The sequence below is a fragment of the Gossypium hirsutum genome, chromosome A01 (assembly GCF_007990345.1).
Source record: "Gossypium hirsutum isolate 1008001.06 chromosome A01, Gossypium_hirsutum_v2.1, whole genome shotgun sequence".
NCBI classification, from domain to species: Eukaryota; Viridiplantae; Streptophyta; class Magnoliopsida; order Malvales; family Malvaceae; genus Gossypium; species Gossypium hirsutum.
This window is the reverse complement of record NC_053424.1, coordinates 113,186,111-113,258,199: the sequence shown is the minus strand read 5'-3', so window position 1 is coordinate 113,258,199 and position 72,089 is coordinate 113,186,111. Positions and strand designations below refer to the sequence as shown.

General features: G+C 31.8%; 2 protein-coding genes, 2 long non-coding RNA genes and 1 other non-coding gene across 7 annotated transcripts; 3 read left to right on the top strand and 2 right to left on the bottom strand.

Moving 5' to 3' along the window:
• Positions 1–22,437: 22,437 nt before the first annotated feature.
• Positions 22,438–22,544, bottom strand: LOC121208037 (small nucleolar RNA R71). Its single transcript, XR_005903068.1, has one exon. It is a non-coding gene; the product is annotated as a small nucleolar RNA R71 (small nucleolar RNA).
• An 8,734-nt stretch (positions 22,545–31,278) lies between these two features.
• LOC107930464 (uncharacterized) lies at positions 31,279–32,751 on the bottom strand. Of its 3 annotated transcripts, none has more exons than XR_005927213.1 (2): positions 32,131–32,751; positions 31,279–32,028 (listed from the first exon to the last, which is right to left on the bottom strand). It is a non-coding gene; the product is annotated as an uncharacterized lncRNA (long non-coding RNA). The 3 variants fall into 3 exon arrangements; XR_005927212.1 differs by having other exon boundaries at positions 31,279–32,003; XR_001693021.2 differs by having other exon boundaries at positions 31,279–31,586.
• An 11,923-nt stretch (positions 32,752–44,674) lies between these two features.
• LOC107930450 (amino acid permease 3) lies at positions 44,675–47,181 on the top strand. Its single transcript, XM_016862123.2, has 6 exons — positions 44,675–45,138; positions 45,221–45,454; positions 45,541–45,634; positions 45,724–45,938; positions 46,003–46,142; positions 46,203–47,181. Exons 1-6 carry the CDS (start codon positions 45,042–45,044, stop codon positions 46,854–46,856), a joined length of 1,434 nt encoding a protein of 477 aa, XP_016717612.1. The 5' UTR covers positions 44,675–45,041; the 3' UTR covers positions 46,857–47,181.
• A 3,868-nt stretch (positions 47,182–51,049) lies between these two features.
• LOC121229459 (uncharacterized) lies at positions 51,050–51,931 on the top strand. The gene is made up of 2 exons (XR_005927208.1): positions 51,050–51,368; positions 51,650–51,931. It is a non-coding gene; the product is annotated as an uncharacterized lncRNA (long non-coding RNA).
• Positions 51,932–61,995: 10,064 nt separating this feature from the next.
• LOC107930469 (floral homeotic protein PMADS 2-like) lies at positions 61,996–67,863 on the top strand. Its single transcript, NM_001327316.2, has 7 exons — positions 61,996–62,183; positions 62,297–62,363; positions 62,784–62,845; positions 62,935–63,034; positions 63,199–63,228; positions 63,421–63,465; positions 67,455–67,863. Exons 1-7 carry the CDS (start codon positions 61,996–61,998, stop codon positions 67,590–67,592), a joined length of 630 nt encoding a protein of 209 aa, NP_001314245.2. The 3' UTR covers positions 67,593–67,863.
• The last annotated feature ends 4,226 nt before the right edge of the window (positions 67,864–72,089 follow it).

Sequence of the window (72,089 nt, the reverse complement as noted above, 5' to 3'; positions counted from 1 at the left end):
TATCATTCATCATACTTCATCCGGATGACTTAGCCTTCTGCAGTGTGGGCAAGGTGGATATCTTCCTGCACCATCTGTTCTAGGCTTGTCTTTCCAGGTTTTTTTTCCCCTTGTAGACAGAGGAGTATGGTTTTTTTCTCCTTGTAGACAGATGAGTATAAAAGTGGACTTCATTTTGAACTTGGCAGTCTTTAGATGCTTTGTTTAAAGCTGAACCTGCACAAGCACTTCATACTTCATCCGGCAAAAATAACTTGCCTTTGAATACATCTTACCTTGTTCCTTTATTCATTACAGTCCTGCTTTCTTCTTGCTTCCACATTTTTCTGAGCTCGTACCTTTGACAGATTCACATATTTGCATACTGTCTTCAACAGGTGTCTTCAACAGGCTCGCAGCTTCGATATTTTGCTCAGCTTGCAGCTTTGACATTTTACTAAGCTTGCAGCTTGCACATTTTTGCTGAGCTTGCAGCTTGCACATTGGAAAGCTCACATTCTTTCCTTGAAAACTCATCCTTCAGCTTATTCAAGCTTGTTTGGGAGTCTCTTAAGGTTGAACTGATGTTGTTTTCTCTTCAAACAGTCCTTGATAACATGCTTTGACAACTTCTTTATTTTAACAAGCAGCGGAGGCAAAAATCAATGGCCCTTAAGACTAAGGCTCATGATACCAATTATTGGTGTTTTTTTAAAGCAGAGGAAGAAATACAGGACAGAACAAGGCAATATTTTTACTTGCTCACAAATGTGCAGCAAGGGAGCTATGGTTTCAGCTCAGTTTGCTCATTTTTTCAATAAGAAAAACAAAAACAAAACATTTATAGCCAATTGCATCATTAAATACTACCTACTACCACTAAGTAGCTTAGTAACTTGTAAAACATTGCTTGCACACATAAACAAGCCACCTAAACTAGTCATTCAACACCTAAACATATCAAGCTGTCATCAGCTTGTTCATTTTCAACTAGTTTGATTACAATGAAACTAAAGAGAAAATCTTGCTGTTACAGCAAGCATATGTGTTGCAGCATGTTTACAAGCTGCACGTACTTCATCCGAAGATATTAAAGTAGCTTCATGTGCTGCATGCACTTTAACAAAAAAATATCACAGCAGCATGGTAGGCCAATTTCCAACACTCCTCCTTGGACTCCATGCTGCGAATATCATTCATCATACTTCATCCGGATGACTTAGCCTTCTGCAGTGTGGGCAAGGTGGATATCTTCCTACACCATCTGTTCTAGGCTTGTCTTTCCAGGTTTTTTTCCCCTTGTAGACAAAGGAGTATGGTTTTCTTCCCTTTGTAGACAGAGGAGTATAAAAGTGGACTTCATTTTGAACTTGGCAGTCTTTAGATGCTTTGTTTAAAGCTGAACCTGCACAAGCACTTCATACTTTATCCGGAAAAAATAACTTGCCTTTGAACACATCTTACCTTGTTCCTTTATTCATTACAGTCCTGTTTTCTTCTTGCTTCCACATTTTGCTGAGCTCGTACCTTTGACAGATTCGCATATTTCCATACTGTCTTCAGCAGGTGTCTTCAACAGGCTCGCAGCTTTGATATTTTGCTAAGCTTGCAGCTTTGACATTTTACTAAGCTTGCAGCTTGCACATTGGAAAGCTCACATTCTTTCCTTGAAAACTCATCCTTCAGCTTATTCAAGCTTATTTGGGAGTCTCTTAAGGTTGAGCTGATGTTGTTTTCTCTTCAAACAGTCCTTGATAACATGCTTTAACAACTTCTTTATTTTAACAAGCAGCGGAAGCAAAAATCAATGGCCCTTAAGACTAAGGCTCATGATACCAATTATTGGTGTTTTTTTTGAAACAGAGGAAGAAATACAAGACAGAACAAGGCAATATTTTTACTTGCTCACAAATGTGCAGCAAGGGAGCTATGGCTTCAGCTCATTTTGCTCATTTTTTCAATAAGAAAAACAAAAACAATACATTTATAGCCAATTGCATCATTAAATACTACCTACTACCACTAAGTAGCTTAGTAACTTGTAAAACATTACTTGTACACATAAACAAGCCACCTAAACTAGTCATTCAACACCTAAACATATCAAGCTGTCATCAGCTTGTTCATTTTCAACTAGTTTGATTACAATGAAACTAAAGAGAAAATCTTGTTGTTACAGCAAGCATATGTGTTGCAGCATGTTTACAAGCTGCACGTACTTCATCCGAAGATATTAAAGCAGCTTCATGTGCTGCATGCACTTTAACAAAAAAATATCACAGCAGCATGGTAGGCCAATTTCCAACACGGTCATATGCCTTGTCAAAGTCGATTTTAATACCAAACCATTCTACCTTCCCCTTTTTAGTTCGCATAGAATGTATAATCTCTTAAGCAATCACAATATTATCAATTATGTTACGACCCGGAACAAAATTTGGTTTGAGTCTATTGAACCCACTGTGGAAGGAAAGGTTTAAGATGATTAACCACTTTTTTGGTAATGATCTTAAATAGGACAGTACACAGTCTAATAGGCCGAAATTGTTGGATAGAATCCGAACTTTCATTTTTGGAATGAGAACAAGTAAAGCCCGATTAACCTAAGAATCAAATTAGCAATTAATAAAACAATTATGAACAAAATTACAAGTATTAATCCCAATCAAATTCCAGTTCTTTTGGGAAAAAAATAGCTGGATAGTCGTACCTCTTGGTGCTTTAAGTGATTGCATATCAGACACCACTTTTTTAATCTCTTTATCCATAATAATTTCGATGCAGAAAATCATAGTCATTATTGTCAAGGGGAGCAAAACATACCTCTAACATTATAATGTTCAAAAGTATTTGTGTCCTTGGAAAAGAGATTTTTATAGTAACCTACCACCATGTGCTTCAAAGTTTGTTGATCTTCACACCATTCCCTATTAGATAACTTAAAAGACATGATTGTATTCCTTTTCTTCCTATTAGTGGCATTCAAATGGAAGAAACGAGTATTCTTATCACCATCATTAATCCATTTGGAATGTGATTTTTAGAGCCATAAATTTTCCTCATAAACGAGTAACAAATCAGGCTCCATCTTCAAATCTTTTTCTAAATTCACCAAAAATGACGAAAACCTTCATTCCCGTGCTCGTTCAATACCACCAAGCCTAGGAAGTATTTCTTTCTTCTTCCTTCCTACGTGCCCCAAAACATTAAAATTCTGATCCCAAAGTCGTTCTCGAGAAGTTTCAAGATTAGTTGTAATAATTGCACTTTGTTGCCAATTACATTTAATAAACTCGATAAAATCAACATGCTTCAACCAAGCCGAGATAAATCAAAAAGGAAGGAGACTACCTAGATTATTCAAGGCTACAAAATTTAGTAAAAAGGGGTGGTGATCAAATCCAACCTGTTCAAGGTGCATAATAGAAATGTTTGGATTCTTAAGAATCCATTGATCATTACCAAGGCAGGGATCAAGTATTTGGAATAAACTCTCCCGACGCCAGGTAAATATTGGTCCTTTATACCCGAGATCAGCAATATCTGTATCAAATATGAAATCCCGAAAAGGACTATAATGCCCGTTCTTCTTAACTACACAACTTTTTCGCTCATTAGAGGAACAAATGACATTAAAATCCCTACCAAGGATCCACGATAAAGTTATATTCGAACTAATGGAATAAAAAGAGTACTAAAGATCAATCTATTAGAAGTATTAGGACTAGCATAAATAACCGTGAGTATCCATTTCTTCTTATCAACCACGTTAGAATAGGACATGTGAATGTACTTAAAGTCCACCTCTAGGATATCTATATAAACATCATCTCCCCACATAACCCATATACCTCTTGTGAATCCACAAGCTTCAACATGAAAAGAGTATTTGAATATGGTCCTTTTGAATATGGTCCATGAGGATCACAACATTCAACTTATGATTCAGTATGATATTTTTCAAGATACGACTAAAACTTGGGCTAGTTGTACCTTGACAATTCCGTAATAAAACTTTAACCATAAAGAAAGATAGAAAGGAAAAAAAGAAGGAGACTTACAACTTTGTTGCTCCCTCAAGATCAAGGTCATCACCAGCCATATTAGACCCTTCCATCGAATTGTCATTTGGTTCCATTGTATCAATTTCATTATTCATGACATTAATCCATTCTCTAACTTGAGGGCCTTCATTTACCACATCATCAGGTAGTTTACGAGACTTGTAATCCTTCTCATTAACCCCTTGCTTCATAGAGTTAAGAAAAGTTTCATTATGATTAAGAAAAGTTTCATTATGATTAGAAGGATTTTGCATGATAGATGACATAGTGTAACACCCCTAACCTGTATCTGTCGCCAGAACAGGGTTACAGAGTATTACCGAAGTTTACAAAATATTTACAGATAATTCATGTCAATTACTATTTATTTTTCAAGATTATTCTTAACATCCCTTAAATGGACCCTTGAGGCCTAATATGAGTATTAGATTCGAGACGGGACTAAATCGGGAACTCAGAGAATTTTTTGCGAAATTTCTAAAATTTTCTAGGATGCAGGGCACACATGCTCGTGTGGTCCAAGGGACAAGCCCGTGTGACCCTAAGACACGCCCGTGCTGCAGGCCGTGTTCGACCCCGTGCAACTCTCTGACTTGTGCCACACGGCCTGCCACACGCCCGTATGGAAAATTAAATTTTTAGAAATTAGGTGCAGGTTTCACACGGCCAAGACACACGCTCGTGTCTCTACATGTTTGCAAATTTAAGATGAAAGGGATACACGGCCAAACTACACGCCCATGTGCCAGGCCGTGTGTCGTACACGGTCAAGACACACGCACGTGTGTCTACCATTGTGGACAAAATAAAGCCATTTTCGAGCTTTATTTCTCACCCAGACTTTGCCAATGACCTACACCAAAACTTTCCTTCATATACCAACCAATTCAAGCATCATAACCAAGTTAATTCTAACATCTAACATGGTACATCATTACATACATTCATGCTTTTAATCTTACCTTCTTTAGGCATACTTGTTTAACCTATCTCGATCAATCAATAATAAATATTTTTATTATCACTATGAAATAATCTTAATAAATATATACTAAAACATAATCATCACTAGCCATTCCAATGGCTAGATTACAATACCATTTGCATTTACATGCCAATATGGCCAATTATCCTATACATGCCATTATAACTATAATTGATTTACCATATATACTGAAATGAGCTGATGGATAGTGTGAGTGATCTCTGCCAAGCTTCCAAGCCAATGAGCTTCCGGTTTACTATAAAACAGGGAAACAAAACTAAGTAAGCATATAATGCTTAGTAAGTTCATATAACATGGTACTTAACTTACCATTTATTCTATTTCAAGATAAACATGTAAGGCACATTCAATCAATTTGATCTCAAGCCCTACACATATCCTCATTACCCTTGTTAGTCATATATTCCAAAATATCATCAAGAAACATGTATAGACTCAACAACAATCAGATTTCCATATATATATATATACTTTTCATATCACGTATTCATATAACATGTATAAATCATAAATTTTTATTTCAAGTACATATTCATAATAATTTATCTTGAGTTCAGATTATTTCATGTCGGGACTTTACCCATTAAATCATTCAAAATATCAATGTTAGACAAGTAGTATACTCAAGGTCTACAAATCTATAATCAAGGATGAACATATTCGTCAAATAAATTCCATGTACAAATATCATCATCTCACATGTCTATATATCAATTATCATGTATCATCATTTTCATGTATTTCTGGCAGATACGTGTAATAACTTGTTTCTTATTCATATCTTCTCATGTCAGGATTTTTACCCGTTGAATTTATCTGAAATATTGATAGATACACAGGTAGTACACTAGAGGTGTACAAATCAAGATCCGTCAATTCGTATTCAGAGGTACCCATTAGGGCACATAACCAGGGAGCACACTTTCAAGCCACATATCATATAACAAGATTACTTGTCCAAGCTAAATCATGTTTCCAACATATGCTCGCAAAAGCTTAATTAGGATTACCCATTCGGGCTTAATCCTATCTGTACATATGCTCAAGAGGGCTTATACTTACCATTCTAGGCTAAATCTTTTCTGTAATGAGGTTAATAGGATTACTCTTTGAGCTAAATCCCGTCAGTAACAAATGTAGGACCTCATTCAATAAAGGAAATCACATTTATCCATCGATTTTCATTTATTCAAACTGGATTTAACATTTTTCAAGCATTATCAGGCATGTGATTATTTCATACATCTATAACATTCATATAATTCAAATAAACACATTCTACAATCATTTCAAGCGTAAAAATACATTTTTATGATTTATTATTTATCGGGCATTATCAATGATCGGGCTTTTTCGGTTAAGTTTTCAATGTTATATATATATGATATTTATATAAATTACATACAGAAAATCTAATTCAAGCATATAAATATACGATTTAGTTACACGAACTTACCTCAACAAATGTTCATGTACGTAAAATCTACTAATTCGACATTTTCTTTTTTTCCTCGTTCTAACTCCGAATTTGGTTTATCCGGATCTATACAAGTAAATTTAACATCAATTTAATACAATTTAAACTCAATTCAGTCCAATTTACATCATAGGCAAAATTATCATTTTGCTCTTAAACTTTTAATTAATGATGATTTCGTCCCTAGGCTCGGAAAATGAAATTCATACAATTTAATCCTTATTCCAAACCTAAAAAACAATTTCAATATAAAATTTAAAGCACATGTATTCTATAAAATTCATAATTTTCTTCAATTTTCACAGCTTTACAATTTAGTCCCTAAATCATGTTTTCATCAAAATTCACTTTGTAAAAGTTGTTTATCTATCAACAACCTTTCGTATTCTACCATAAAATTCAAATTTTCAGCATATTCATCCATGGAATAACTTCCATACGTTGATAAATTTTCAAATTAATCCGCCAAATAGATAGATTAAACTATCATGATTTCAAAAATATAAAAATTACTAAAAACGAGACTTGAATACTTACCTAATTTGGCCAAGAAAGCTTGCTTTCTCTTTCCTAGGGTTTCCATGGAATATTTGGGGAAGAAGATGATATAAAATGATTTTTATTTCTATTTAATTATTTATCATCTTTTAATTTTATCACTTTCCAATTTAGTCCTAAGCCTTTTTCTAATTTTCCATGGATGAATCATCCAAAAATATCTACTAACTTTTTATTAATGGTCTAATTACTATATAAGGACCTCCAATTTAAATTTCTATAGCTATTTAATCCCTTTAGCTATTAGAACTCATCTTTTGCACTTTGTGCAATTTGGTCATTTATCAAATTAAACATGTAATCAATAAAATTTGTTTACGAAATTTTCACACAATATTATTATTATACTGTAGATCATAAAATAGTATTAAAATAATTTTTTTATTTCTTGACTCGGATTTATGGTCCCAAAACCAGTATTCCAATTTTATAAAAAATAGGCTGTTACACACAGGCCTTGAAGGAGTTTGCATGGGAATAGGCAAAGAGGGCCTATTTTTATCAATCTATACAACTTGATGGTAAGTTGGATTTAAACTTGTTACTTTTCGAAACACCATTTTTGACTGTTGGGATCCATTAGACCCACTACCATTATTATTCTTTTGTACTGAGCCCTTTGTTGCAGCAGTTAAAATCTTTCTCGCATAAGGAAACATAGCTTTCTTCCATTTTTCTGTTGACTTTAAAATCTTTCTCGCATAAGGAAACATAGTTTTCTTCCATTTTTCTGTTGACTTTGACTTTTTTTATCCTGTATTAAAAAAGTGATTAGACCTTTGCTTAACACCCCTAACTCGTATCCGTCGCCGGATTAGGGTTATGAGGCTTTATCGATTAAAAGCCCAAATATGAACATTAAATAATTTCCACCCAAGTTAAACTTATTTATAAATAAAATATAGTTAACTAACATTTCAGAACATATTCCGTTTTGCTCATTTTAAACACAGATCATGTCAAATTTCAACTTTAAACTCACTACGTATAATGCATATATATATACAACATTAATCATTGAATGCATAATTTAAAATATTATTAAGTCACAAATGAATTTATGCTCAAGCCATTAAATATCACATACATGTTCCTATAATTTAATAAGCCATAATACACATAAATAAAAATTATTTACATATGCAACTAGGGATTAAGGTCAATTTTGAATTTGCATGCTTTATACTCAATATAAAGGCTAAACATCCGTTCAGCAATAACCAAGTATTATCATATACTTGTTTTAAAATATTAATCATAAAAGATTATACGTATTTACTCTAGGTCATTAAAACATGCTCAATTAACCTTGGTAAATTTAATCATTCTATGAGTACACATACCATCCAAAATTACACTAAATATTTATTCTAATCAATATGTTTGAGATTACATACTCAAAAGCCAAATAATTATTAACATTCGATCAACTTAAGCTTTGGTTTACTCATTGACTATTAAGACTCAACTTTAATAACTTAATCATGATAACCAGGTCTACATGCAACCATAATTTAATGTGTTTGAATGAAAATACTTATCAACTAAGAATATTTAGTTCAATCATTGTAAAACGCAATCCAAATATATATATAAACAATACCTAAAACTTAAAGCATACATATCATATACAAACAAATCAAATTACCTTATCATACACTTAATATTTTAATGCATTATCATATTATTTTCAAACCAACTTATATTACAATCTATACCTTTTAAGAATAAGACATGAACTACAAATAGACGTATAATCAAATCACAAGTTTTACCTGCCATGTAATGACCATATTAATTTAAATTAAGCTATGTTCGGACTTTGTCAAGTCTATGAGGTCGAATCACATTTAATACAATGGCCAATTATACTCACCGCAATCACATATATTTTACTCTTTGTATACTTAGCCGAATCAATGTTATGTCCAACCAAAATCTTTAATCAATACTAAAACATTAAACAACATTAAACATATAACATAAACATCATTTCCTTCATAGCATTGAACAATATAACTAAAACAAACTCAAGCCACGATCAAGCATAACCAAATTTAAATATGGGAACTAAGCCATTTTCACATGGCCTTTATACATCCATTTTCCAAAATAAGCCAACTCTGAGCTAGCCTATACATGCCATAGTTTTTTATAGTATATTTATAAAGGTACCCAAAATAGCTGATAGTGTGATGAACTTTGCTAACAGTTCCCGAGCTCGTAGCTTAACTCCAAAATCTATAAAGCAGAAACACACATATTCACAGGGTAAGCTTTTATAGCTTAGTAAGTTATAAGCGATTTAAACAATTCAAATATATAAACAATTCATTTTAAACCAACCAAATTATATTAACAATATAAGCTTATTTTCAACTTACAATTTCAGAAATAGTATACCTGTACACGAAACCATTATCTTGGCCGAATATTCACAAGGTTAAGTCATCAAATCATTGTTCAATTTTCAAAAGCCCAAATTGTCATTATAAAACCTACTACACATGTACTTGTATACGTAAGTTCTTAAATTAAGATAAAATTTTTATATACATACATTACTAAATGGCTGATTATGCAAGATCACGTATATATGCATAAATAAAATGATTTCAACAAGAATCATACTTCTTGTTCACAAGGCCGTATACACATGTCATTTTCACAAATACTTTTCATTCATGTTACACATGCTTATAACTAATGTCATAATACTCACTTACCTTACTTCAAATAAGTACCAAGCTAATACATACCTGATCACTTAGCTAATTTTACATATTTGTTCACCACTTATCGATGCCCGATGAACCATTTGGAATTGGATAGGACACTCAGATAATCACACACATCGTACAATGCCAACGTTCCAGACGTGGTCTTACATGTAATCACGTATTGATGCCACTGTCCCAGACAGGGTCTTATTCGCACACATATGTTGGAATCATATATCGATGCCATGGTATTACTCGCACACATGAATCGGAATCCTATGTCATGAAATATGTGTCCTAACTATTCCTAAGGTTCATACAGGGCTTTCAAACATCGTATTTTGGTCGAAACGAATTCAAAAATGTATTAGTCAAGTCTTTTCATATTTTGCCATAACCATTATAAATTCTTATATTTCATAACAACATGTATATATAGCATTTAACTACAATTACACACGTCTATTTGCTTATAACTTACCTCGGACGTTATAAAACAGAACAGGGCAGCTAGTCGACGACTTTCGTTTTTCCTCGATCCAAATCCACTTTCTTTAGTTCTTGATCTAAACATATTAAAATTAAGCTCATTCAAATATATTTTCATTCAATTTGGTCCAAAAAACATAAATGGGAAAATTACCATTTTACCCCTGACATTTACAATTTTTACAATTTAGTTCCTATTGCACAAAACACAAAATATGCAAAATTTTCCTATACCCATGTTGGGCCGAATTTTAACCATGCTTATACAAGTCCATATATTTCATTTATTTCACATTTTAGTCCTTCAAATTATTATTTTTTCAATTCAGTCTTAATTACTCAAAATCATCAAAAACTCCAATACAAAACATGTTAATCTAAAACATATATTCCATATTTCATCATCAAACATCAAAAATCACAAGCTCTCAACAATAGCATAACTCAAAATATTCATCAAAATAAAAAATTAAAGCATGGGTTTTGTAGTACTCGAAGCAACAATCTCAAAAACCGTAGAAATTATCAAAAATCGAGCTAAACTCATACCTTGATTGAGCTTTAAAATTGGCCGAACCTTATCTCTTGTTCTTTCTTTTTCTTTTGTTTATATTTGGAAAAGTGATGAAGTATGAAAATATTATTTTAGTTATCATATAATATAACATATATACTATCATATTATTATTACATGTTTTACTTTTTTTTAACCTTTTATAATTAATAACTAAAACACATTTAACAAGCGCAAAACCAGCCAACCTATGTACCAATGGTTTATTTTCAACATAAATACTCCAACTTAAAAAGCCACTAACAATTTGGCCCTTATGCTTTAAACTATCAAGTTTTCAACTTACGCGATTAAGTCATTTTATTTAATCGGATACCCAAACGACAAAATTAAATCACTAAAATTTCACAGATATAAATTCACACAAAATAAACACTGAAAATAATTTTTAATTTTTTTTGAATTGAATTCGTGGTCCCGAAACCACTGTTCCGATTAGGGTCTAAATCAGACTGTAACACTTGCCTTATAACCACCCCTTGATTATTTGGCTTTACCCCAATGTCGTTGTTTATGTCTGATTTTCTTCATTTAAATTCAAGATTGTCGCAAATCTCAAGCCTTGATTCCCCCGAGATTCCTCTATATTCTCATTTCCTTTTTAACCATATTTTCTTGTAATATGTTGTCTTCTCCGGCGAGTTGGAGCTTGCATCCAAGGGTCATATAAAGATTTCTCCCCTGTACTTTCTTTGGCATGTCTAGAGTCTAAAGAAAAGACTTTTTATTGTCCATGATTCCTCATATTCATAATCCTCCTCTTCATTGCATCGTGATCTTCCTGTTTCTTAGTGCATGTTTCATGTGTATGGCCATATGTACCACATTCATAATAGATAATTGGTAAGCCTTCATATTCAATTGCTTGTGGTGTACCATCAATACCCACCCACGACCTTAGAGGTTTTTCAAGATCGACAACCATTAAAATCCAAGCAAACCTCCCTCACTTTCCATTCATAGTATTGTAATCGACTTTCACCACTTGACCAAACACCTTCGTGATTGCTTTCAACATGCCTTAATATAATACCTATACGGGAGACATGGTAGCCAAATCCAAACAACTTTAGCAGGATGTTTTTATTTAGTTGAGAAATCCCTACTCCAAGGTTACACCATGATGTAGTGTCAAAAAATCATTTAAGGCCGCTCCGTCAAAACTCTTTTGTAATCCTTTGAATAACTCAACTTCACTATAAAATAATTATTGTCTAAATCAACCAGTTTGAACTCCCCTTGAAGATTCCAAATGCTTTTAAATCTTCCCTTCAGCGTACGATAGCCAATGGATCTACCAAGAGGCTTGATGATAACCGCATTGGCCATGCTCTTGGCAAAAAGATCATGCACTCATTTTAAAAAAAAGGATTTCCTGATAAGGCCCATCATAGGAAATATGAACATCACCTTATTGTACTTCGATACCGTCACTGTCCAAGACATCAAACTCATTATTCGAAAAATCTGTTTGATTTTTAACATTCGAAGGTAGATTGGTTAGAAGTGTTCCCTTCCATAATAGCTTGGCCTCTGTATTAAGCACTCTCACCTTATCATTCTCATTGCTTGGCTTGTTTCGTACTTTCTTTGTGGCTCTTTCCACCACAAGAGGGATTGGAGAACTAGGTCTTTCATTTCTCTGTATCAAGAGAGAAACTTCAACCTTCATTTTTTTCCTATCTAGAAAGAATTATTGACAAAACTTTAGCTAGTAAAGAAACCCTTAATATTACGATTTTGATAATATAAATGTTAAATTCATTACCTTCTAATAATATAATGTTAAATTGATATTATAAGTAAATAATTATTTAATCTAATCTAATCTAATGCTTATATTTAAGCACTTTACTGAACTGGTTACTCAAAACTAGATCACTAACTCAACCATAAAATTATAGAAATATCACCTCTATTAAAATATAATCAATATTATTATAATGACACTTTTTTTTTGCATTGAAAACTAATATTCATTAATAGGGGTTTGGTTCAAGAAAGTTTGACACATTAACACACTATAGGAAAATAGAAAGACGTAAAAAACTAAAGGCCAAACCAAAAAAACATAAAATAAAGTGCACAGATTGAAAAAAAAACCACCAACTCAAGAACACACCCCCGAACCAAACCCTAAAAAGAGAACCCATTAGAGAATACCAACCATTATCCTTTCCTTCATCAACAACTACTCTGCACAGCCAAAACAGAAAATGGTATTGCTTCGAAATCCAACCATGCAGATTCTAGTGAACCTTCTCCATCTTTAAAGCTTAATAACAATTTCTCAGCTTTGATGAAGCTAAGCAGTCCACTCCTCATCCACCACCTTTTTGGCCGAATCGGGTGCCTCCTCGACCCAGAAACATGGTGTTTGACACTGACGCCCTTCCATTTCCAGATTATGTGTCACCTTGTTAGCTTTTCTTCGAACAAAATGGTAAGTAACTTCCTCAAAATGACCTTCTAAAAGTCGAATGCTTTGGGAAATTGTTTTGAGAATTGATCTATCCTCCCCTTCTGATTTTAATTTTTTAATAATCGACAGGGAATCCCCTTCCAGTAATATTCTCCTAAAACCCATTTCAATAGAAAATAGAAGAATCCTTTCCCAGGCCCTAGCTTCTTCTATGAAGGCATTTGCTACTCCCTCACATAGGTAAGTACCCGCACCAATGATTTGTCCCTTATCATTTCGAGCTAAAACTACTGCAACAGAAGTATTAGGATCACCTTTAAAAGAAACATCAAAATTGAACTTAATATTACCAGGGTTAGGGGGTGCTATAACTCTTTCACCATAGTTCTAGATGAGGAAATAGAGATTTGACTCAAACTTATCTCCTGTATATATCCTTGAATAAAGACCAACAGTTCTTGCATAGATACCTTAAAACCTTCATGTACCATTTTATTTCTTCTATACCACAAAGCCCAAAAGGAAATAGTCAAAATTTGTCTGGTACCTTCATTTGCTTCAATAAAAGTATTTACTAACCGATCTTTGCAATTCGAGGTATTCCCTATTGGAGAAATCGAGATATTCAGATAAGTCTAGAGCCCTTGTAATACACCAAGGACCACATCAAATGGTCAGAATTCTCTGGAGCCTCCGTTTAGTTAGATTGCTAAAATAAGGCACATAATTGTTGATTAATAGTCACATTGTGTTTTAACTTTGGTTGGTAGATGCAAAGCCCAAAGCAATTTGTAAAAGTCATTGTATTTGTCTGCTATAATAGGATTGTATTCAGTGTTGTGTAATTTTTCTGTAACTAGAGCCCTATACCCACTCTTTACAGAATACACCCCAGTGGCCTCGTGTCTCCAAACCAACATATCCTGAACTTTGGAACTAGCTATAGGAATGTTGAAAATGCTTGTAACAGCCTAATTTTCAGTGGTATAATAGAGATTTGAGATCACTAAATCTGACAGGTGAGTTGAAAATTTAATAAATTAATACCTATGAGTCAAATGTGAATATAAAAGCATTTTTGAATTAGTGAATTTGGTGATTTAAAAGAATTAATTAGGTAAATTGGGTCGAGAAAGAGGTATCGAGACCTCGACTTCATAAATCGAGTCATAAATATTTTTAGAAATATTTATGGAGTGTTGGTAAGGTAGTAATAAAATTTAGTCAGAAAATTTTGACGTTTGGGTGGTTAATTAAATAAAAAGGACTAAATTGAAAAGGGTGTAAAAGTTGCTAAAAGGATTAAATAGCTCAATTGTCAAATGAGGAAGGACATAAAGTGAAAATAAGCCCAAAGGAGATATTTTGGGCGGCAATAGTAGAGAAAAATCAAGAAATGGGTGAAATAAAGGCAAAATTGGAAAATTGACAAAATTGGCTAAATAAAAATGGGACAAAATTGGAATATCTAGAATTCTCTTCATTTCTCTTCATATTCATCAGCTGAAAAATAGCCATGGAGGAAGGTTCAAGCTGGTTTTCATACTCTAGCTTCATGTAAGTTTAATTCTTGCTTTCTCCTTGAATTTTTTATGTTTTTGGACTTTTACAATTGGGTCCAACTTACTATTTCATTAGTTTTTGATTCCATGTCTAATTTTTGAAGTTTTTATGGATGAGTGCTGGAAGTATATGATGATTTGACATGGAATTAGAGCTTTAAATTGTTTATATTCTGATTTTATTGAAAGAATTGAATAGAAAGTGAATGTTTGGGACCTAATTGTAAAAGAGTTTGAAGTTAGAGTTTATGTGGAAATTCTGAATTTCAATAGTTATGAAATAACTTATAATGTCAAGAAAAAGTATTAATTGGGAAAATTATCTTAATTGAGGGGTTAATTGAGCAAGGACTGAATTGTATGAATTGTGAAATTTGGGGTAAAATAGAAATCAATATTTTGCACTAAAACTGTTTTGGGCTGCAGCAGTAGTTTAACTTTGAAAAATCACCAAAAATTTTATAAATCTAATTAGAGGATGAATAAAATATTAAATTAAAGCTTATTGAGTGTAGTTTCTTATAAAAGAAATAATGGAAGCAATGGAATTGTAAATCATGAGATACAATAACTTTTGTGAGACAAGGTCAGAATGATTTCGGGTTCCCCTGTTCTGAATTTGGAAAATCATAAAAAATTGGATAAAAATAATTAGAGTCTTAAATTTATATTTTTAGAATCCTGGATGAGTCTATTTTTAATAGAAACAAACGAGGACATTATTCGAATCTTGTACGAGAAGATAATTAATTTTTAGTGAAGAAGGGTTGGAACTGTTAGACAGCAGAATAGGGGAGACTTCAATGAATAAACTGTATTAAGTGGACCAACAAAAAATTATGAAATTTTTATGGTAAGAAGACATATGAGTCTAGTTTCTGGTAAAATTTATGGATCTTAATTTGGAATTCTGTAGCTCAAGATAAAAATAATTTAGTGACTATGACACAGATGGACAGCTTGAATATTCACATAAGTAGATAGTGAGAATTATGGATAATGTTACCTACAAGTGTGTTGTTTATACTAAGGATGTGGATGGAGAGGAGGAGGAGGAAAATATACAAAAATATATGAATGACTCATGTATAAATTGATCACATGCCCGATTATAATCGATAAGTGTTGGATTAGAAATGATATAATGTTTTATTTGGTATATTTATTATGAAATTATGATTATCGTTATAATACAAAAATTAAACTTGTGAGTTTATATGGCTAAATTTTAGTGATTATTTGTTAATTTTATAAATTTCATGATGTGTTATTTCATATGTATTGATGATAAAATTGTGAATAATGTAAAAGCATGAAAATTGAATAAATGATCAAATTGAGCATTTCAGTTCAGTGACAAGATGAATTGAAGGAAAAGACCATGGTTGGACCATGACAACAAGTGATAAGTGATAGCTTAGGCTACACTTATCTGATCAAGGAAAAGTGAAAGTGATAAGTGATAGCTTCGGCTACACTTATCTGATCAATGACAAATGACAAGTGAAAAGTGGTAGCTTCAGCTACCTGATCAGTGAAAAGTGGTAGCTCCTGCTACCTAATCAGTGAAAAATGGTAGCTCCGGCTACCTGATCAGTGAAAAATGGTAGCTCCGGCTACCTGATCAGTGAATAGTGGTAGCTTTGGCTACAAGTGACAAGTGACAAGTGATTTCCGTATAAGACCATATCTGGGATATGACATCAGTGAGATATGTGATTCGTGTAAGACCATAGCTGGGCTATGGCATCGATATATGAATATGTGGAAGACCATAGCCGGGCTATGGCATCATTATGTAAAGATGTGTAAGACCATAGTTGAACTATGGCATCGAGAAAATGAAGTACTCAATTCCATAAGACGTTCACTAATTTGACAAAGTTTGGCAAGTGTTACATGGAATTATGTGATACAAGGAAGTACGAGTTGATAAGATACGAGTATAGAACTTGGTTGATAAATGAATTCATTTGTGATTATATAATTATTCATCTTGAATGTACTGTCTATATGTATTGATAATTCAAATGTTTTAATGAATAAAATTCCGATATGGAATAAATTGAACATGAGACAAATAATTATGAAATTGAACTCGGAATTCATGAAAATGACGGTTATTGATATATGGAGACATGAGACATTGATATATGAATATGGAAAATGTTTGATAAATGTTTTTATTCATAATTATAGAATTATATACCTCATGTGTACTATTTGCATAAAGATGATATTTCAAATACTTTGGTTATTTAAGCTTAAATATGAAATAGTCTGAAATCAAGATAAGTTGTTATGAAAATATATTTAGATTACAAAGATATGGTTGATATATGTTGTATGATTACATAACGTGAAATTGTGTATATATATGAGAAATTGAATGAGAATTAAGCCCATACACGTTTCTTGTTATTTATATGAAGTGTATGACTAACAAGGGTGATGAAGTTATAAACAGAGAGTTACACGGGTTGAAAACACGAGCGTGTGACTCTCTAAAGTGTGAAAATTTTCTAAGTGTTGCAAAAGTTCCATATGTTTACGGTTTGGTCCCGAACCACCCTGGATGTATGTTTTGGGCCCCGTAGGCCCATATAAGAGACGTTAAACATATGTATGAAAGTTTTTGATTTAGAAACAATTTTATGGCTGATTTTTTTACATGATTGATCATATTAAGTTTGGTAATGCCTCGTACCCTATTCTAAGCTCGGAATACGGGTAGGGGTGTTACAATGCTGGTCTCTGTCAATAGGTCTACATAATGCCTCGTACACCAGTTAATTGGTTCACTGTAGTCCAACAAGGATTTATACTCTGACCTGATAATCTACTAATTCCAAGATCAGGCAGCCAAGGATCATTCCAAATGTTCACATCCTCACCACTACCAATGCACCAAATTAATATGTCCTCAATTAGACCCCAGGCACTACCAATACTGCTTCAAGTAAACGAAAGGTAAGATTCAACTTTTGTTGACATAATGTTTGTGAATGGATAATAATAGGCTTTAAAAACTTTCGCTAAAAGGAACCTAAGCTAGGATAATAACCGCCAAACCTGTTTAGCTAGTAAAGCTTTATTGAACAAAAAAAGATCTCGAAATCCCAGCCCACTAGCAACTTTGGATTTACACAGTGCACTCCAATTACTCTAATAAATGTTGTTAGCTGATTTGCTATTAGACTGCCAAAATTTGTTCAAAATACCCTCTAGCTTTCAGCATAAAATCTTTGGCAAAACAAAACACTGCAAAAAGTATACCGAAATTGCCTGTAAAACTGACTTAATTAATACTTCCTTACCCTCTATCGATAGATAGTGAAAACTTTACCCCTCAATTCTCCTTCTGGAATAGTCAACAGAGTTTGCAAAAGCCCACCTTTTCTTTCTTCCAACCATCATTGGCAGACCTAAATACTTCTCGGGGTTTGTTGTTACATGGACTCCAAAAATGTTGGCAATTAACTCCCTTTCTTTAGAATCCACACTTGCACCAAAATAAATAAACGGCTTTTCAAAATTAACTTGTTGCCCCGAAACCAGCTCATATTCCATAATAATGTTATAGACTGTATTTGCTCCCTCATACGAGGCATCAACAAAAAGTATACAGTCGTTCGCAAAAAATAAGTGATTAATCGCTAGCCTTTCCCTCCTAATCGGAGCACCTTTCATCAGATCTTTCTGTTTTGCTTTATTCAATAGTGTAGAAAAACCCTCTGCACAGATTAAGACTAAATAAGGGCTGAATGGATCTTCTTGTCTCAACCCTCTCGAAGGACAAAACCGACCGCTAATATCCCCATTGATACCTACTGTATAGGTAATAGAATAGATGCAACAAATAATGATAATGATCCAATCAGTATGAAAACCTAACCTGCGCATCATTCTAGCAAAAAAATCTCACTCAACATGATCATACGCTTTACTCATTTCAAGTTTAACCGTAAAATTCCCTTTTCTATTCTTATTTTTCATTTTAAGGGAATGTAAGACCTCATAAAAAATCAAAACATTATCCAAAATATGTCTCCTTGGAATAAAAGCCTCTTGGGCTTCATTAATACAACCCTCAACATTGCACTCATTTGTTCCACAAAGACTTTCGAAATAATTTTGTAAACCACATTACATAAACTTATGGTCTAAATTGTGAAAGATTTTTCAGTTTTTCAACTTTAGGAATTAGAACTATATGGGTTTTATTAATCTTACCTTTCAATCTCACTCTTCAAGACAGACAAACAATACTTAGAAATCTCAAGCCCAACAATATGCCAATACCTTTGGTAGAACATTGCTGAAAAACTGTTGATCCCTGGGGCATTTAGGGGTGCCATCATCTTAACTACATGCCCAATTTCCTCTTTAGTGAAAGGTTTGAGTAGCTTTTTATTCATGCTATTTGTGATCCATTTCTTCACTAACTTTCATTCATGCTATTTGTGATCCGTCTCTTCACTAACCCAAGCAGCCGTTCATTGTCACCTGTCTTGGAAGTCGTGTATAGATTTTCGAAGTGCTTCAAAGTAATCTACAATATCTCTTTAGCTTTTGAAACCCAACATCTATCCTCCCTTCCAACCCAATAATCCAATTATGATTTTGACAGGTCACAGCTACTTTGTGAAAAAAACTTGTATTCTGATCCCTATTTTTCAACCAGTTGACTTAGGCACGTTGTTCCTCAAAAAATTTCTCTTTATTAGTCTCCAAATTCAGACTTAACTGAACATCTATAATTTCAGCCAAAACCTAATCAGATGGATCCCAATTATAAATTTCGAGCAACCGTTCCTCTAAATCCATTCGGTTTCTCTTTTGCTCCCGACTCCTTAGACGACTCCATTGTTGGAACTATTGACCGACTTTTGCTAACTTAGCGAGAATACAAACAGATGATTCAGCCCAATTCTTTTTTACTTCCTCATTGAAAGATTGTTCTAAGCATCATCTAGCCTCAAAATAGAAACGCTTAACTCCGTGTCTTTTATCATCCTTGAACTTTCCTGTTGTGTCCACAAGAATTGGATAATGGTCTGAAGCAGTATGACTCAAATGTTCCATTAGATAGCCTGGAAAAAAGACTTACCCATTCCAAAGCCGTGACTCCTCAATCAAGTCTTTCCCTTATGTTAGTCAACAAAAATCTTTCCCTCTCCCATGTAAACCACCTACTAGTTAAACCCAGATCATTAAGCCCGCAGTAATCCAAAACGCTTCAAAACTCAGCCATCTATTATTCTGATCTAAGTCATCCACCCTTCTTTTCAAAAGAGCTGGTGATCTCATTGAAATCCCCAATCACAAGCCAATGGACCATTTGATCATGTCCCAAATGACTAAGTAGCTACCATGGCATCTGCCTACTTCGTCTATCAGGGTTCCCATAAGAACCCGTTAACCCCCAAATTTCACCATTTTTATTATCATGAATATCAACATCAATATAGTAATGAGAATAACTCCTAATCATAATCAAAGAGTTACTTTTCCAACCCAATGATAAGCCTCATTTTGATCTAATCACCCCTATATCAATACTGGATAAGTCGTAATTTAGACATATTTTTATCCCATGCTTAGCACATTTTTGGATAAATTATCATTAGATTTATGGAATTTGATGCTCCTAATACTTTAATTTCATGTTTTATACTTAGATGAGCATAGGAGAGTAAAAAAAGTGAGAAACGGGCCAAAAAGGAGAAAATAGGCCAACGTGGGAAATTAACACAGCCTGGACTTCCTCACACGGGTATACCAGATGCCCATGCCTATTTAACAGACTTTAACATGGTTTGAAGCACTGGCACACAGCCGTGTCCCTGTCGAGCACAAGTCTAGTTCTATTCGGAAAAGGGCACTTCGGAGGGTTCTTAGGCATTCTAAAGCCTATATAAACACCCTCGAGGAGGATTAAAGAAAGACACGGAGTAGGGGCTAGGAATTACTCGAAGAAAGCCGATTGATCCATCTCAGAAGTTGGATTCTCCTTTAAGATTGAAGATCTCCCTTCAATTTCCTTCAGGGTTTTTTGGGATTCTTTTTGTTTTGTTATTATTATTCTTTTGAGATGTTTTCTTTTACACATATGAACGAAATGCCCTAAATACCTAAGAGGGATGAAACCTAAGACGGATCTTGTTACCATTTTCTGAATTATATGATAAATACTTGATTTGTTCTTAATTATGTGTTCTTAATTCTTGTTTTAATATTCCAGGATATTGATTCAAGTGTTGATGTGCTTCTTCAGATGAGCAAAAGCCTCTGTCTAAGAGTAAATCTAGCATAATTAAGTGGAGTTGATTGCACCCTATACATAGGGCGACATAAATCTGCTAGATTAGGGTCAAACCTAATAAGGGAATCCATAGATCGGGTTAATGCGACATTAGGAGTTTTAATTAGAAAGAGATTTCAATTAATCAACCTAGGGTTAGACGTTGTTAGCCTCTAGAGAGATAATAATATAAATTAGGGATTTCTACGGATCGAGTCAAGTGAATAAATCGTCTAATTCAAAGTCAAATAACAAGTGAAGTTTAGGTGGAGTCTTCCTTGGGTATTGTCTAAAGCAATCAGCTTTCCCAAAAGTATTTCCCCTATTTACTTCCTGTGCATTCTTAGTTTAGTTAATTAGTTTAGATAAAGCAAATCCCATTATTTTTTGGCTAGATAATAAAAAGAAGGTTAATACTAGTACTTTTAGTTCCTGTGGATTCGACATTCCAGTCTTGCTATAAGCTATACTACTGTTCGATAGGTGCACTTGCCTTTATCGTGATAACAGTTAGTCTTCAAGTACGATCAATCATAATTATAAAACTTATCACGCACATCAAGTTTTTGGCGCTGTTGCTGGGGAACTAAGATATTAGGAACGCTTAATTTTTTTTACTTTAGCCATTTATTTTATTGCAATTTAATTTTTATCATTAAATTTTATTTTATTTACTTCTGGCAGGTTTTTATAGTTTATGACTAGAAGAAACCCGTCAGGACCTCTACTTTTTGATAGTGAGATTGAAAGCACAGCACACAGAAATTGAAGAGAGATAAAGTGAAGCCTACGATACATAGAGGAAGGGCAAAAGGACGATATTCAAACCACAACCGAGGAGATGGCTAATAATCATAATAATAATCCTCTACCTCCTGTGGCTGTTGCGAACCCAGTAAATCAGGATCCTGCTCCTCGTACTATGTATGATTATGGTAAACTTAGTTTAACAGGAGCTGAATCGAGTATAGTTAGACCTGCTATTGCTGCAAATAAATTTGAACTGAAACCTAAGACGATTCAAATGATACAACAGTTTATTCAGTTTGATGGTTTGCAAGACGAGGATCCAAACACTCATTTGGCAAATTTTCTGGAGTTCTGCGACACTTTTAAGATCAATGGCGTTTCTGACGATGCCATACGCCTTCGGTTGCTTCCATTTTTGTTGAGGAATAAGGCTAAATAGTGGTTGAACTTGTTACCAGGAGGGTCAATCACTACTTAGGAACAAATGACTGAAAAATTCTTACTTAAATAATTTCCCCCAGCTAAAACGGATAAATTGAGGAATGATATCTCTTCTTTTGTGTAGATGGATCTAGAAACTCTTTATGATGTATGAGAGAGACACAAGGACCTATTGAGAAGGTGCCCTCACCATGGGTTACCTTTATGGTTACAGGTTCAGACTTTTTACAACGGTGTGAACCCCTCCACAAGGCAACTTATCGACACAGCCACCGGTGGAACTTTGAACAACAAAACACCTGAAGAGGCTTACAAATTTATTGAAGAGATGTCATTGAATAACTATCAGTGGCAAGTCATGAGAACAAAGCCGAAAAAAGCAGCTGGTGTTTTCAACCTCAACGCGTTTAGTATGCTATCTAACCAGGTAGAACTATTAAATAAAAAGATTAACGGTTTGTATGGTTCTACTCAGGTACATCTAGTGATGAGGTGCGATTCAAATGGAGGAGGAGTACACACAGAATGTCAATCCTTCAGCCCTAGCACCGAGGAGGAACAAGTTAAATATATGGGTAATAATAATTCTAGAATTCAAAATAACCCATACAGTAACACTTATAATACAAGTTGGAAGAACCATCCCAACTTCTCATGGGGTGGCCAAGGAAATCAAAGGCAACAACCTCCACCAGGTTTTCAACAACTACCTTACCAGCAGGAAAAGAAATCGAACCTTGAAAAGATGCTAACGAAATTTATCTCGGTGTTAGAAACTCATTTTTAGAATACCAAAACAGCACTTAAGAATTAAAAAGCGTCGATCTAGGGGCTCGAAACTCAGATATGCCAGCTTGCTAAATTGATTTCTGAACGACCACAAGGTAATTTGCCGAGTAATACTGAAACTAACCCAAGGGAGCAGCTTCATGCGATTACCGTTCAAGATGAGGAAGGGTTAGTTGAACCTGAACCAGAATCGAGGCAAGGAATTGTGGTAAGTAAATGTAAAAGTAAGGTGGACCACAATGAGCAAAAACCGGTAAGTAGAGAATACAAACCTCGTGTGCCATACCCTAGAGCGACAAGGAAAGACCACACGGACGAACAATTTGGTAAATTCCTTAAATTATTAAAGAAATTACATATTAACTTACTGTTTATTGAAGCTCTTTCGTAGATGCTACACGCAGTTAAATTTTTAAAGGAGCTTTTAGCAAATAAGCGGAAGTTGGATGAGGCGTCACATGTAGAGTTGAATGCAGTTTGCTCAGTCATTCAACAAAATAAACTACCCAACAAGTTGAAAGATCCAGGGAGTTTTATAATTCCATGTTTAATTGGTAGTTTAAACATTAACAATGCTTTGGTAGATTTAGGGGCTAGTATTAATGTCATGCCCTATAAAATGTTTAAACAACTAGGTATTGGGAAACCCAAACAAACTAGAATGAGCATTCAATTGGCAGATAAAACAATTAGATTTCCTAGGGGTATTATTGAAGATGTACTTGTTAAAATTGACAAATTTATATTCCTAATTGATTTTGTTATTTTAGACATAGAAGAGGATAGTGACGTGCCTTTAATTTTAGGACGACCCTTTTTAGCAACTGTTAGAACTATTATTGATGTTGGTACAGGTGAACTCACACTTCGTGTGGGTGATGAAACAATCACTCTTCAAGCTCGTAATTCGAGTAACACATTGAATATTGAATATGGTATAAATCATGCTACTAATACTGATCATGTGGTGCAACTTTCTTTACAGGAAACATGTTCGAAAAGCATACATGAGCCATGTTCAAGTAACAACAAAGGACCCATCTATGAAGAACGAAGACTTCAAATTGATGAACTAGATGAATTATGGACACAGAAATCGAAAACACACGATAAACCAAAACCACGCCATGACAGACTAAATGTTTTATCAAATCAACTTAAGGTTGGAGACAAAGTACTATTAGATACGGCAGACCCTCATATTACCACTACTGAACCTAATGGAGCAATCCCTTTTATGAAACTTAATATTTTCCCATACGGTACAGTCGAGGTAACTCATTCTAAATTCGGCACTTTTAAGGTAAATAGTACTCGTCTAAAACCTTATTTTGATAAAATTGATAGCAGGAATGGGAAGTGTAAACTCCTCGCACCACCATGACCATGCAACAGAGAGGTAAGTCGAGCTTAGACTCTAAATAAGCGCTTCTCGGGAGGTAACCCGAGCATTAACGGTGTTGATTTCTTTAAATTTTAGTTTCTAACATCCAAATCATTAACTGAGTCCTTGAACACAGGTTTTCCAAATCTACACAGCCAGGCACACGAGCGTGCCTTAGGCCGTGCTTCTACCGCGGGAGGCAACACAGCCGTACGATATGACCATGTGAAAATAGAGTAAAATTTTTCCCCAAACACAGGATTCGATACGTTGCCACAACCGTGCGACATGGCCGTGAGCAATCCTGCCAAATCAACACGGGTTTAGATAGTGCTAATAGACATAAACGGGCATTTATTAAGGTGTTTAAATGGTTTAATAACAAGGTTAAATTTGTAAATTGGTTATTAAGGTATATTAAATAAAACCAAAATCAAAATTATGTGTTATCATCATCATCTAGCTGAAAATACAAAGAATAAAAGAAGCCAAATTAGGTTTAAAGCTTTCGGCACTTGCAAGCTTGATTTGGTAAGTGTTTTAGCTCGTTTTTTTATGATTTCTATGTTTTTGTGATCGTTGCTTTGAGTACTAGCTAGCCCGTACCCTAATTTCTAAATTTGTTGATGAATTTTTGAGTTGCCATTGCTTGAGCTTTTGAATGTTTGATGATGAATAATGAAAGCTTGGTGCTTGATATACATGTTTTGTAAAGTAATTTTTTGACAAAAATGTCAATTATGGATTAAATTGTGAAAAGTGTAAATTGAGGGGTTGAATTGTGAAATAAATGTGAAATATGGGTTGTTAGGGTCCTATAGAGAATTCGGTCAAGCATGGGTCTTAGTGAATTTTGAGTAATTTGTGTTTTTATGAAATAGGGACTAAATTGATTAAATGAGAAACTTTAGGGGTTAAAGTGAAAAAATGCTCAAATATGTGTTTGTGGACTAAATTGAATGTGTTTATGAATAAAAGAGTTAAATTTGACTGTATATAGATCAAGAAAAGAGGAACTTAGACTTAGAGGCAAGAGCAAAGTATTCGATTAATCGACTAGTTTCGTCGTTTTTACGTCCGAGGTAAGTTCGTACGTGATAAATATTGTTACAATTATGCTTTTAATGCTTTAAAATTGCATAAATTGTATTTATGCGATTACGATTGCATACGATGACAAATAGACTATGTTTGGCACTTAGTGTGCGTTTCGAGATAGCTTCGGCTATATACAACACTTAGTGTGCAAATTGGAATAACTTCACTTTTATGTGGCACTATGTGTGCGATACCGAGATAGCTTCGATTTAATGCGATGGCACTAAGTGTGCGATATCATTATAGCTTCGGCTAAACATTTATGCACTAAGTGTGCGAGTTCTTAGAGCATTGAAAGATTTCCGAACGATTTTAACGTATTGAACAAAGAGGTGAGAATGAAATAAATAAATATGGGAAAGTACAGGTACTTATGATACTTATGTGGTAGTTGATACTATGTGTATGAAGCTTGATGAATTTGTATATACATGATAAATAGTCATGGATTAGAATTGAATGATGATATGAGAACTACTAAATGTTTATTAATTGATGGTTTGTATAATATGAACTGTTGAGTATTTTTGGTACGAACTTACTAAGCTATGAAGCTTACTGTGTGTTATTTCTCTATGTTTTATAGATTATCGAAGCTAGCTTTGTAACAGTCCGGTTTTATCTAAATTGGAACAGTGGTTTTGAAACCACAAATCTAAAGTCATAAAATTATTTTAATATTATTTTTGGTGTTTACAGTATGTGATTATATATGTGAAAAGTTTTGTGTGATAATTTTATCGTTTAAGTGGTTAATTTGACTAAAGAACTAAATCGCGTAAAATGCAAAAGTTGCATTCTACTTGTTAAAGTGCTTTAATTGCTAAGAAATTTAAATGTGTAAGTCCTTATGAGGTAAATAGCCCTTTTGTGAATTAGTGGATGATATTTGGTTTGGCATTATTGAAATATTGAATTAATTTAAAGGATAAATTGGTAAATAGTTAATGAACGATATATTAAACAAAACAAAAGCTAACATTTGTTAGATTATCATCTTCATTAGCTGAAACTTGAAGAGAGGAATAGCTTAAGTTAGGTTTTCATTCGGCCAAGCATTTCTAGCTCATTAAGGTACGGTTTTTAATCCGTTTTTTATGATTTCTACTTTTTTGTGATCGTTACTTTGAGTACTAGCTAGCTCATGCTTCAATTTTTGAAAGTGTTGATGATTTTGGAAGTTTCCATTGATGAATTCATGTGTTTTATGATATTTGATGATGAATTATGAAAGCTCGGTGCTTGATATACCTGTTTTGTAAAGTGATTTTGAGTAAAAATGCATATTAGGGATTAAATTGAGAAAAGTGTAAATTGAGGGGTTAAATTGTGAAATAAATCAAAGTTTTGGGTTGCTAGGGGTTCTTAGGAAATTCGACTAGGCTTGGGTGAAATTAAATTGTGTAATTTTTGTTTTTGATAAATAGGGACTAAATTGAATAAATGTGGAACTTTAGGGGCTAAAGTGCAAAAATGCTCAAATATGTGTTTGTGGACTAAATTCTAAGGTTATGTGATTAAATGAGTTGAATTTGTTATAATATAGATCAAGAAAAAAGGAATCCAGACTTAGATCGAGGCAAGAACAAAGTACTCGATTAATCGACTAGTTCCTTGTTTTTACATCTGAGGTAAGTTCGTACATGATAAACATTATTACAATTATGTTTTTAATTCTTTAATATTGCATAAATTGTATATATGCGACTACGATTGCATACAACGACAAATCGACTATGTTTGGCACTTAGTGTGCGTTTCGAGATAGCTTCGGCTATATAAAGCACTTAGTGTGCGAATTGGAATAGCTTCGGCTATATATGGCACTTAGTGTGCGAGGTTGAGAAAGATTCGAGATTATAATAGTTTTGGTTATGCTTTGGCACTTAGTGTGCGAGATATCAAGTATTTCGACAGTATCACGTAAAAGGTATGAGTTCGGTATGAATTTGTACAGATATGTACATAAAAAGCACAAATCCAAATGGAAGAAGTAATGAACTTGTTCATAAATACTTGAGTAAGTATGAGGAAAGTTTGTTGGTCATCATGATTTAGATATAAATTAGTTCAAATTGATGGTTTGTATGTTATGAACTGTTGAGTGTATTTAGTACGAGCTTACTAAGCTTTTAAAGCTTACTTGTGTGTTCTTTTCATGTTTTATAAATTATCGAAGCTAGCAGGGACATCGGGGATCATCGGGAACCATCATCACACTATCGACTACTTGTTGATATTTTTGGATGCTTGTAAATATGGTATATTGTAACGCCCCCTTTACCCGAGACCATCGCCGGAGTCGAGCACGAGGCATTACTAAACTTATTTGAGCATTTAAACAAATTCAAACAATTTATATCACACTTTCCAGACAAGCTGTCCAACAGCGTTACAGATGCAAAAAAAATCATATCTTGAGTTACAAAACTTGAAATCCAAATCCGTAAATTTTTCCCAAATCTAGGCTCATATATCTACTTACTAATTTTTTTCTAGAATTTTTGGTTGGGCCAATTAGTACAGTTTATTAGTTGAAGTCTCCCCTGTTTTAGGGTTTGGCTGCTCTGACCCCTGTGCACTACGAACCAAATTTCTCCATGTACAGAATTCAAATAACCAAGACGTTTGTTTCTATTAAAAATAGACTCAATAATAAATCCATACATATATAGTATGACTCCAAAATATTTTTGTACAATTTTTAATTATTTTTACAAATCAGAACAAGGGAGTTCAAAATCATTCTGACCTTGTCTCACAAAAATTCAAATATCTCCTTATATGAAAGCCTTTTGCTTACACCGTTTCTTTTATGTGAAACTATATTCAATAAGATTTAATTTCATATTTTATTCAACCTCTAATGAGATTTTCATAATTTATGGTGAATTTTCAAAGTCAAACTACTGCTACTAACCAAAAACTGTTTTAGTACAAAATGTTGACATCTTTACTTCATTTCATTTAAACTCTATACATGCCATATAAATGTTCAAACATAAAACAAAAGCTACCGGAATTGATCTGGATAGCGTGCTTTGTTGTGTTGATCCAATCTACCAACTTCACTTTAATTCAATCTACATAAAAATATCAAACACACACAAGTAAGCTTATTGAAGCTTAGTAAGTTCATAGGTTTAAAAGTAATGCTTACCAAACATAATATTTCCAAACGATACCAAAACATTTACTAAAGTTTCCTGCGATTCACAACCATTGTTATAATAATTCATATAGTTGAGCTCAACAGTAACAACTACTCAATCTCTTTCATTTGGATCACTTCTCTTTTATTTCTTATAATCAAATTAGGAAACGGCTTACGAAATTGAGTACGTCGTTGTTCAGTGCCACGATTCATAACTCAGTATGGTTTTCCTCATTGAAATACTATACCTACATTTTACAACTCGGTATGGGCAATGCCATACCTACATTTCTTAACTCAGTATGGATTTGATAATACCATACCTACATATCACAACTCAGTATGGATGATACGATACCTACATTTCACACTTTGCCATGGAACAACCATGGTCTTATCCGTCAAGTCATCACATGTCACGATACGAACGTACTCAATCCTACGTTTTTCCTAATTTGCATTTCCACATTTATTCTTTCATTAACAAAATTTACACAATCCCACAACAAATTCATATATAATAACACATTACTTCAATCATTCACAAATAAACATCTAAATTCAACCATATGAACTTACCTGGCTAATTTGTAGAAGATATTAAAATTTAGGGACTATTCCGCAACTTTTTCTTTTCCTCGTTCTTCTTTGGATTCTTGATCTATAATATAAAATATTTCTACTCATTAGCATTTATTTGATTTCTATTTCACTTCACAATTTATGCTGTTTAAATTTTGAAATTGCACTTTTACCCTAAAATTTATAATTTTCACAATTTAGTCCCTGCTGAATTCACCCATCAATTGAACTAATTTTTCTCAATTAACACTTTATTTTATCATTATAAACTTTTTCAAAACCTTTTATATTCTGAATTTCAACAGCAACCTTCAATTCACAACTTTTTCACAATTAGGTCCTAAATATCATTTCCTATCAAAATCACTTAATAAAACCACCTTAATATGAAATTAGATCTTAAATTTCATAATAATTAATCATAAAATTCCTTATCCATCCAGGGTAACTTCCAATTTCACCCATAAAATCAAAAACTAATGAATTCTATAAGTGGACCTAATTGTAAAAGTCATAAAAACATAAAAATTATCAAGAAAAAGCAAGAATTAAACTCACATGATGTAAAAATATGAAAAACCAGCTTTCTCCAGACCTTCTATGGCGTTTTGGCTGAGAAAATATGAAGAAATGTCTAGATTTTTCAATTACATCATTATTTAACTATTAACTTTTATGCTATTTCCAATTTTGCCCATTGTTCACATTGTTTTCTTGCTTATTTCATACCCAAACCGTCCAGCCATTAACCTTTGGGTCTAATTGCTCTTTAAATCTATCTTTTAAATACTTAAGCTATTTACTCACAATTTAGCAAATTTTGCGCTATTTTCAATTTAGTCCTTTTTAATTAATTAGCCATCCAAACGTTAAAATTTTCTAACGAAACTTTAATACTAACTCAATGACACTCCATAAATATTTATAAAAATATTTATAGCTCGATTTTCAATTTTTAGGTCTCGATACCTCATTTTTGACCCGTTTGACCTAATAAATTCTTTTAATTCACTAATTTCATCATTTCAAAAATTCTTCTAAATCCTTACTTGACTCATAAATATTAAATTAATATCTTGTTCAATCTTATTTGTCGAATTTAGTGATCTCAAATCACCATTTCCGACACCACTGAAAATTAGGTCGTTACATATATGGCATGTATATGCTAGTGAGTTGATAATATGATTTGAGATTTGATATAGCCATAAGATTTGGCTAGTTTTTGTTGAATATGTTGGTATGTATTTGGTCATTTAAGTTGGCCTAAGTGATGTGCATAATGCCTTTTATATATTGGCTTGTTTTAGGTATGTTGGCCTTAGTTGTTGATATAATTTAATGATTTGTTTTTGTGATAAATAGTTGTTAATGTGATAAATTTTAACACAATGATTTGATAGGTTTTGAATGCGGAATTGAGTAGTTGAATTGGTTGATGATAGATGGCATGACATGAGTATGAATTGACATGTTTTTGGTTGCTTAAAGATGTATTGAAATGGTGCTATTTTGGTTTCTATGTGTGCTTGTGGAAAGGGTGGCAAATTGGCTTTTCAAATGGCCTATGTCTATCCACACGAGTAGAGACACGGGCGTGTATCTCAGCCGTGTGTGACACACGGTCATGTTACACGACCGTGTGTCCCCTAAGGTACCCTTTCGAATTAAGGCAATATACCCTACAGTTTTGACATGGCCTAGACACACGAGCGTGTCTACTGACCGTGTGAGACACACGGGCTAGCACATGGGCATGTGGCCGGTCGTGTGACCCAAGTCAATAACCTCTCTAGTTTTCCCACGACCATGGCACACAGGCGTGTCTCCGGCCATGTGGTACAAGTCAGTATTGTAATAGGGCCATTTCGCCCGGGCATGTTAGAAAACCAAAAAAACCAAAAAAATAAAAAAAAACAAAAAAATAAACCAAAATAAAAACAATAAAAGTCCATTAGTCCAAAACAATCCATGACTGAATAAACTTATCCCCATAACCTATTAAATTAAACTCAAATCTATTAATACAAACCTAACCCATTTACAAAATTTCGGGCCCAAACCCGAGACCCAAAATGACCAGAAAAAGGCCCAATAATTAAAAAACACTAGAAAACCTAGAGGCTTTTGGAAAACACCAGCAGCTAGCCATCTCCCCTCACGCCGCAACTAGCAGTCGGTCTCCAGCCGCGCCACTAGTTCCTCGCGCGCGTCTCCGTTCGTACGGCTACTCCTGTAACGGAACACACGAGAAGAAGGAGCTAACAGAATTTACAACAAATGACAGCAGGAAAATGTAATTTTATTTTTTATTTACTCTGTAAATTTGGCTATAAAAAGCCATCGAATGTACCTGCAGAGGGACGCTCACTGAATACACAATACGCATACAGAATCTAAAATTTTCAAAAAAATGGATTTCCAAAAGGTGATCTTCTTTAGCTTTTTAATTGTTCCCTTCTTTTTATTTTTCCAGCAGTTATCTTCATCATTTTTGCATGTGGAAACACAAAAGAAAAAAAAGAGTTAGATTATACCTTTCGAAGTGGTTTTAGCCTCTGTTCACTTCGTTGAGAATAAAGTTGAAAGAGGAAGTTAAAAGTATTATTCATCAAGCCTCAAGATGGCACCAGTGAGGTCCCTAATATCTCTAAAATAAGGGCGAGGGTCTGAGGCTGTTGAATGTTTCGATTTTCAACATTTTCTTTTTTCTCTTGAACAAATAATTTGAGATTTAATATTTTTTTTCTAAAAAAAAATAAAATAATTTGGCTTACCAGATTTTCCCCGAGTGGAGCCTTCGATGGTAAGATCTGGATGTTGTTCATGCGTCATCGGCTACCAAATAAAATGGTGGTTCAATGGCTGCAAATATGAACTCTACATTTTGATTTTGGGGGTTGCATATTAGGGTGAAGGAACGGCTGCATTTTGGGAAGGGAAAAGGGTAAAAAAAAAAAAGGGTTCTAAATAACCTATTGAAGAAACGGTGTCGTTTGCCAGCAAAGGGGGTCCGCGCATTGACCCGAAATATGAACCGGATATGCGCCATTTTGTATGAAAGGGAAATTTGCGCGTTCAATCCTTTGCATTTGCATGCTTTGCTCTTCAAATTGGCTTACTGTTTTGATTGCATTCTCATTTAAATTCATGACGCAGTGAGGTGATTTAGACTTGGGAAGATTTGCAATATTAATCCTTGTATATTTAGGCATGTTATGCATTGATTTATTTTATGATCATTTTATTTACAAATTATCCATTTCATCTTGATGCATTTTTAATTGAGTCTTATATTTGTATAATCAGTTGAGTTAGAATACATTTAATATGTGTATGCTTTAATTTATGTTAATAACTCTGTATGTTGCATTTGTATAATTATTTTTAGAATATTCTTTTGACATTGTGTATCCTATTTCTTTAAATATTTTTTTATGTATTGGTATGTTAATCATTGGTTTAAGTTTTCTATAATAACTATTATTTTGCATGTTGTAATATTTTTTTGTATTATATTTTTTTTAATAAGTGTTGTTAATATATTTATATACATGAATTATATATTTCTTAATTTATGTTTAATTCGCAAGTCTTTATGTTTATATATATATATTTGGTTACTCATATAGCATTACTTTATTTTTTATATACATTATTAATTTTGATTTTTTTTTAAATAATTGTACCCAATGTTTATAAAGATTTCATAAATTGATTTTGTATATTATTTTATATCATATATTGTTATACCTTCATACATAATATATTATTTAAATTATCTTGTGAATTATAAATTTTTGAATAAATTTGTGTTTTAAATATTTTATACATAATTTGATTTGAACTTTATAATAACTATTTCAATAAATATATATCCCAAGTTTTATGTAAATGTGTCAACTTATATATGCTATATAATTCTTCATTTTTTTATGCACATTTTGTACATCATTCTATTTTGTGTTATAATTATGTATGATACTTTATATTAATTATTCATTTTCCATACTTAAAAGTTTTGTTTTTTTTACAATGATTGTTAAATAAGGTTATTTGTATTTTGAGTATATTGTTTCATATTGCTAAACAAGGTTATTTGTATTTTGAGTATATTGTTTCATATGTTTTTTACAATGTATTAAATATTTCATCAATTTTAAAATGAGTAAACATGTTTTTAAACGAATTTCTAAATTTTTGTTATTCAAGGTTTCGAAATAAGGCAATATCTAGTGTTTGGGGAATTTGGGAGAGTTGTGCTCAATCGTACTGGGTATGGACTTTCCCGAAGAACCAAATATTTAGATAACCTCTTTTATAATTTTTCAAAAGTCGAAAATTGATCACATCTTAAAGGTATAAGGGATCATATTCAATCGTACTGGGTATGAAACCGCATATCTTTGGAACGAGAGATTTTCGATCACCAACTTGAACTATTTAAACATTTTTATATATTTCAAAAAATCTTTTCTTTTAAATCTTTAAGGACAGCATCAAATCAATTTGGTACCAGTTTTTGGGCGTAATGAGGGTGCTACCCCTTCCTCATACGTAACCGACTCCCGAATCCGTTTTTTTACCTAAACCAAATTTACTTTGATTTTTTCATTAAATAAAGCATTTTAATATGTGATCCAATCACGCCTAAATCAAAAGATTGGTGGCGACTCCACACTTGGTTTTTAAAGTCGATCCCCATTATTTTCAAAATAAAATAGGGTTTCGACAAGTATGTATGCCCTATTTTCATACGGCCCGTGACACGGGCGTGTCGGGTAGCCGTGTGAGGCATACGGCCTATTCACATAGGCGTGTGACCCTGAAATCAAAGAAAATTTTCTAAATTTCCTAAAGTTTGTAGCTATTATCTGTTTAGTCCAGAACTACTTCTAAGCATGTTTTAAGGCCTCTTAGGACCTTATAAAGGACAAAGTGATTGAGATGAATGGATTTTAATTATGATTGCTCAAATGTATGATTTATGTTGTGGTTGATCGGAAATGCCTCGTAACCCTATTCTGATGACAGATACGGGTTAGGGATGTTACAAGCTTGGACTCAGGGATCGTCAAGAAATGTCATCACACTATCAATCATCTTGTTGGTACTTTTGAAACTTGTATATATGGTATATGGCATGTATAGGCTAGTTTTATTTTGGTATGTTTTGAGTTATGATATTAGCCATGAGATTTGGCTTGTAAATGTGATGTATATAATGTCTTATATGTTGGCTTATTGGTATGTTTTCCATAGTTGTGGACATAGCTAAATGGTTGTTCATTTGGTTAGTTGTTAATGCTTGAAAGATGATAATGTTGTGGCTTGATTATAAGATGTTGTGATGGAATGTTTTGTGATATTAAAATAGGAGATAAAATGTTGAAAAAGTGCATACAGGAGATAAATGAAATAGTTGGTTTTGACATTATGTTTCAATATGGTTTTGGTCATAGTTTTGAGTATTGAAATGGTTGTGAATAAGATGACATGTTTTGATTGCCTTTGAATGTTTATAAATAATGCAAGTTGTTGTGGTTTAGGTATACTTGAGAAGGGTGAGAAATGTGGCTTAAAATCAAGCCTATTTTCACTCCACACGGCTGAGCACACGGGCGTGTGGCTCAACCGTGTGTGACACATGGCCATGTGACCCCTAGAAAATAATTAGAGATTCAAGTCAATCTTGAGCAAGGCCTAGACATACGGACGTGTCTGGTGGCCGTGTGAGGCATACAGCCTTGGCACATGGACGTGTGTGGCCATTTCAAAGGGTACACGGGCTAGACATACGGGCATGTGGTCAGCCGTGTGACCCAAGTTAGTATATATGCCCTATTTTCACACGGCCTGTAACACAAGCGTGTCTGGTAGCCGTGTGAGGCACACGGCCTATTCACAGGGCATGTGACCCTTAAATGTAAGAAAATTTTCTAAGTTTTGAAAAAAATTTGTATGTGATCGGTTTAGTTCTGAAATTATTTTAAGCATGTTTTTAGGCCTCGTAGGCCCTCTTAAGGGACGATGTGGTTATATTTGATTGATGTCTATATGGAAATACTTAATGTATGTTAAATGTATGCTTTCGTGTTGAGATTGATTGGTAATACCTCGTAGCCCCATTCCGGCGACGGATACGGGTTAAGGGTGCTACACTACTAGCCCCATTTAAACCCCTACTATTCGTATTTCACCAGTTGTCAAAACCCTTATTTAATGTCTTTTGTCCAGATTCTAAGGGAATAAAATTAGGGTTTAGATAAGATTTCTCCACATCACCCCTACGATTACGCCCAATATCTCTCTCTTCCCCTAAATTTTGGACTCTAGTGCCACTTTTCATATTCATCATTCTACATTCTGAACCGTCTGCTTCATAGAGCCATTTGCTCACAGTTGCGTTTTGTCGTCGTACCATCGCACATAATGAGATAACCCACTTAAAAACTATTTTTGAGGGCTCAATTCTGGTTTGAAATGAGCAAAAACTCTCCCCATGGTCGAACTTACCGCAAATAAAACAAAATAAACTTAGTTTCTCGTACTGAAAACAAGCACAGACAATCCGATCCTTGCCAATCATAATCTTCTTCTTTCTTTTCAACAGAATTGTCACATCCAATCGGATCCAAATACGCATAAATTTTTGGATACCCATTGTCGGAATATATGTATCATATTCAAGAAACTGACACAAAAAATCCCCAAATTGTTTTGCCATGGTTTCCGTTATCAAACCTAGAGGCAAATCATGTATTTGGACCCAAAATTCTGATAGGGATAACGAAACTAACAATGAATTTCCCCCCGTTTGAATCGTGTGAAGGATTAATAAATGATTTTTGAAAAAACATGTAGTTCTAGAAAGCACTATTTGAATATCAATGTCATGGAAAAACTGAAAAAGATATCTTTTTTTCCCAAATTCGAAATACAAATTCCCTCAATGGGATGCCAAATATCATCCATACTATTATGGAAAGATGGAAAATGAACAACACTATTTGTCAAGCATCGTCCCACTAGACTGAATTGATATTTCTGATCCACCATCGCACCTTCCTCGTGAAATGCATCCTCCTCCACATCTATCAAATTCAGATTAGCCAGTTCCTCTTCCATCGCTCAAGAACGCAAAAAAAAATTCACTCCAAAACTATAAACAAAAACTAAAAGAAAAGGAAAAATCTGTATCAATGGGCAGACAAAACCCGTGTCAATAGACAGACAAAATAATATAAATAATATTTTTTTTTACAAATTACAAATAACAATTATTAGACATGTGTTCAATAATATTAAAATAATATAAATCAAAAATAGGTATTTATTTTTGGATTATTTAGCACTAAATAACAATTATTTACTTTTTTAATTATCTTCATCTATAAATCATGAAAAATAAATGGAATGAGATTTAAAATGGAATTTCAATATTTAATATAAAAAGAATCAAAGAATTAATTTTTTTTTGCATAAATAATAATTTTGTGTTCTTTATAGTAATATGGTTTTCATGAATATGAAGAGTTACTTGTTGCGCAATTGAAGTCAGTTATTGAAGTTGATGAAGAACATCACGATAAATATTAATTTCTCCCTCTTAACATTTTTTTTTGTTACGAAACCCCAAGCAATGAAGCATATGTATTTTGTGAGTGTAACCCTAATGGGTAGAAAGAGGAATAATTTATAATAATCCCTTTAATCCAATACATACATCAAGTAGCCGTACGAATGAACAAGGTTTAACTTCTATTAAAATAAATAACTAAATCACTTTAAATTGGACTACTTAATTTTAGACTTAATTAATTCTTTGATTTTAAGCTAAAATATTACTTTCTCTTTTGAGATTCTTTTATAAACATAAATTTTATACATATGTTTGATTGTTTATAATGTCTTATTTTTTTTTATATCAACATAATTATTATTAAACATATTTCCAAAGAATTTGATGTTAAAATGAGAATATTTGCTTTTATTTTTCATTCTCTCTAAGTTGATGATGAGTCTTGCTTGAAAGGGTGGAATTTTAAATAACTTTGCCAATTATTCCATGCCATATTCATTATATCCAACTTCAGAATGTAGAATACCTATTGATAAAGGGCATAAAATAGTTCCAATAATGGCTAGGCTTTTAGAGAACATTATCCGATGCCATTTTTAGTATTATTTATTTTAAAGGGTTACAATATACTTATTAAAAAAATACAATATTGAAATTAGATCCACTTAACAAATAATAAATAAATTCAAAATTTATAACTATTATATATATTTAAATTCGAATATTAATAGTTCGATTGGCATGGACAGTGTTGTCAATACAAGAGAATCTAAGTTCGAGTGCGTTAAATGTATTATCCTCCTATTTATGAGATTAGAGAAGAGCTATAGATAATTCTAGATATTATCTTTAAAAGAGTAGATATGATTAGAACTTATAATGAAATTACTAAAAAAAATTTAAATAGGAAAAAAAATCTACCCGGTTGTCTATCTAACATTAAAACTGATTAGGATATTTCTTTAATTTGATTTCATTAGGCATTTGGTTTTTTTCTTCTTAGTTTATCCCAACTACTGAGATGTATACATCATCGGCACACATCGTCCTAAAAATCCACACCATTGGCTCTTTTTTAGCAATAACAAGAGAGATTCCATATGTTGCTTGTGGAGTGAGACCTCCAACCTACATTTCCTATTATCAAATAAACACATACCTATCTAAATTTGTTTTCATCTACAATACTATTAATTTGAGATTTAATGGATTCTTCATTTTGGTTTCACCAATACTTTAAATTCTTTTATAGTAACAAAAAAATTTGATATTAAATCTTTAGTTGACACACGTTTAATCATTGAATCCTGCTTTTTTTCTTTTAAAAGATTACAAAAATATGGATTAATAAAATAAAATCACGTGTCACGAATAGTGATTCAATTGATGATAAAGAAAAAAAATATTAGTTCAGTTCTTCACCTTAAGGATAAAAAAAAAATTGATTAAATTCTATCAGGTTTTGACTTATTGTAGAATAAAGACATAATTATCTAAAATTGTTTTTATATAGAGTTCAATATGAAAAATATTAATTTTAGATCTAATGGACTCTTGGTTTTGATTTCACCAATTAAAATAATTTCAATATTAAATCTTTAATTGATACCAGTTTTGAATTCCATCCTTAAGTCTTGCCTTTTTCTCTTATAAAAAATAATTTATTGTTATTTTTCTTTTTCTAATTATCATACGATTTGAGGGGAAAGAAACAAAGGAAAAGGAGTTCAACAATCCGGAGGAAATAATCGAATTTTTTTAATAAAATGCTTAAAATTATTTATAATTCATCCAACTCTTAAATAGGAGAATAAATGTGCTTCAGCACACTCGAATCTATGTCATCTTATATCGATAATGATATCAATACTAATTGAACTAAAACTCAATCGACAGAGAAAAGAATCAAATTACCTTCAAAGATTGTTGAAGGGAAACATAATTAAGCTAGCTAACTAGATTTTTTTATATGTAGGAAAAAAAATTCAAAATTGATGTTTACCAACTTTTTTTTTTTCAATGTTCACTAAAAAAAATGGTTATAATTAGAAATATATAACAAAAGTGGAGGCTTAATCCAACCAAAACTTATTCTCAAAAAATAAATATAATTGGTTTTAACATAGTGGTACCTAAATTAGTTTTTATAGTACAATTCGTTTTAACACTTCAGAACTTAAAATTAATTTTTTATAGTATAATTCGTTTTAACAGTTTGGTACCCAAATAAAAATTTCCCAATTGAAGTAGTTAAAATTTTGCTAAGTTAAACAAATAATGAGGTGGTAGAATAGTATCTAAATGACAATGAGACGTGTAACAAAAATAGAAAAGGGATTGTATGAAACTGTGATCCCACGTCATCCCTATTCCGAATAAAAAAATGACAAATCAGATTTTTCACTCCTGATTTTTGGCTTTTTCCTCCTTAAAATTCGTTTAAATCCAATTAAAAATGCTATTGGAAAGGGATAAATCTGATTTGTCGTTCTCCTATTGGAAATGTATAAGGATGATGTAGAATCATAATTTTATACAATCATTTCTCAACAAACAATGAGATATGAATATATGATATAAAACATCTTAAAATTTTTAACTTTTGCCTTATATACTTTTCTCTTTTTTTACATAAAATATGTTTTTCACCGTCATCATGTTGAATGTATGTATAGATAATATTGTTGATGATTTAATGTCACAAGTCAACCTAACATATTGCATATATGTTATTATTAGTAGTTTCAAGTTATATCATTTAATAGATGTTATTTTTACCTTTAAAAATAGATGTTATATTTTAACGCACACGTGCTTTTTTAAAGTGATTTTTACTTGCATATACGGGTGATAAAATTACTAATTATATTTAAAAATTTGACTAAATTGATGTCATCTATCAACCAGATCCTAAACTTAGTAGTAAAATTACCAAAAACCCTCTATTTTTACAAAACAAAAACTAACCTAATCGGATCCAAACCCAAAATATTATAATAAGTAACATTAAATTATTATATCAACTTTTTATAAATTTATTACACAATTTATTTATTTGTTAAGAACTCAAGATTCTTAAAATATTGTAACAAGCTTAGAAATAACAAAAGAAAAATGTCAAAAAATGATCCTAAAAAAGAAATATTTTTATTGTTTTGTTGAATTCAACCACTTAGTGAGGTGAGGCAGTTAATAAATCTCCAATGCTTATGTTGAGTTTGTTATATTGATCAATTTCTACCATTAGCAAGACATAAAAAGTGGTTTCTTTTGGGTATGTATCACTATCATATATTCCTTAGGGTTTTTCTCAAATGAATATAAAAGAAAAAAATGTTTGTTTTAGTTAATTGATTTACAATTTAACAAAAATGTGGCACTAAAAATGGTTAATGGATCCTTAATAATGGAACTCCACATGGTTAAGCAAAACACTCTCTACCTGTATGAGGTTGGTTTAGCCACTTGTTTCCAGAAAATGAAATGTGGTCACCAAACCCATTCCTTCATTAGTTTGGTTTGCATTATTGATTGGGAAAATAAAGAGGATGTTATTTAATTGTTTTTAAGGTAAAGTAGATAAAATTATTTTAATTTTATTTCTCTAAGAAGTTACTTCTTCTAATTTTTCAAAATTTAATAAAATTTAAAACTTTATCTAATTAAGTAACATTGTTAAATCTTATGGTCAAAATTAACCGTTCAACATCTATAGAAACAAATTAGCAAAGATTAGTAACTCAGGTTCATGTACTTATCAACCATTAGATTAACTTTTCAATTTTTGTAAAGTATAATTAGAGTAGAGAGATAGCGGTTCATAATTCTACTATAATTTTTGTACAATAACAAATGCATTTAAAATTTATTAGATCAAAGTTGATTCAAACAGATGTGGAGTAGCGAAGAATTTGGGTTCTAATTATTAGTTTACACCAATTTCAGATTCAATCTTTAAATAATCTTTTTTTTCTTATAAGAAAAATATATTGGATTATAGTTTTTTTAAAAAGAAAATTATTGGATCATATATCAAATTTCTGCTCAGAGAAGCTTACAAGGATAGGTGTGCAAGTGAGAAACACCTTTGATCTTTCCTTCCCCGAACAAGTTTTTGTTTCTATCTTCTATTAGTTAGAACTCAAGTTGCAATTGGAGATGCAATTGACTGCTTTTTCTTTAGACCTTTCAAAAGTTTGTAACACTTGGGCCTAATATGCCTTGAGGCACCACAATAATGACACATAATTCGTTTATTATGCTTATGATGTCTCTCAGTGTGAATAATTTCTGGTCTTTAGGAACTTTCATGTTTATTTTTTTACCCCTTGGTTTTAACAAAGACGGTAGGGGTCATTGCCTTATCCTTTCTTTTTCTCATTGGGTCCTTCATCATTGATGGTAATGACCTTTCTTTTTCCTTTTTTGAAGTTTTGAGCCCCTTTAAAACTTTTCTTCTTCCTTGACACCATCTTAAACGCCTTATTAAAGTTCTTTGCGAGTAGGGCTAATTTTGTCCTACAAAGCCTCCATAATAGTTTCTTCTTCAGTTGCAGTTGATGAAGCAATTTGTAAAACAATATTCTTCTCTATCTTTAACTTCTCTCTTCTTGAATTCCTCGAGATTCATCTTAAACATTTACAGGGACCATATTAGTTCATCAATCCTCATTGTATTGATGTCTTTAGCCTCCTCTATTGCAATCACTTTAATGGAACAACATTCAGTATAATACTCAAAACCTTGCAAACTAACTTGGTATTGGCATACTCCTCTCCAAGAGCAAAAGATTGGTTAGAGATTTCCCGTAATTTTGCATAAAAATTAGATAATGATTTATCTTCAAGCGCTTTGAGAGTTACAAATTTGGTCATTAATTTATAAAGTTTGAACTGTTTGACAATAAAGGTACTTTTATGTATTTTCTCAAGTATGGTCTAAGCTCACAACTAGTAAGCATTGCTCTCCTCCATGCCTTTTTATCTAGAGACTGTAGATACTCTAATTCGCAATTTTAGATAGGAGTTGTTGGAGCCATTAAGCATAGGGGATTTCGAAATCGAGCTACCTTCCATCTTTTAGCAATTCAACAGTAAGATCTTCACTAAATTCTTCTGATGTCTAGCTCTAACGCCAAATGTTAGTGTTGAGTTTTAGGTTGATTATATTGTGGGTTGCAATTGAAGATAATGGACATGAAAATTTGTTATGCAGCTCGAAACCCTTTCTTGCATCTACGAAGCGTTGCCAAGTGAGTAGCTACTATGAATTAATAGTAAAAGATGTGATTTAAGTTCAACTTACTTATCATATTGCAACCTCACTCCTATACCTTCAATTAGATTCACTCTTCCATTAAATCTTTCCCCCTTAAAAGCATAATATCAAACTAAACAAAAACTGTTTGTTTATAAATAATTTGCACTTTAACATGTCCCTATGTTGAACATAGTGCTCTGTCAAATTCATACATAAACCAATAAACAAGTCTTTGATGTATAGGCAATATTGAGCTTATGAATCTTTAGCTAATATGATTGATCAATGCCCCTTCAATTTCTCCCAATTAAGTGCTTTGAAAAACATGAAGTAAAAAGATGTATTTTCTTAATATTTCTTCAAAACCAATTTCTCTTCAAATATGGTAAATAGATCATGCTAATACTCTTTCAAAAACACCTTGCTTGATTAAATAATTTCATCAATCATAGCCTCGTAGATTGCTACTCAAAATATTATTTAAATAAAAAAAGATGTAAGTGAATAATTATGCATGTCAAAAAATGGGATTTTTCTATTTAAATAATATAAAAATAATAATTAATTACGAAAAAGGTATAGAAAATAGAATAATTAAGAAAATAGACATTTGTTACAGTATTCTGACAGTGCCGTCTGACATATTGGTGGCATTAAACTAAAACGTGATGATCTAAAAACTCTAGGGACCTTATATGATACTTTTCCTTTTTAATTGGCAGCTGAAAAGACGCTTGAAGGGTGCCGCTCACAGTATGGCGGCACCAAATTTTAAAAGGGTAAATTCCACCCTAAACCCCTTAGTTTTTTATTAATTTTTATTCTCCTTTTAACACTAAAAATAGATTGACCTTTTATTAATTAGTCTAAAATCTTTTTCTACCAAAATGTATTTTTGTAAGTAAGCATATTCCAACTCGAAATAAATTTTATTTAATTTTTAAAAAATATTTTTATTGTTCAAATTATGTTTGACATAACGGTATTTATAGTAGTTTTCTTTTGCTCTCATTATATTTGGAAACTATAAATTTAACTAAAAATTATAATCTATACATAATAATATTTTTCTAAAACTTTTATAATTATAATTATAATTTTATATAGTGCCCGTAAATCGAATTGTTAATAAAATTATAAATACTTTTTAAAAAAATAAATAAAATTTATTTCTAGTTGGAATCGGCTTACTTACAAAAATACTTTTTGATAGAAAAACTTTTTAGACTAATAGATGAGAGGCCAATCTACTTTTGATGTTAAAAGAGGATTAAAAATAATAATAAATAAGGGGGGTTTAGGGTGCAATTTATCCTTTTAAAGTTTGGTGCGGCTCAAGTGGCAACTTTGAAGTGTTTTTTAGCACCTAATTAAAACGGAAAATTTCATATAAGGTCCCTAGAGTTTTTAGATCATCACATTTTAGTTTGGTGCTGCCAATATGTCAAGCGGCACCGTCAGAACACTGTAGCAAATGCCTCTTTTTGTAATTATTCTATTTTCTATACCTTTTTCGTAATTATTCTATTTTCTATACCTTTTTTGTAATTAATTTTTTTTATATTATTTGTGTAAAAAACCCCAAAAATTGCCGACAAATAAGGTAAGGTGCATATTGTTAGGTTCAAAGGGGAGTTGCAACTAACGGTCCAACTAGTAACATAAATAGTTTCATTCAATATGATATTAATTTATTACACATGTTCAACAAGTGAATCAAATATTTTTTAAACCGGACCAATGTTCGAATCGGTCAAGTCACGAGTTTGTCAGTTCGAGCAATTCAACTAAAAAATCATTTAAATAAAAAAACAATTCAACTGGTTTTTAGTCAATTCAATCGATTTATACCGATTTCTGATCTAACAATTTAAAGCCACTCTCCAAACCCCAATTGATTCCGGATTTAGTCTCGTTCATACAACATTGAGTGAAATCTAATTACAACAAAATTTGCAGCCATGGGATGGAATTGTCCTCATACATGATAATCATGGTGAAATGTTTGTGGAAAGATAAAGACAAACATGTTTGTTTTTGTCAATTTAAAAATATTTGGTGAAATCAAAACTACATTAATAGTTGTTAAAACTAGTTAAGTGCCAAATTTGAACGGTAAAGCATGTGAATGTAAGTATAACCGTCGATATTGTTTTAATTTGAGTAAAGGCAAGGTTATGAAAATGTCAAAAAAGCGTCCTATTTTCCTGAGAAAATGAAGGGTGTTTTCATTGGGAAAGATTATGGCAAACAGAAAAAAGGAAATGAAAATGTTTTCAAAGATGCTAAGTAAATGGTTAATTTCTTTTGTGCTAATGACCTTTCTCTCCTCATTCATTGGGAACTAAAACGGGAATTAGATACTGACTGTCCACCCACCATTGGCAGGCTGATATGGTTTTTTTCCAGGGGCGGTGGAGCCTTGTTTACGGTTTAGAATCATTATAAAAGCATTTGACTGTCATTAGTTGATTGCTATTATTATTGATATTCACTTTATATTCAATTCTTGGATCATGGATAAAAGAAAATTTATGTAAAGGAACCTTATTCCCCTTCAGTAAGGATGGAGGACAACAGAATTTCTGAACCAGAGGTGGTCCTTTAAAGACATATAAAGATTATTTCATTAATTTTACAGACTTTTTGTAATAATGGAAAGTTTAGTTTAAGGTTGTGTGTGTCATATGGACAACCCACAGCAGTTATATATACTCCACTCCCTTCATTCTTCTTCTTCATTCCTCACCAGCCTATTCTCTTTTCTTCTTTAACTCACCAGCTCCTGCAACACTCTCTTCCTTGCTCTCTATCCATTTGTTGGTTTTTTGTGTCACTTAGCAAAGATGGGAGAGAAGGGTGCTGTCAAAAATCACCTTCACAACAACCTGGTTTTTGACCACCCCATTGGCTTTGATGACGATGGCAGACTCAAGCGAACTGGTAAATTCCACCAAGTTTATGGCAACATCCCTTTGCACCAAACATTTGCTTATGTGATGTCACTGTTCTTTTCATGTGCCAGGAACTGTATGGACGGCAAGTGCTCATATTATTACGGCTGTGATTGGTTCTGGCGTCCTGTCCCTGGCTTGGGCCACTGCCCAGCTTGGATGGATAGCTGGTCCAGCAGTTATATTTTTGTTCTCTTTTGTAACTTACTACACCTCTACTCTTCTTGCTGCTTGTTACCGCTGTGATGACCCTGTTAATGGCAAGAGAAACTATACCTACATGGAAGCTGTCAGAGCAAATCTTGGTAGACTAAAATGAAACTTTCGATTGCATTAACAAAATGGGAGGATTCTTCCTAAACTTGTAAACTTAACCTTTTTGTTTTTTCAGGTGCGTTTGAAGTGAAGATATGTGGGTGGGTTCAATACTTGAACCTTTTTGGAGTTGCCATTGGATACACAATTGCATCATCAATTAGCATGATGTGAGTTCCTGAACACAAGGGTTCCAGCCAGAACATGTTTGCTTCTTCTTTACTTGCGTTTGTTTGGGGGCTAACGGGTATTATAACAGGGCTATAAAAAGGTCTAATTGCTTCCATGCAAGCCGTGGCAAAAATCCATGTCATATGAATAGCAACCCCTATATGATTGGTTTTGGCATTGCTGAAATCATTTTCTCTCAAATTCCTGACTTTGATCAATTATGGTGGCTTTCCATTGTTGCTGCTGTCATGTCCTTCACTTACTCAACAATTGGACTTGGACTTGGAATTGCTAAAGTAGCAGGTATTCACAGCTTTCTTTTACACACTTACAATGCATGCAACCTAATGTTTGGTTAATTTACCAGAGAATGGAAAAATTAGGGGAAGCCTGACTGGTATAAGTGTTGGAACTGTTACTCAAACACAAAAAATATGGAGGAGCTTCCAGGCACTTGGAGACATGGCTTTTGCCTATTCTTATTCCCTCATACTCATTGAAATTCAGGTATGTAACTTCATTTTGTCCAATTTATCTACCTCCAATAACAGTATGATACTTGTATAGGACACACTTAAGGCTCCACCATCCGAATCAAAGACAATGAGCAAGGCAACTTTGTTAAGTGTTGGAGTGACAACACTTTTCTACATGTTGTGTGGTTGCATGGGCTATGCTGCTTTCGGGGACTTGTCCCCCGGGAACCTTCTAACCGGTTTTGGATTCTATAACCCATTCTGGCTCCTTGACATTGCTAATGCTGCCATTGTAATTCACCTTGTTGGTGCATACCAAGTTTACTGCCAACCCCTTTTTGCCTTCATTGAGAAATCAGCAGCTAAAAGGTTTCCAGATAGTGAATTCATAACCAAAGACATCAAGATCCCCATTCCCGGCTTTCGCCCTTACAATCTCAACCTCTTTCGTTTGGTTTGGAGGACAATTTTTGTGATGCTAACAACTTTGATCTCCATGCTTCTTCCCTTCTTTAATGATATTGTTGGACTACTTGGGGCTATTGGATTCTGGCCACTCACAGTTTACTTCCCAGTAGAGATGTACATTTCTCAAAACAAGATAGCAAAATGGAGCACAAGATGGCTTTGCCTCCAGATTCTCAGCATCGCTTGCCTTATTATCACAATAGCTGCTGCTGCTGGTTCTATTGCAGGGGTTATTCTTGATCTCAAGTCATATACGCCCTTCTCCACCGCCTACTAGTTCAAGTTGAATTGAGCTCATATCAGACAACTCATGATTGAACAGTTTAAAAAGCAAGGGAAAATAATCTTTATAGGTTAAAAAAGTTCTACTTCATGTTCATCAAGCCAGATTTGTTGTTGTTACTTACCACTACTGCTAAGCAGTTTCTTCTCTTCTTCTTTTTTTTCCCTGTATTGTTCAACAAAATGGGGTCAATGTTTTACAATTTGAACTTGTAACTTTCCCCATCAGTCATTGCAAAATGAACAACTTTGAGCATAGAATAGAATAGAATAGCATGAACTTTTATCATACAATTAAAGCTAGCAATTTGAAAGTGTTACTCGATGCTTAAATTGTTGAATATCTAGTGGAGATCCTTGAAAAAGCAATTACCAGCCAGAAAGAGCAATAGAACATAGAACAGTTCAATCGGTGAAAATGTCCCCAATTTTGGTGTTATTAAAAACTAAAAACTGGAGAAACTGCTATGTTAACCAGGATTTTTTTTAGGTTGACCAAGGATAAGTTTTCGTTTTGGTTACTTAATTAAAGAAAGTTATAACTTGATCACTGAACTATTTAAAAATTTTCATTTAAGTAATTGAATTGTTAAAATTGATGCTATATGGCTTTCTTTGTTAACATTCCCTGTACCAATCGAAACTCTCTTTCCTTTTCTCTTTTACAGTTCACAAATTTATGAACTAAAATTCAAATAGTTTTTGTTCTCCAATCTTCGACATTAACCATCATCTTAACTTGGATTTAAGGTATGCTTTTCTACCTGTTGATGGATACTAATCCACCGTACCGATCGTCTAATTGTCTCTTGAAGCTTGTTTGGTGAAACATTTTTTTTTAAATTAACAATCCAATAACTTAAATAAAAAAATTTAAATAATTTAATAACTAAATTATAATTTTTTTAATTAAATGACCAAAAACGAAAATTTATTCATAATTTAATCACTACCTCTATATTTTTTTATCATGTAAAAGTTATATTTATTGAAGTAATTATTAGCCAAAACTGATTAGTAAAGTAAACTTGTTAGTGAAAAATATTAGCTTCAATCTCAAGGCTAATAAGATTGCTAAAAATTGTAGATCAAAATAATTATTATAGAATTAATGTATCATTTCAAGCACTAAGAATCTCTAGTCTACTATTATTTATTCTTCCACGATGAAAAATATTATATATAAACTAAAAAAATTCACAAACCAAACTAAGAACCACAGTGTTATATTATCGATAATGAGAGTAAGAATAATCGCAAAACTATAAGAAAGAAAAAAAATATGTAAATTTTAAGTAAAATTTTTTATTAAAAAAATTACGGATAATTTTTCACTAATGTCTAATAGAAAAAATATAATCTTATACGGATTCAACTTGTGCGACATAATTCTTTATTCTTTGCCCCACAAATTTCCTATTTTGTCCCTCTATTTTAATTTTTTAACAAATTAATTACATATTAAATTCTTCAAATGAAATTAAACTAAATTTGAGTGATACAACTCTAATATAAAAATAGATATTATTATTATTATATGCATAAAAGGTCATAAAAATGTAAATCCGTGATGAGAGATGGAAGTTATGCGGCGGTGGTGACAAGTGAAGGGAGGACAAGCGGAGGGCTTTAGGAGGTCCTCGTGAGTGGTAGGGCCGGGAAGAGTTGTTAGTATAGTAAATTTTGTCTCTCTGCCTAATTTTATGTTCATTCTTTTATGATCATGATTACTACTCCAGGGTAATTATGGAGTTTTAGAGAGTTGAAAAGTGAGATTTTTAGAGAAGAATCTCCCATAATTGGGGGGATTCCCAATCTCTTATTCTACTATTTTATGTTTTTTCACATCAAGTAATTATTTGTATAAGAAATCAAGTTTAGTAGTGATTTGATTGCTTTCTGACGACATGAACGGATGAAAATCAAGGAATTACCGCAAATCAACAGATGATTCTTTGCATTTAAGCAACCAGTCGATTGCTTTATCAACTTACTAAATTTTTATTCCAGCTTAATCCGATAAAATCTTTTATTTTTATTTCTATTTTTAAAAGAAACCGTATTAAGCGATTATAAAAATATCAATTCATAAATTAAAATGATTTAGATTTATTATGATTAAAGAATCGAATTCAATGGAATTACAAACAAATGGAGCAAAGAATTTTTTGTGTCAGCACATTTAATCATGTGATTCATAACCCCGTTCTGATCTCCCAAAATATGTCAAACTCGTACCTCCCATTTTCGACGCAACAACTTATGCAATAACCTCAATTCCACTAAGCTACTATTGGCTTCTCCACTAGACAAATAAATTCTACCAACAATGCATTATCACTCCTTACTTCAACCTTTTTGAATCTTTTCTCCCAAACTATGAAAAGGCTTGCCAATATCACTCTTGTCTCAACTTTAAAAATTGATTCTTTATCGAAGCTCATCGTATAAGCCTATAACCAGTTTGCATTCGAGTCCCTTAACACTCTTCCAATAGAAACACTTTACCTACTAATTGATACCAGCCCATCAAAGTTGATATTTTGAATTGATATTGTCGAAACTATTTTTTAAAAAAAAACAGGGATTGACTTTTAAAGCAAAATGTGGAGTCGCCACCAATCTTTTTGTTAAAGTGTGATTGGATCACCCAATAAATCATTTTATTCCTATTTAAAACAATTTTGGTACCCTCACTATGCCCAAAAAATTGGTACCAGATTAATTAAATGTTGTCCTTATGTCTAGGATTTTAGAAAAAATTTTGAAATATGGTTCCTTTTTAAAACATTGGGGTGGTTCAAGCTGGTCAAAATTCTCTCGTTTCAAATGTATGCAGTTTCATATCCAGTACGATTGGACACGATCTTTTATACCTTCAAAAATATGATTGATTTTTGACTTTCAAAAACTTTTAGGTTAAAAATTATAAAAGGATATCCAGATATTTAGTTCTACGAAAAATCGTACCCAGCACGGTAGGACACATTTTCTTAAATTTCTAAATATTGAATATTACCTTGTTTTTAACAAAGAAGTTTAAATAAATGATTGTAGATTATCTCAAAGTTATTTGAAATAAAATAGAATAATGGATTTTAAAAAAAGAAAATCATAAGGCAACATTTTGTAAGCCAAAAGAAAAAATAATTATCATGGGATAATGTACATGCATAAAAATGTGATACTTGATGATTGAAGATAATATAACTTATTTAATCAACTAACAAAACAAACAATTAAATCCAACCAATCTAAAAAAAATATAGCCAATTTCCCAAGTATGGGCGAAGAATAATCAATATAATAGTAATACAAAATGAAAATAATATATAACAATAATATACATAACCTAATACAACACAATCAAATGCAAAATATACAAAACAAAATGAAAATTTAAAATATATATATACATACATATATGTATAAGACAAATTTAAAATGATGAACACATAATATATTAAAAATGAATTGTTGAATTTGAAATAATTTATGTAAAAAACTAGGGATATATATAATCATTGAAATAAATATTATAGAATAAAATATTTGAATCAAATAATATGCAAAATATTTTAAAACGAAAATTCATTTTAAAAATGACAATATACACAATAACTTAAATAATATATAAAATATGAAAGAATAGTAAAAATACATGATAAGATATAATACACATAATAGATTTTCAAAACATATATATATTTAGAAATAATTATTTATAAAAAAAACATGGAAATGCATACAAGATTAAATTAATTTTGCTATACATGTACAAATATATATAAAAATATTTAAATGAGATAATATATTAAAAGAATATGGTATAAAGAGTTTCAAAAACAATAATTTTATAAACAAAAAATATGAATTTTAGAACAATAATTTAACCACTAAAATATTATATGTACAAATATACAAAAAAATATTTAAATGAGACATTATATAATATAATAAAACCAACTTCAAAATAATTATATGAATAAAAAAACAAAGCAAAATTAATAAAATTGATAAAAATATTAAATGAATTTTAAAATAATAATTATTTCAAATGGAGAGCTTGATTAAAAGATTAGGTGTGCATAAGTATATACATATATAAATGTTTAAATAAAATTTTATACATAATATTAAAATAATATATTATAAACTTCAAAACAATGATTTTTTTTAAACAAAGCAAAATTATTAAATGAATTTCCTTTAAACAATGAATTATATAAATAGAAAATTTAATAAAAATAAATTCAAAATGAAAAGGAAATAAAATAACCTAACGGAATTGAAATTATAAGGGCTAAAACTTAAACATACAGCCAATAACCCTAGCCCCTTTTCTATACTTTAGCCAACCCCTAAATCCCCACTTCAAACCACCGATTCCCATCCCCCAAACAACAATCTGCACATTGAAGCTTAGAGGACGAAATTTTTAGCCTCAAGATCTCCTCCTGACTTCGATTTCAACAAAGTAGAAGAAGACCTACGGCGTATTTACGAGGTAAGCCCCTTTCCCTTTTTTCTTTTTCTTGTTTTTCTTTCGAATACAAGAACCACAAATCCAAAAAAAATGAAATCAAAGAAAATAAAGCATTTAGAGATCTTGAATCGGAAATCACCTTGTGTATTTCAGTATGCGTAGTATGCGTAAGTTTTTTGCAGGTACATTCGTCGGCTTTTATAGCCGGATTTACAAAGTAAAATCAAAAAATAAAATTACATTTTATTGCTGTTATTTGCTGTAGATTCTGTCATTCTCCTTCTCGTATGTTCCATTTACAGGAAAGGCCGTACACAAGCACGAGCGGAGACGCGCGCGAGGGGCTGGTGGCGCACGTGTGGTGCTCACCCGAATTACTGGCTGCTGCGCGAGAGGGAGAACCCTTAGAGCTTCTGAAACAATCACCTGGACCAGTCTTTGGGTCATGTATTGAATGGGCTGAGACTTTGGGTTATTAATTAATTGGGTTTAGGATTTATGCAATTGGGTTTTAAAAAATGTATCTGGGCTGGACTGTATATATATTTTTTGGGTTAAATAACTTGTAAATGGATATTGACTTATTCTGGGCTGTTCATTGTTTTTGTTTTTATTTTTTGGTTTTTGGTTTTGTATGGGCCCGGGCGAATTGGGCCTATTACAGATATTTTGATTAGTTCTTTGATATGATTGATCAGTCAATTCTATAAACAACGTAGATTAGACTTAATATATATTATTACAAATACATACTCAAATATGGTAATTTTCTAATGGGAAGGGTTTACATTTTTCTTTAATAGACAGCTCGCCAATTATAATATTAAAATAATCAATGAGTCCTATTTTTAACTAATAATGTTTATAATTTTTTAACAAAAATATAATTTAACATTAAAATTCATTTTAATTCCATGTTTGTCAATAACATAAAAACTTTTTTTCCTTTGTTAAATACGCTATCATTTATTAAGAAAGTAAAACTGTAGCCTCTTACTAGAGAAAAAGATTAAATTCGGGAGTAAATTAATCCATTTTAGAAGGCATAATGCTAAATTTAGCTTCTAATGTTTATATTTTTAATCAATTTGACTCTTATATATTTTTTTATTTTAATTAAATTTGACACTCAACTTTTTGGAAAGAGTCAAATCGCTTTTTTTTTTAAGAAAAATATTGACTAAAACATTATTTTTTAACAATGTTGACATGATAACTCGCTCGGCAATCTATGTACATTTCATACTAATATGCACATATCAATTCTAATATTAAAAAATTTTAAAATAGCTTTCTAATTGTATTTTTAACTACAAAAATAAAATGCATATTTTTTAAATATATAGATTAAATTTTAATTTTATAAATTTCAGTATTACAAAATTAATTAATTAATTAAAAATAATAAAAAATTTAAATGTTGAATATGTTGATATATTTAAATTTGAATATGAAAACATATAAATTACTAAATTATTTTAAAAATGCTAAGAAAATTTTGATATATAAATTTGGTATATATGAATTTTCATACAAACTTTGACGGTGTTAGGTGACACGTGACTTAGGAAACAAATCCTAACATGACTAATCTCCTATGAATTGATAAGACTGTCCAAGGAGTATGTATATATACATTCCCACTTACCAAGGAAAGGGACTATCTCCTTCCCCTCTACGATTTTGACACAAAGGGAATTTTATGTGAACCTTCTTCAATAGCCCTATTCTTAGATCCCTTTTCCCCTCCTACAATTTTACATTAATAATCAGACCCATACAATCAAAGGAACCCTCTCCTCGGTGGAAATACTATAGCAACCCCCGAAAAAAACTTCTCCACCAACATCAAGAATTTCACTTTACCCTACACCCGAGGATCAAACTACACCCAACTCATTTCAAACTCCAAGAAAATCATTGAACTCCAAGAAAAAATGAAAATAATGCAAGAACAACTGCAACGACAACAAGGACCACAAGCAATCTGAAATCTCCTTCAAAATAAAATGGCCCCGGCTGATGAAGAAGTAGCCTCATCTCACCGAGACCATTGTTAGGAGCATCCAATAAATAATCCTGCAAATTGGGTTGTTTCAAAAAGTTTCACTATTGCTGTGTATTAGGTAAGCATATCCATATATGGAATAATCATCTATTCTTTATCCTAGCCTCTTTGTGCATTGATGTTCATGAGGTCACATGTATCGGTATGCACAAGTGCACAAGTTCTTAGAGTTGAGTAGCCTTTTCGTGCCTTTGGGATTAAAAGGCCTATTGGTCATTTTAGCTTCCAAGCAATATTCACATTGTGGAAGATGCATGTTTTTAAGCGAGTTTAAAGTTCTATCTTTCACAAGTTTAATGTTTATTTCTTGGTTAATATATTTAAAATTTAAATTTCATAGATATGTCTCTCGAGAAGTTTTAAGTTTTTTATTGACAAGTTAAATTTCAAGTAGCGATTGCATCTTGGGTTTAATAAAATAGATATTATTTTTCATCCATTCAAGACAAATAGAAAAACAAAATTTTTCATGTACTAAATAATTTCCTATGATTTAGTAATTTCTTATTTATGAATTACTTAATTACTTCATACATAAAACATTAAAAAGTTTCTAAGAAGAAATTAAGTAACTTAATACATAAAATGTTACTTAAAATGTTAAAATATTTTTAAAACCAATAACTTATTAAGGAAGTTGTACCTCATACTAAGCTGGTATTAAGAAGAGCTCATACTAGAACCTAATACTAAGAACATGCTCAAGATATAATGGACTTATAATCGCAGCTGTAAGCCCAATTATTGCATGAAAAAAACAGAGACGACGCAATAACAATAGTGACATAATGTTGGGATATTATTACTTTTAGATGCATTACTTCCCAAAGATGAGGTGAAGGACTCATGAGCGAGGGGCAATGGCCTGTCTGGTAACTATATCACCCTCTAACATCTTGAGAGCCTCCACAATTTTCCATGAGCGCAAAGAATCCCAACCCGACCAAACCTTTCCATCACCCCTCTAGGCCCTTTTTTCTCTTATATATTGATTCATCCAAAATTTCTTCCACGCTTCAACAAATATGATGAATTTGACGTGTCAAGTACTTTCTCTCGCTCATGACCAAAGCTACAAGCATCAGTTTTCTCTGTTATTTGTCCACAGTGAGCGTATCCTGGTGCTAAATAACCATGTGTGGCGAGATGAGACTACCCTTACAAACTCTGAGTGGATTTGGTAACTCAAAAATGGAGGTCTCTTTAAGGTGCTGGCTAATTCCAATGCCGAAAAGACTGGTGAGTGTTTGGCAGCACTGAGTTCCTTTCTGGAAGGTGGGAGTCTCCCATGTTGATAATGTCTAAAACAATGGCGTTTGGACATATTGGACCTGATGTTATAAAGGGTTTGGTTGGTTATTGAACCATCTATTTTGGCCGGCGGTGGTCAAACTGCATGTTTTTGCCTTTTTCTAGCTTAAGTTGTTAGCGGTCAAAGTCAATAGTAAAATAAAATATGAAAGCGTTGTTTGTTAATTTGTTTTTCACACTAGCGGGTAAATTGTGAGTTAAGCCCTCAACCCTATAATTTGTTGTATTTCATACTCTCTACCTATCTTTATAATCTTAAACTTATGATTTTTTTTAACATCGACCCAAATCTAAATTTAGGGCCCCTTTGGATGGACGGAGTGTGTACACGCGGAAGTGTAAAAACAGCGGTGGCGGTGAGATTAAATAATGTAGCGTGAAACAAAAAGAAAGTTAAATGCACCTTAATCTGGTTGAATTTAATCATAAAAAATTGATAATTCAAATATGTTCCACTCAAATTTAAAATTAATTGAATAAAAATTGATTCAAATCCAAAATATCTCATTTTTAAAAGGATATTCTAATAAAAATAATTTCTATAACTTGAATTATAAAATTATTTTACTTTAATTTATATATCGTAATTGTTATATTAGTGTTAGTACAAATTTCTGATGAGAAAAATCTCGAACACACGAACGAAACTCGAACAGAAAAAGAAGAAATAGGACAAGGCTCCAAGACGTGTATCAGGCCACTATCTTTAAGGTTATATTCGCCCCCACCTATCTTCGGTGTGCAAATGAGTTCCAAGCAAATTACCAATGAAGCCAATGACTATTTTCGATTTGCACTGATGAGAATAGTCCACTACGCACTAAGCAATGTATAACAAGAAAATTTCTACAAAGGATTTCTGTAGAAATATTTTATAGAATAATCTAATAATATTAGAAAATGAAGGAAGGAAAGAAAGAACATTAGAATTTGTTGGTGTGATTTCAAAATAAAATCCCATTCCTATTTATAGGAATTTTCATGTCTCTTCATAGAGACATCTTTCAATAGGTGTCTTTCTGAAAATAATAATATCTTTAAAATAAACATATAATTATTCATTTAATATTATAACTATTCAAATAATATTATTTAAATAGTTATAATTCTTTTTCCAAAAATAAAAAAATATAAATTTTGATTAATTACACCCATTCATTTATAGTTATTGGAACACTATCAATATTTGAAAATGTTCTAACAATCTCCCTCCATTTTCAAAATATTTTAGATTTTGATATTCTTGGAAATCAATTTGCATAAATGAAGGTATCTTACAATTGAACATTCACTTAGTGAAAACATGTTAAAATTAATTGAAATTGCATGGTAGACTAAGCTTTGAACCAACTATTCCATTTGATTAACTGAACACCTCTCACACAATGATTTCAACATCGGTCAATGCATAGTATCTAGGGACACTGTTATGGCCATGTGTCTGTGTCCTCTTTCATAAGTGCTGCTAGAGCCAAGCCCTTGAGCTCCAAGAAACGGCTACACTTCCACTCACATAGGTAGATCCCATCAAGAGTGTTCCCGTAATTATAACACTCTAACATATTTATGTTATGGGTCCATTAAGAGTACATTACTCATTCTTCCCTTATCATTACGGATACCTAGCACTTTAATCTTAGGATGGATTTATTTATAGTGTCAACAGGCACATACTAATGATGTACTTTGTCTCATTGAACTCAAGACTTAACGTTATACTAAGCGTTGAGTCAAGTTTCCATCATGGGTGACTCTAATTAATGGGCTTGAGTCCCACCCCTTTTGAGGTCCTTTTTACTACATCTCTAGCAAGACTTTTTGTCAAAGGATCCGCCAAATTTTTACTTGACCTCACATAATAAATAGTGATCACTCCATCAGAGATTAATTGTCAGACATAACGATGTCTTAATCCAATGTGTCTAGACTTTCCATTATATACTTGGCTATATGCCTTTACTAGAGTAGCCTCACTATCACAACAGATAAAAATAGGCGAAACTGGCTTAGGCCATAAAGGTACATCATAAAGTAAATTTTTTAACCATTCTGCTTCTTTAAATACAATGGCTAATGCAATAAATTTTGTTGCCATGGTGGAATCAGTAATACATGGTTGTTTCTTGGAACCTCAAGAAATGGCTCCTCCACTAAGAATAAAGATCCATCAACTAGTAGATACATGATCTTCCAAACTTGTAATCCAACTAGCATTCGAATACCCTTCCGAAACTGGAGAATATCCATTATAACACAATACATAGTTAATAGTTTTCTTTACGTACCTAAGTACGCTATTCAAAGCTTGCCAATGCAAACTACTTGGATTACTTGTGTACCTACTCAATTTCCCAACAACATCTGTAATATTTAGTCTTGTACAAGTCATTATGTACATAAGACAACCAATTAGACTTGTATATTTCAATTGATCAATTTTCCTACCAGTATTAGATACTAATTTTATTTGAGGATCCGTGGGTGTAGATGCTGGTATACAGTTGAAAAGATAAAACTTTTTAAGCACCTTTTCAATGTAATGTGATTTTGATAAAGCTATAGTGCTTTCATCTCGGGTTATTTTAATCCCAAGAATAACATATGCTACACTCATATCCTTCATAGCAAAGTTGTTTGACAAGAATTTTTTCAAGTTTTCTATTTGTTCTAAATCCGTGCCAAAAATGAGCATGTTATATACATATAAGCAAATTATGACATATTTTCCATTTTCAAATTTGCTATATATGCACTTATTGGATTCATTTATTTTACAGCCATTAGCTAAAACAACCTTGTCAAACTTTTGGTGCTATTGTTTTGGTGCTTGTTTAAGTCCATATAAAGATTTAACAAGCTTACATACCTTATGCTCTTGTCCTGGAACAATAAATCCTTCTGGTTGTTCCATGTACACTTCCTCTTCCAATTCACCATTTAAAAATGCAGCTTTAACATGCATTTGGTGAACAACGAAATTATATATAAAGGTGAGTGATATTAAGAGTCTAATTGTAGCAACTCTTGCTACTAGAGCATAGGTATCAAAGTAATCAATACCTTGTTTTTGTGTAAAACCTTTGGCTACCAACCTTGCTTTAAATTTATCAATGGTTCCATCGACCTTCATTTTCTTTTTGAAGATCCATTTACAACCTATTGGTTTGGAACCCGATGAAAGATCAACTAAGTTCCAAGTTTGATTTCTCATTATTGAATTCATCTCATCATTTATTGCTTCTTTCCAAAAAGCAGAGTCTTGAGATTTCATTGTCTCTTCAAATGTAATAGGATCAGATTTCGTATTATAACAATAAGGCATCTTATTGCATATACTTTCACCTTTTCCTTCTACAAGAAACATAAAGAAATCTAGTCCAAAATCTTTGACCATTTTAAACCTCTTGCTTCTTCTTAATTCTTGACAAGATTCATCATTATTATCGATTTGTTCCAATGGAATCTCATTCTCATTTGAAGAATGAACCAATTGTTGTGGCTGTAATTATCCTGAAATAAAATTAAATCTATTTTCATAAAAAATAGCATCTCTTGATTCAGCAACATATTAATTGAAATTGAATCATTTGGTTCAATTAACATGAACCTATATGCCTTGCTATTATGTGCATATCCTATAAATATGAATCTAATTCCTCTTTCGTTTAGGTGTTGGAACTTTGACAATAACTCTACAACCCCAAACTTTTAAATAATTAAGGTTTGGTTTTCTTTTCTTTCATTGTTCATAGGGGGTTATTTTAGTTTTCTTCTTAGGAACTCTATTCAATATATGACAACCTGTTAGAACGGCTTTTCCCCAAAAACCTTGTCCAAGACATGAATATGATAACATTGAATTTACCATTTCAGTCAAGATCTATTTTTCTTTTCAACTACACCATTTTGTTGTGGTGTGTAAGAGGTTGAAACTTGATGGACAATTCCAGTGGATTCAAAATAACTTAGATTATAATATTCTCCACCTCTATCTGATCTTAAGCACTTGATAAATGATTCACACTGAAGTTCAACTTCAGATTTATAAACTTTAAATTTATCAAAGTGCTTCATCTTTTGAATGCAATAAATATACATAACAATATCTAGAACAATCATCAATAAAAGTAACAAAATATTTCTTTTCACCTAATGTAGGAGTATTATGCATGTCACATAAATCACTATGTATCAATACAAGCAATTTTATTTTCCTTTTAACCTTAGGGAAAGGGTTTCTCGTAATTTTAGTCAATATACATCTATTGCATTTTTCAATATTATTATTAAAAACAAGAATTAAATCTAACTTATACATGTCATTCAATTTTCTATAATTCAAATGACCTAATCTATAAAGCCATAAACAAAAAGATTCAACCATATAACCAGAAATAGTATTTTTATTCTTATTAATAATATTAAGTTTGAACATACTCTCATACATATACCATTTACATACAAAAATTCCTCTATTAGACAAAATAAACTTATCTACCTCAAAAACAAGTTTGAAACCAAACTTGTTCAATAAACTTCCAGACACTAAATTCTTCTTAACTTCTGGTACATAATATACATCATTTAAGGTTAAAATCTTTCTAGAAGTGAATTGTAGTTCAACAGACCATTTGCCTTCGATTGCTACGGTGGAAGAATTTCTCATGTACAAGACACTATCATTGTCACATTGTGTGAACTTTGTGAACATGCTTTTGTCTTTACACACATATTTGGTTGCTCTGGTACCAATCCACCATGTATTATCATCTTGTGCCATATTAATTGCAGATATCATTGCAATGAATTTTTGTTATTATCAGCCCTAGAAGATGATTTCTTCTTTAAAAATCGACATTCATTCTTGAAATGTCCCGGCTTACCACAGTGATAACATTAACCCTTTTGTTTCTTTTTGAACTTAGGTGCTCTATCAGTTTGTTTGAACTTTTTCTTGAATGATTTAGTAGTCTATACATCCTCCATAACATGTACTTTGGCATTTTCAGAATTTAGGTTTTGATCTTGGTTTTGATATTCTTCTTCAATACCAAGATGATTTACCAATGCCTCAAGAGATATTTCCTCTTTCTTATGTTTTGGACTTCTTTTAAAGTATTTCCAAGATGAAGGAAGTTTGTCTATTATGGAGGATACAACAATCATTTCATCCATTTTCATATCATATTGTTTGAATTGATTTAGCATCTTTTCAATATCACGGAATTATTCTATAACAGAATGACCATTAACCATTTGATAATTATTGAAACGACTAACAATAAATTTCTTACTTGTAACATCTTCGATCATGTATCTTGTCTCCAATTTGTCCCATAATTCTTTAGTGGTGACCTTGTTTTGGCAGGTGTTGAACAAACCATTAGATAAACCATTCAATATGTGGCCCATGCATATGTAATCAGCATTGCCCCATTTTTGTCTTTCTCGGGTTGCAGCAACAGATTTGTTTTCATTCCCTTCAAGTCTTGGAGTATCCAAAACATAAGCAATCTTCAAAGTTGATAATATGAAGTACATCTTTTTCTGCCATCATCAAAAATTGTCACCATCAAACCCATCAAGTTTGACAAAGTTGGAAGCCAACTCCCTTAGTGTTCCACTTTCATGTGTTATGGTAGTCATCATGAAATATAAACTTAAAATTGTTAGTACAAATCTCCGGTGAGGAAAATCTCAAACATACGAACAGAACTCGAACAGAAAAAAAGAAATAGGACAAGACTCCAAGGCGTGTATCAAGCCACTATCTTTAAGGTTGTATTCGCCCCCACCTATCTTTAGTGTGCAAATGAGTTCCAAGCAATTAACCTCGAGTATACAATGGAGCCAATGACTATTTTCGTTTTGCAGTGACGAGAATAGTCCACTATGCACTGAGCAATGTATAACAAGAAACTCAATTTCTACAAAGGATTTCTGTAGTAATACTTTATAGAATAATCTAATAATATTGGAAAATAAAGGAATAAAAGAAAGAATATTAGAATTTGTTGGTGTGATTTCCAAATAAAATTCATTTCTATTTATAGGAATTTTCATGTATCTTCATAGAGATATCTTTCAATAGGTGTCTTTCTGAATAATAATGTCCTTAAAATAAATATATAATTATTCATTTAATATTATAACTAGTCAAATAATATTATTTAAATAGTTATAATTCTTTTTCATAAAATCAAATAATATAACTTTTAATTAATTACACCCATTCATTTATAGTTATTGAAACACTATAAATATTTGAAAATATTCCAACAATTAGAAAGTGACAGAATTTGCAATTATAATTTAGCATATATTTGGAAGGTCATACACAACAATGGATAGGTTGGAATTCAACGTTCTTCATTTTCTCAAATTTATAATGTATTATATTTAAAATTTTTTATATTTGTACTTATCTAAATATATAATAATATAATGTAACTATTGGAAAATGAAAAATAATTTATATTAGAATCATTTTTAAAGATAAAAAATATTATTATAATTTGTCTCTATTAAATTTTTTTATACTTTTCATATCTGTTTTAATTTAGGTCTATAATCAAAATTCGTAGCAAAGTTAAGACCCTAGTCTCACCACGTGGATTTCAGTCCCATGTGTAGTTTGTTCATATAAATATTTAATATTATCTCTAATTTAATTTAAATTTAATTTAATTATTTTAATTAAGTTTTAATCCATGCCGAAATATTTTATTTACTGCAATTACCTTTAATAATAATTATTCATATTAATTATATAAAATTTAAAATAATTTATTTTAAAACAGCCAAAACAAATATCATTTTGCGTGTCAAACATAGCCATCCTACAAAATTCTTTGTTGTTCCCTTCTCCTCGTTGTTTACCTACAAGCCTGGTCTAAATTTCCATTTTCAAAAACCCTAACCCTAAACGCTTTCCTTAACCTATTACTATATTACTAGCTGTAGTCTCATGGAGGCTCATACAGACCAATGGTTAACAAGGTTAAACCTAAACTCACAAAAGATCGATATTTCTTTTCAACAAAAGAAAAAAAAATATATAGCAGATTTGTATTTGTTTTTTAAAGGCAAATGGCTTGGCCTTATCAATAACCCTGAAACAAATATGTCCCTACTATCACACTTCGAAAGTTCCCTGTCCTCCAAACCTGAAATAGAATGTTTCCCTGTTACTTTTTACTCTTTATGACTTGTCTCTCTTCAAACCTCATTTTCTGCACCAACCAAAAAAAAAAAAGAAGAAAAAGAAAGATGGGGAGGGGGAAGATTGAGATCAAGAGGATTGAGAACTCAAGTAACAGGCAGGTTACTTATTCAAAGAGAAGGAATGGGATTATGAAGAAAGCTAAAGAGATTACTATACTGTGTGATGCTAAAGTTTCTCTTATTATCTTTGGTAGTTCTGGCAAGATGCACGAGTATTGCAGCCCTTCTACTAAGTATAGTATATCAACCTTTATTTCCTCCTTGCTTTTTCTCACCCTTTTTCTGTACTTTCTTCTTGATTGGTTTTCTGTTTTTTGAAAAAAATAAAAATCCTAATATGGTGAAGTTTGGTCGATATTTTGGACCAATATCAGAAGACTTCAGGGAAGAAGTTATGGGATGCTAAACATGAGGCAAGTTTGTTTCTTTTCTTTGTTTTTTCTGAGTTTTCTTCCATATGAACTATGAATTCCTTAAATGGATCCACAAGTGGGATGATCTAGTAATTTAGACCTTTATCTCTCATGCATATATATATATATGTATATATATAACATCTATGAACAGATCTAGTACTAAATGTTATTCTCCACCTTCCTTTCCTTTGTAAAAATTAAAGTAACTATATGGGAGTTAGTTTTAAGGCACAAAACAATAATGGATGTAACAGATCTCAATGTAAGATCTACCTAGTTCATGATGGTAGCTCTAGGGTTTCTTGGTCTAAACCACAAATTTAACCAACATATTTATTATAAGCTCATATCTAAATATGATTTTTCTTGTGATTTGTGAGAGATAATTTTTCTTCTCTTAAAACAAAAACTCTGCAGAATCTCAGCAATGAAATTGATAGAATCAAGAAAGAGAACGATAACATGCAGATTGAACTGAGGTATATATGTCTACACTTGTCCATCTATGATATGTTTCTTTGGGATCTATGTTTTTTTGTGTCTTAGTTGTTGAAGTATTTTTCTACAGGCATTTGAAAGGGGAGGATATCACCTCTTTGCCTTACAAGGAGCTGATGGCCATAGAGGATGCCCTTGAAAATGGGCTTACCTATGTTCGTGGCAAACAGGATAGTAGATTTTGCCTTAATTACTTACATAACAGTACTCTATTTTTCCTTCAACATCACTAAATACACACACATATATATATCTTCTTTTTTTTTTTGAAGGAATATATATATATCTTTGAGTTAAAGCTTATCAATCTCTCTTTTCTTTTTCTTTCGTACAGATGGATGTCCTTGATAAGACATGGAAAAATGTATGTATACAGTATTAATTACAAGTAGCTTACAGTTTTTCTTTCCGTTTTTTGATTATTGGTTCTTAATAGATGATATAATATTAGAATTACTTTTGATTTGCTTATTCGACACGCACAAATATGTATTCTTAAGTAGCATATGTGAAGTGAAGCTTTTATTTGCCTAACTTTATGATGTGCTTCTCTTAGACCAAATTCCTGGAGGAGGACTACAAGCAGCTCAGTTTCATTCTGGTATTCATTCTCTTACAAAGCATCTTTAGCTATTCAAATTTTCATATACAGATTAATTCTCATTGTAGACGCTGTACTTCAAGAAAACTATTGATGCAAGGTCTGATAATGAAGTTACAAGTGATTTACATTGTGATAATACCGAGAGCCACTAACGAAGTATCCATAGAGTATAGATAACAATGAGTGCTTGGTTTTTGGCGGAGGAGACCCTAAGGTTTTGGGGTCTTCTGTGGGGGGCCTTTTTGGATCCGTTGAATAGAGAACTTACTTTTAAGCCCTAAGAATAGGGTCATGGTTGATTAGATTTATAGGTGTCTGAATTGATTTAATGTAACTAGTCAAGGCATAGTTTTGTGTTGAGGAGTTGGTATTGGAAAATGATGAACACAAGTGCTGGTCTTATTAAGAAATTTGTTTTAAGATTTGATGGCCTTCCTTATTAAGTTTTGTTTTCTTTGGCGAGGGTTGCTTGGTAAGATCTTTATAGGGTGTAATAATTGCTAACGATTGCCAATAATTGGCCTTCTCTAAAGTTCTTAGAACGAAGTAGGTTGTGGAGAGAAGAAATCATAGAGACGGAGGTTGAAGTCATGTTAGCGTTGAGGATACCAAGTTTCCTTACTACAAGTAGGACAAGTTGAGTGATGCTTCGACAGATGAGAACTAGTTTTTCCTTCCTCTTTACTCATTTGAAGTAGAGTTTGATTTGTTGTTTCTGTTGTGCTATCAAACAGGGTGTGTGCTATTAGATTACGAGATTGTTCTAGGTCAATTAGTATTGTGTTTGACTTTAAGTCATTATTAGAGAGGTTCTGTTTGAATGAAAGAATTTTGAATTACGTGGGAGCAGATGATCTTCCTTATTTCAAGTAACATTTTGATTTACACTTGTGACTTAGCTCTACGGAGGGAGGTGGTTAGGATCTTTTGGCAAAAATGATGCTTGGCGAAATCGTCGAACATACAAACTTTGTTCGAAATTATATGACCTTATCTAAAATGAATGGTTTGGCAACGTAGGATTGATGACTTTGTCAAGCAACATTTTAAGCTATAGGATCCTGATCACCTATTAGCCACTACTTCCTAAGGCTAAATCATGAGATAAGTTCATTTGCTATCACGTCATTCAAACTTCTTTTGTTCAAATATAACCTCCAAAAATGACCATGATCAAGAGATCGCTCAACTTGTGACAAACTCTTGAGCATCCATAACAGGAGTATAAGAACAATCCTTGTAGGAAGTAGGAAAAGGAAACTCATCTCCTAACTGGTCCATATGTAAGTTGCCTCAACCTAAACCCAAAAGTGAATTACCTCACATCACAGAGCAACATATTTCTCAACTTTTCTTCTCATTGGAAATTTTGAGAGTAAATAAAATTTTAAAATTACTAGCATGAGGTGATTCACACTTATTATAATTTAAAAAGAAAGCCATCAAAAGATGCCAAGCACACCCCGCCAATTGACCTGGAGCAATCTCCTAGTCTGATGGCACAACAACAAGCCAAGGATTCAACTATAGATGAAACCTTGCTTAAAATAAGTAAAGGGGAAAGAAAAAGTGTCTGCCGAAGCATTACTAACTTGTGAGAACTATATTATAAAATCATACTTGTAATGTGGTAACTTGATACTGACAACCTCCACCACCTTCGATCTGGCACAACACTCACAAACACTGCTTTCTATCAAAACATCAGGATCCTCGAAGGAGGGTTTGTGTCAATCGATGGAACAACTATAAAACAAGAAAGCAAAAACAAAAAATAGGAGAAATAAGAAAAAAAAAGCTTTAAAACTTGTAGTTATCTAGGTAGGAAAACCAAGTGACAAAAAGCTCATCCGTTGTTATAACAAGCATGTAGCTATCAAAACACATTAAATACATCACTAACTGCACCAGTCAACAAATGCCACGTCAAAAGCTGACAAAACTCACTAAAACATCAAGTGGAAATTCAGGAAATGACCATAAAAAAACCAAATGTTGCTATGATTTCTTCTCGGCACAACATACATCGCTACAACAACCTAACCAATTAGTAGCCTCGGAGAAGGCCACTTCATAACGTTAAGTTCCTTGCCAGGTGACCAGTGCTTGTCCGTCCATCATTTCCTAATACCATCTACTAGTCATATCAAGTCAACTTAGGCACCCGTCAATCTGACCAACTGCCACTTAACTTCTAGGCTTATACTGTATTGTCTTTATTCAAAGGACACACAAGAGGGCTCAAAACCTTATATAAACGCTCCTCTTCTCCACCGAAAGAGGGCCAAGCACTCATTATTACTGATATTCTGCGCATACTTCACCAAATACTTAAAAAACCCCTCAATGGCTTTCAATACCACCACGATAGCCCTCCTCATCCTCTATCATAAAGTCTTGTATCAACAAAAAAAGCATATAGTATGTATTAATGGAGTGGGAAGAAAACAGTGATCATAACTTGAAAGTTTTGGCTTTATTTTTTGCATGTAACTAAAGAAGCTATAAAAAAATGGCTTTATTTTTTGCATGTAACTAAAGAAGCTATAAAAAAAAAGGCAAGAAGTAATATATAGGAATATCTCAAATAGCGTGTAGATTTTTTTAAGATTTATTCTGGTTTTGGATCAAATATATCATGATTATTGGTCCAACAGTTCATTCTAGTATAATAACTTACTGATTGAGGAGGGCAGAAATGTTATGTCATCCCGCTCAATCAGCCAATTTGGTTATAGCTAGGGTGGTCTATATTTACTAGTCGACCTATGCTAATTTTCATGAAGCATTAAATCTCAAACTTACACATCAATTTTGATTCATTTGCAATATGATATATAAATTTTAATTTAATAAATTATATACATAAAGCTTTAGTTTTGATTCAATTGTGTTTTTTATTTTCACTTAAGAAAAAAGTTAATATATTTTCAGTTTGTTTTTTTCAAGTCAATTGTAAACCTTTATAAATAAAGATATTTTCACTTATTTTTATATTAAGTAAATATAATTGTTTATCTATACAACAAATAAATTTAAAATGTATCTCATTGATAAGAGTGTAAGTGATTTATGAAAATTGAACTAAAATCAAATTTTCATGTATACAATTGTACAAAATCAAAGTTCATGCATAACATTACATATTCAATCAAAGTTCATGTATAATTTATCCATGAATAATAACGGAAAAAAACTGGTCTTGGTTCCCATATGTTGGGACTACTCAATGCTATATCAATTTAGCTTTTAGGGTGTGTTTAGTTGGGTAAAAAAGTGAAGGGATGGAAGGGATGAATGGAAAAATGAAAAAAATAACTAAAATTTGAGTTTCCTTGGTAGGAAAGAAAAGTGAGAGGAAAGAAATAGGAAAGATTGTTTTCTATCCTGATTCATAAAAATCAATCCTTCCAAATAGGAGAGATATGTTAGTTTAAAATTATGCATTTTTCAAATGTTTTATTCTTTCTTTTCATTTTTCAACTTTTCCAAGCAAAGAATTAAAAAAAATTATCTTTTCTTTTAATTTTTTATCTTTCTTATCAGGCACAGAAAAATTATATTCTTCATATTTCTATTTTCCCTCCCCTTCAATTTTCGATCTTTCTAATTTTCTTTCCACCCAGCCAAGTATGCTGTAGCAAAAGAACTAAAAAAGCACAATGCATATGGCAGAACCTTGTTGAGTTGACATAACCCTAAGGGGAGCATACAAAAGGGAAAACTTTTCTCCTTTAACCATTGAAAGCCCTTAAGGCTAGCAAGGATCTTTGGTAGATCAGTGATTTCCTCTATTCTATCCCTGTATTGTAATAAATAATAATGTAAATGTTGCTAGTCCTAGATAATAGTATATAAATATAAACATGCATGCATATTCCAATATAATGTTATTCATGTTTTGGCCTGAAACTCATCATCATCATCAATATAGTCTGATTCCATAAAGCACATGTATAATCTCTCTTTTAATTAATATTTTGCAGAATCAACAACAAATGGCTTACGAAAGTGCAAGAGAGCAGATGGATCATGGATACCAGCGAGCCCGGGACTACAACTCACAGATGTCTTCCACGTTCCAAGTGCAGCCAATGCAGCCAAACTTACAAGAGAGAATGTAATAACACTGTGAATTGGGGCATATGCTGAAGCCTGAAATTCTCTCAAGCTTGCTTTCTGGTGATACTATGATAACATTTTATCTGAATATTTAATTCCAGGGATGTGATATGATCTTAAACTCATGCATATTTACCTCTTGTAATAATTTCTAAGTTGTATTGCAGTCCCAACCATGAACTTGTTTTAATTGCTGTATCTATTCTCAGTGTCTTTATGAAACTATAGACTGGTATTTCTGCTTGCTAGCAAATCAATTCTTTACTTTGATTTTCAATATTGTTTCTATTTTTATTTTTATCTTACAAATTTCTTTTGATTTTAAATGGGATAATGTCCTTTAGAGTGTTAAGGAAGTTCTTAACAGGATAGTTTTAAAAAAGCTGGTGAAGTATTAAAATTCTGCCTTAATATCAATGGAGTCTAAGCTTAGTATCCGCATTATTGATAATGTAGGAGCATACGGATTTGAGTGCGAAGCGAATTATCCTCAAATTTATGAGTTGGAAAGAATATAGGTAGTTTTAGACATTATGTCAAAAAGAACAAGATATGAAAATCACACAATTTTTATTGTATTTTCAACCACATTTAGAATGAACTTGAATATCTATTTATTCAGCTTTATTTTTACTAGTATTTTTTTAATATTTTTAAATAAATTTTATTATTTTATTTTTTAGATATATGCTAACGTGTTTTTTTATTTAAAAATACAAACAATGTATTAGCTTCTTATTGCTTTCATTAGTCATGTCAACATTTGTTAACAATCAAATTGGTCAACCATAATTTTTGTCAATGAAAGAGTTCAATTGAGTTTTTTGTCACTGAAGGCTCAAGTAAACACATTTTTTACTTAAAGACTTAATTTATTTCTTTACTAAGGATTTCTTTAACCTTAAAAAATCAATTTAATATTTATATCAAGGCCTAATATAATATTTAGTATCCGAACTTGACATATTTTCTTAATTTGACATTTAAACTTTTTTGGTCCAATTTTGTACTTTATAACATTCTCACTTTAAAAAAAATATTTATGATAAAAATCCTTAAATAAGTGATCTATAAATAAATAGTAGAAAAATAAATTGTGATAGTTTTTAGAGGAAACTGTCATACATGAAAACATAGAGAATTATTAATAGGAGTATGTGGTTAAGTTAAAAAATTCGATATTGTGTTCTGAGACTAAACTGAATAAGTTGAGAAAGTATAGAGACTATAAATTACAATTATCCTAAAGATTTAATGAAAATTTTACCATTACCGTTTCATGATTGCTTTTAAACAATATTTTTATTAAATACTTATTATTTAATATTTTATTTAAAATATTATTATTTTATTTATTTACTTTACTTTATTATTCACTAAAGTTGAGGAAGAAAAAAAATTATTTCATCATTTTCCTTTAAAATCAAGCATAAAGTATGGTTTTTCTTCAAAATTTTAATAGATTTTGAATCTTTGAAGCTTGTTTTATATATATATATATATCAATAGTTTTTATTTTATTTTATCAAGTATATTGAAAGTTATCATTAAATGACATTGATGGAAGTTTAGAAAACTTAAGTGAAATAGGTATATTTTTTGATAGAAAGTGATTAGAAGATGAATTCTAGCTTGTTAAAAATGTGAGGAAGAAATAAAAATGGATGGAAAGTTTACTTGGTACATTTGGCCATGGGGAAGGGGAAGTAGAGAACCTTGACTACTTTGTGTAATATTGGACCTAAATGATAACTTGTGAACCAGTGAGTATTCTGGTGAAAAAGGAATTGAAAACGGATAATCTAGTCGAAAGATATACGAATTTTGGACTAGGAAACTTAAGTTATCAACTTGATTAACCATGCATATTTAAGTTTGTTTTTATTAGTTTTAGTATTAGAATGAATAAATGCCATTATTTCGTATTGAATTGCTCCTATTGTAGCTAAAAACGAAGCGAGCATCTTAAAAGAGAAAGGCAAAGAGAAGGAGCAAAGTGATTGAAACTTCGGTTTGTGCTAATATATTATTTTCATTACATAAAGCTTTAGAACATTTAGTTTACTATGACTAGTTATATTTATTTTACTTTTATGAGTTTTGGATGAGTTTGAATGATTTAGTTAATATTTATAAAATTATATTTTGAGATGAAGACTACGTTTTTCAAATGATTGAATTAGGAAATTCATGGTTATAATTTGAATTTGAGTATTATGATTTTAGATTATTGAACAAGAAAATGTTTAATATGTTTTGAATTGGAAGTCTAATTTTACATTAGGTGATATATGATTTGAATGTGAAATGAAACTAAAATGAAATTGAATTGAAACGGATCATGAAACTTGGTTTTTACCTCGCTACACTAAGTTAGACTAAATCAGATATAGTTGGCATGTCATAGAGTCTTTATATAAGAGGATTTAAATCTCCCCAATTCCCAGAGGGTCAAGGGAGAAAAGGCCAAATTGGGAAGTTTTTATTATTGCTAGCCCCAATTCCTAGGTGGTCGTGGGCAGTCTCAATTCCCAGAGAGCAGTGGACTACTTTGATAGCCATCGTTGTTGAATAACTCGAGGTGGCGGATTCGTATATCTGGTTATGAATCTAAACTTTAATAAGGGGTCTAAATTAAAAAAAATAAAAAAAATAAATTTATTTGAATTTTCATATTGTGCAAATTAAATTAATTACATGATTTTGAATTTGATTAAAAAAACCTATTTTTTACTCGGTTTGTCAATATCGTAATATTAAAGTTTATTAATATTAGAATTTTATTTTATTGTGATGTTATTAATGATATTTATAATCATATTTTGATTTCTTGCTATCAAGTAATTTATATTCAATACTCATGTAATGATTTATACGATATTAGCACCACTGAGTATAAAAATTACTCAGCGTATAGTTTGTCTATTTTTCTGTGCATAGGTGGTTATGTTTGTTAGGTAGTTTTAGTAGCATCCCAAGATCAGTTCAAACAATGTTGATGAAAAGTTTACTTTATAATTTATATAAATGGCATGTACCTAGGCTTGTATATATATAATATTGTGTCGTAAACTGAATTTAAACATTTTTTCCTATGTTTTCTTTGCTATGCACCTAGGCTTGTACTTTATAACTAATGTTTTGATGAAATAGCAAAGCGTAGAAATCTAGTTTATTGGTATGTTTTGAGAAATCGAAGTGTTGAGAATTGATCAGAGAAATGATTTAAATGTGGATATATTGTGAAATCTAAATTTTTACAGGGGGTTTTTACGTCAAATAGGCAGAAGTGCCGCCGGAATTTTTATAAAATAATTCTATCATTACATTTCCATTTTGATAAAGTAAGATAGAAAAGTAAGTTGCTTCGGCAACAAAATGTGACATTTTATATTTGGATCCAACAACTAGGTCGGGTATAAGATGTCACATACCTAAACTTGACACTTTATCCCAATTTGGTACCTAAATTTTTTTTTGTCCAATTTGATACTTTAACTTGACACTTTTTCCTAATTTCACACATGAGATTTTTTGTCTAATTTGTTATCTAAACTTCTCAAATGTCATACAAATTACTCCAAAATATCAACGATGTTAGTTTTTCATGAGGGAACAAAAATTGCTAATATATGACCAACATGGCAATATGTGATAGATGATATGAAATATAATGGTAGGAATGATTATATTATTATTTGGAGTTTTCTCTAATTCACTAAACAATATGCTCAAATTTCAAATTTCAAATTTCATATGGCTTGATATTACTTTGACCGTTAGTGGTTGGGACGATTCAAGAGGGACCTCGTGTTTAAAGCACGACTTGATCTTCGTGAAGCCCTCAATTCTGAAAAAATACCATCAGTAGTAGAAGAAATTTGTGTTTAAATTTTCTTTCTTTGAGCTGTGCTTAATAAATGGATATTGAAGAAGAAAATAAGAGTTTTAAACCCAAAAAAATCATTATGTTAAATTAAACTAAAATTAATTAATTAAACTAAAGGCAATTGAATATTTAAAACATAAAAAGAAAATCCATCTTTTTTTGTCACATGTAGATCATAAATTTATTATTTTTGCTACTTCATAAAAAAATTGTTAATATATTAGAGTAGTTTATATAACATTTGAGAAGCTTAGGTACAAAATTGAATAAGAAAAAAACTTAGGTATCAAATTAAGAAAAAATGACAAATTCAAGTACTAAATTAAAAAATGCATCAAGTATACACAAATTAAATAAATAAATAAAACTTCAGTATCAAATTAAGAAAAAATATTAAATTTAAATATGTTTATTCAGAAAAAATATTTTCAATAATTATTTAGTACATTAAAATTTTGATAAATATCTTATTTATTTAATTTTTAATTTTTAATACAATTGAAAAATACATTATAAAATATCAACTTTGATTGAAGAAATCTCACTTGTTTTTATTATAGTAAATTTATTTTTAAAAAAAACTCGTTTTTTATTTTATTTTTTTCCGTGT

Coding starts and splice junctions, on each gene's coding strand:
- LOC107930469 (NM_001327316.2), top strand. CDS start 61,996: ATGGGGAGGGGGAAGATTGAGATCAAGAGGATTGAGAACTCAAGTAAC. Junction 62,846..62,934: donor AACATGCAGATTGAACTGAG/GTATATATGTCT, acceptor ATTTTTCTACAG/GCATTTGAAAGGGGAGGATA. Junction 63,466..67,454: donor AGCAGCTCAGTTTCATTCTG/GTATTCATTCTC, acceptor AATATTTTGCAG/AATCAACAACAAATGGCTTA.
- LOC107930450 (XM_016862123.2), top strand. CDS start 45,042: ATGGGAGAGAAGGGTGCTGTCAAAAATCACCTTCACAACAACCTGGTT. Junction 45,939..46,002: donor TGGAATTGCTAAAGTAGCAG/GTATTCACAGCT, acceptor TTAATTTACCAG/AGAATGGAAAAATTAGGGGA. Junction 46,143..46,202: donor TCATACTCATTGAAATTCAG/GTATGTAACTTC, acceptor ATACTTGTATAG/GACACACTTAAGGCTCCACC.